General features: G+C 47.6%; 5 protein-coding genes and 1 pseudogene across 13 annotated transcripts; 1 reads left to right on the plus strand and 5 right to left on the minus strand.

The window, feature by feature from the left end:
- Window positions 1-11,314: 11,314 nt before the first annotated feature.
- LOC127227715 (sperm flagellar protein 1) lies at window positions 11,315-17,366 on the minus strand. Its single transcript, XM_051192065.1, has 7 exons — window positions 17,206-17,366; window positions 16,734-16,845; window positions 15,717-15,867; window positions 15,131-15,332; window positions 14,702-14,789; window positions 14,522-14,618; window positions 11,315-11,577 (listed from the first exon to the last, which is right to left on the minus strand). Exons 1-7 carry the CDS (start codon window positions 17,339-17,341, stop codon window positions 11,443-11,445), a joined length of 921 nt encoding a protein of 306 aa, XP_051048022.1. The 5' UTR covers window positions 17,342-17,366; the 3' UTR covers window positions 11,315-11,442.
- Window positions 17,367-17,592: 226 nt separating this feature from the next.
- On the minus strand, window positions 17,593-29,940 carry Adam8 (ADAM metallopeptidase domain 8). Of its 7 annotated transcripts, none has more exons than XM_051193289.1 (24): window positions 29,796-29,940; window positions 28,791-28,894; window positions 27,789-27,865; window positions 27,568-27,646; window positions 27,416-27,492; window positions 26,912-27,095; window positions 26,614-26,676; window positions 26,464-26,532; window positions 26,089-26,255; window positions 25,836-25,917; window positions 25,167-25,315; window positions 24,907-25,084; window positions 24,524-24,613; window positions 24,226-24,415; window positions 24,068-24,143; window positions 23,645-23,810; window positions 23,153-23,230; window positions 22,711-22,804; window positions 22,115-22,229; window positions 21,281-21,440; window positions 20,719-20,784; window positions 20,414-20,458; window positions 18,484-18,559; window positions 17,593-18,150 (listed from the first exon to the last, which is right to left on the minus strand). In XM_051193289.1, exons 1-23 carry the CDS (start codon window positions 29,833-29,835, stop codon window positions 18,521-18,523), a joined length of 2,388 nt encoding a protein of 795 aa, XP_051049246.1. In that variant the 5' UTR covers window positions 29,836-29,940; the 3' UTR covers window positions 17,593-18,150; window positions 18,484-18,520. The 7 variants fall into 7 exon arrangements, with proteins under 7 accessions (XP_051049246.1, XP_051049247.1, XP_051049244.1 ...); XM_051193290.1 differs by having other exon boundaries at window positions 20,731-20,784; window positions 23,645-23,813; XM_051193287.1 differs by having other exon boundaries at window positions 23,645-23,813.
- Window positions 29,941-33,064: 3,124 nt separating this feature from the next.
- Tubgcp2 (tubulin gamma complex associated protein 2) lies at window positions 33,065-53,463 on the minus strand. Of its 3 annotated transcripts, none has more exons than XM_051193292.1 (18): window positions 53,316-53,463; window positions 51,434-51,619; window positions 50,366-50,494; window positions 49,286-49,462; window positions 47,982-48,141; window positions 44,295-44,502; window positions 43,827-44,026; window positions 43,205-43,394; window positions 42,359-42,504; window positions 41,573-41,753; window positions 41,081-41,261; window positions 38,512-38,684; window positions 38,120-38,248; window positions 36,736-36,856; window positions 36,266-36,409; window positions 35,491-35,619; window positions 33,987-34,150; window positions 33,065-33,394 (listed from the first exon to the last, which is right to left on the minus strand). In XM_051193292.1, the coding sequence occupies exons 2-18, from the start codon at window positions 51,581-51,583 to the stop codon at window positions 33,259-33,261; spliced, it is 2,718 nt and encodes a 905-aa protein (XP_051049249.1). In that variant the 5' UTR covers window positions 51,584-51,619; window positions 53,316-53,463; the 3' UTR covers window positions 33,065-33,258. The 3 variants fall into 3 exon arrangements, with proteins under 3 accessions (XP_051049249.1, XP_051049250.1, XP_051049252.1); XM_051193293.1 differs by having other exon boundaries at window positions 51,434-51,592; window positions 53,316-53,449; XM_051193295.1 differs by lacking the exons at window positions 47,982-48,141; window positions 50,366-50,494; window positions 51,434-51,619; window positions 53,316-53,463 and having other exon boundaries at window positions 49,286-49,434.
- Window positions 53,427-57,538, plus strand: Znf511 (zinc finger protein 511). Its single transcript, XM_051193296.1, has 6 exons — window positions 53,427-53,579; window positions 53,803-53,876; window positions 54,171-54,372; window positions 54,466-54,590; window positions 56,359-56,478; window positions 57,209-57,538. The coding sequence occupies exons 1-6, from the start codon at window positions 53,427-53,429 to the stop codon at window positions 57,285-57,287; spliced, it is 753 nt and encodes a 250-aa protein (XP_051049253.1). The 3' UTR covers window positions 57,288-57,538.
- Window positions 57,539-61,192: 3,654 nt separating this feature from the next.
- On the minus strand, window positions 61,193-64,048 carry LOC127227800 (cytosolic 5'-nucleotidase 3A-like; annotated as a pseudogene).
- Window positions 64,049-66,826: 2,778 nt separating this feature from the next.
- On the minus strand, window positions 66,827-68,075 carry LOC127228502 (homeobox protein MSX-3). The gene is made up of 2 exons (XM_051193298.1): window positions 67,832-68,075; window positions 66,827-67,227 (listed from the first exon to the last, which is right to left on the minus strand). The coding sequence occupies exons 1-2, from the start codon at window positions 68,043-68,045 to the stop codon at window positions 66,827-66,829; spliced, it is 615 nt and encodes a 204-aa protein (XP_051049255.1). The 5' UTR covers window positions 68,046-68,075.
- Window positions 68,076-68,875: the final 800 nt, after the last annotated feature.

Raw genomic sequence — 68,875 nt, forward strand, 5'->3', positions numbered from 1 at the left:
GAAACAGATGAGGTGATGAATGGGTGAGACATGTCCTGGACCACCCTGGAACACTGCTGTGTGATTTGCTTTTCTCCATCTTCTCTCCACTTCCACATTAGAAAACCAAGATTTGCTAATAACAAGGCAATGTAAAAGGCTAGAGGACCTCCCAAAAGGAGAGCTGGACTGTGGCCCAGAATGGGAACAGCCAGACCTGGGAAGGAAGGGGGTTAGCTAGGTAGTAGACCCATTATGTATCCCATGGGCCATAGGGAGTCACAAACATTGTAGAGGCCTAAGTGACCCATGTTTCAGAAGCCTCTCTCAGGATGCTGTGATGATTTCACTGAGAACCAGGAGGTGAAGGGCCAAGATTTTAGTTTGAGCCTGGCCTTCCTAGCCATAATGTAACAGAAGATCCTGTGACCTCTGGGGTTTCAGCCCCTTCCAAGGAACAGGTTTACCCACAGGTACCCCTTTGCCAATTCCTCTGTAGCACTCCAATACTTTGAGTGAAGCATAACCCTGTGAATAGGATGCCAGGACCTACTAAGGCAGCCCCACTGTCTGCAGAGCCCAGCTGCCATCTGTTGTGGGCCCCAGCCTGAGATCTGCAGCAACAGGGAGAAAGGGCCTGAAGGCAGAAGGGACCACTCTAGACATGGACCCTCTCCCCATCCCTCATGGTGAGTCCTCCGTGGGCATCTTTCAACACCTGGCAAGGCTGGGGGGTTGCAGTCAGATACCAACCCAGGAAGACCCCAGTGCTGCCAAGGGCACCATGTATCCCCTCAGCAGAGGCCCCTGTGCTAGCACACATGAGTTGCCTCCCTCTGCTTAGGAGACAGAAAGTATCCTTGTAGATCAGGAGGACGTGCTTGGCACGGAACTCTGACGATAAGCAGTGGCCTTCAGGCCGGCTCACTCACTCCTTCCGTCCTGTGCCCTTCAGAGCTGGGGAGGGGGGTAGAGGGCAGCTGCGCTGTCTTCACATAGTACCAGGCTGCAGTCTCCAAGGCAGTCCACCCTTAAATGTATTGGACTCCAGGGCTGCAGTTCCCAAGGAAAGGGCCTGCCAGCCTGCCTCAGTGGAGACATCTGTCCCTGCACTGGCCACAGCGCAAGGCTGAGTTCCTGCTGCAGGCTGTCCTGTACTCAAATATGCCTTGCACACTAGCATGTGTAAATCAACATGACCCCCAGCCCAGTATGCCCTATGGCTCAACAAGCCCTATACCCAACAGTGCCCAAGTATGTCTCACACTGTATGTAGCGTGCCCTGTGGCCCAATATTCCCTGTACTCCAGCATAACCTCATACCAGTATGCCCTGCACCCCCAACATGCATCTTCTCCCTCCTTGGAACTAACATCCTGGGAGTGGCTGCTCTTCACCCCGAGGACACACTAGGCTGCCTCTCAGCTGTACCACACAACAGCAGCTCACCACAGCTATGTTGCTCAGCCATCTGTTCTGGCCTCAGTGTCCCCACCCACCAGAATAAGTGCTGGAAATGACACAACTCCCTGGGAGTCTTATAAACTTGCTGCACCCATTGGCCTGGCAATATTACCCAAGATATGTGCCCAAGAGCACTTGAAGTCACTGGTCATCCCAAGACTTGAGCTAGGATGATCCCAAGCTGGACTCCACTCCCCAGACCACAGGAAGGGTGAGAGCCAGGATGAGAGGAGAGTAAGTAGACACCACAGGCATCATGATGATGACAGAATGCCCAGGCCTAGCTGGACAATATATATATATATATATATATATATATATATATATATATATATATATATATATGCCCATTTATTGCAGACTAAGGATGTGTCGATGTGGCAAATGGTAGCACTTCTCCTGGTCTTCAGATTCTTTTTAAAAAATTTTTAGTGCTTTATTTGTTTTCATTTTTATATGAATTGGTGCTTTGCCTCATGTGAGGGTGTCAGATCCCCTGGAACTGAAATTATAGACAGTTGTGAGCTGCCATGTGGGTGCTGGGAATTGAAATTCAGGTCCTCTAGAAGAGCAACCACTGCTCTTATCCACTGAGCCATCTCTCTAGTCCTGGTCTTTCGATTCTTTTAGTCTTCTGACTGTAAACTTGACTGTGACAGCAGAAGAGGTGTGAGCTCCAGCCTCACCAGACGCTCATTCAGGACCACAGTGCCAGGTGCCAATGGCCCATCTCTTCATCTTGGTTTTGTCACAAAAGAAGCAGGTATCCTTGGTATGCTGGCTGATTTCAATCCACCATTTTCCGAAGGAATATACTATAACTGGTCCCATTTTTAAAAAGCTCTATTTATTTTCTGTGTATGTATGTGTACCATGTGCATTCCTGGTGTCCATGGAGATCAGAAAGGGTGTTGGATTTTCCTGGAACTGGAGTTAGAGATGGTTTTGAACCACCATCTAGATACTGGGAGTCAAGCCTGGCTGGGTCCTCTGCAGGAGCAGCAAGTGCTCTTAACTGTTCCTGTATTTAGTAGTAAGCCTGAACTACTTGGTTCATTTAGCCATGTCATCATGGCATAGGCCTGAGCCTGGAAATCAGTATGGACAATTTCTTAACATAAGTACTTCCCATTCTAGGATTCCCAAACCAAAAATTACCCTTTCGTCTGAAATTTGAATCCAACTGGACGGTCTGGATTTTCACCTGCTAAATTTAGTGGCCTTAGTCCAGCTTACAGAGAGAATGTGGGTTTGTGACCAGGCACTAGATCTGGGGTCTACACTCTGGCAAGGGCAGGGGGCATCATGGGAAGTCCTCAGGGTTTGGGAGGGTTTTGTGGCTAGTGATACCCAGGCTGCTCCTGGCCCTAGAGTTGGGGGGTGGGGGTAGCACAGATGGCCCTGGGCTTTGGTAGAGCTGGCCTCTGCCCTGGGGCTTCATTTCAAGGCTGAGCCTGTCACTCCCTACAGGGAAATAATCTCAGCTTCTTGATGTTTCTTTCCCTCTCCCCTGCCCACACCAACAAATCAGGCCGTGGGAACTCCTGCTGGCCCTCCAAGGCCACAAAGCAAACAGTTTTCCAAGTTCTACCCTGTGTAAGTGTGACTGCTTTGTCCAGCATGCTCACCTGACTGTCAGCTGCAGGGGACCCTGATGTATCTGGCGGGAAGCTAGAGCCTGCACCTAAGCTGAGTATCATGAACACAAATGCCACCCATAAGGACACACATCATACATGTACCTGGGAATACAATATATATATATATACTCCTCATGTGTGCACATATCACACATATACATTTATGTATATACATGTCAGCCTGCATGTTTAGTTGACTTCTTTTCTGTCTACATGGCTCTGGACACCAAACTCAAAGCATATCCAGTGCCAGGACTCTAGTCCAGCATGGTAATTTCCATCAATTCCTGGAACCTAGGCATGCCTTGGAAAAGAGCTAAGCTTCTCCAGGGTGGAGAGTGATCACTACTTTAGGTCCCACTGATCCCTGTTCTTGTCTCCTTAACCAGCTGGACAGGGAGGGACTCTATGTTGACTGTGCCTTGGCTTTTGGCTCAGACCTGGATCCCTCAGCATTGCCTGGGCCTAATCCTGGCCCCCTCCCTAGTACCACAGTCAGCACCCATGTCAGCTGGCTCCAGCATCTGGAGTATATTAGGAGACCTGTCCCTCTTGATCAAGGGAGAGGCCACCTGGCTTGACCTGGTTGGGCTAAGGGCTGTTATCTGTCCAGGGAGCTCCCAGGCCATACCCTGGGTCTTGGTATGGCTGCAAAGGCTGCATGCTTCCTGCATCTGGAACAGGCTAGGACTGGTCTGGGTACTCTGCTGTTGGACTCAGGGATGTTGTCCTTGAACAAGGAAGGGCATTCATAGATCTTAGTAGGCAGGTCCTCTATATATCCAGGTCAGGTCCACGTTGACTCCAGCTCCAGGATCTCATACTGTTCAGTGGGTCTAAGAGACCAGAGGGCATGTAGGGTTATGCTGTGAGTGAGTGGGGACTCAGGCTTAAATTTGGAGTGTGGGAAATGACAAGAAACCCAGATATGGGCAGCTTCAGGCTGGGTGGTGTGGAGGGTGAAAGGTGTTCAAGAGCCTCACTGTCCCTCAGCCCTCCAGCTAAGTCCTGGAGCCATGGCAGAAAGACTAAGTTCATGATACACTACACCTGGCTGAGGTGAGAGGTGGCTGGGGCAGGTGCAATGGGGCAATGGAATGGAAGGGAGCCATTTGGTTTTTTGTTTTGGTTTGGTTTTTGTTTGTTTGTTTTGTTTTGTTTTGTTTTTTGAGACAGGGTTTTTCCGTGTAACAGCCCTGGCTTTTCTGGAACTCGCTTTGTAGACCAGGCTGGCCTCAAGCTCACAGAATTGCCTGCCTCCGCCTTCTGAGTGCTGGAATTAAAAAGGTGTGTGTCGCCAACACCTGATGAATCGTATTTTTTGAGATGGGATTTCTCTCTGGCCTGGAGCTTGCCAATTAGACTAGACTGGCTGGCCAGCAAGCTCCAGAAATCCTTTGTGGTCCTCTCAACCCCACCCCCACTCAGCCTGCAAGAGCTAAGATTACAGGCATGTACCACTCACTACACTGGGCTTTTGTTCACTTCAGGTCTTTGTGTTTGTATGGCAAACACTTTACTGATTAAGCCATCTCTTCAACTCCCTTTCACTTACTTTCTATACATGTGACTTGCCTTTCAAGGATGCCCACCAGGGAGGAGTCCTGATGGGTCCTGCTGGCAATTGTTTTGAGTTTACCATGGAGGGAGGAGGAGGTACCAGAAGAACATCCCCAGACACTTTGAGCATCCAAATCCACCCATGGATATTCTGGGTCATGGTCCCTCCAACCCCCAGAGTACACACTCATAGGCATCTTTCTCTCCAAACAAGCTGTCCTCTATGGCAAGGAATCCTCTTCTATTTGTTCTAACATTTGCTTCTGATCTTCTGTTTATTAGATCTTTTGGCACAATCTCTGGCTTGACCTAAAGCAGTTGAAGTGAAACTTTCAGGTTCTAAATGATGTTTTGTGCTTAATATGATACCACACCCAGATCTAAGTGAGTTTTAAAATTTTCATTTTTAGTTATGTTCTTGGGAAGTCTAGAATGTATTGGAGCTCCTGGAGTCAGAGGCAGTTGTGGATCATAGATATCAAACTTGGGTCCTCCATAAGTATAGTTCACACACTTAACTGCTAAGCAATCTCTCCAGCTCCTCGAAGTGAGTTGGTTTTTTTTTTTTGTTTTGTTTTGTTTTGAGACAGGTTTTATCTGTGTAGCTTTGGAGTCTGTCCTGGAATTCGCTCTGTAGACCAGACTGGCCTTGAACTCACAGAGATCTGTCTGCCTCTGCCTCCCAAGTCCTAGGACTAAAGGCATATGCCACCACCACCAGGCCTCTAAGTGAGTTTTAAAGGAAATTTTGTGATAACTGGTTGTTTCAGCAATGGCTATCAGTTCACACTTTACAGCTTTTGTACAGTTATTTTCTCTAAAACTGCTGCAGACTAGTTAACCCATGTAGAATCGTATACCCAGTGGTTAAAGTGTAATGCCATACCTACCTCTCTCAGTGTCTGCACATAGTACCTGCTGCACACACTCCCAGCCAGCCCCACCCTTTTAAGGTTTCCCATCTTCAGTCAGAACTCAGTCTGAGGCTTCTCATTTCCTGGCCATGCATCTCATCATCTTTCTTAAGTCTATGACTCTCCCTCTTCAGGGGCAGGCCATACAAGTGCAGGGGCACTTCAGGGTGCCGGGAGGGCCCCTCACACCTGTCTAGGGTTGAGGAGAGTACTGCTTTCCTTGATTGCTCCACTGGAAGGGGCTTCTCTTAGTCTGGAGCAGCAGAGGCAGCTCATGAGCCGGCCCAGCAGAGATGGACACTGCACTCATTGTCTGTTGCTTTGGTACACATCCGAGGGGCTCCACATCCCAGGTGCCCTCTCCAGGGGACCTTGCAAATGGTTGGTGTGACCAGCAACTCGAGTCCCTCAAACCCTTTCTAGACAAGAAGGGGAGGAAACTAGAAGAAAAGTGGAGAAAACAAGACTTTCTCACTGTGCACACCAAACTTTCGGGGAAGGGAGAGAGATTCCCAGACTGGCCACATGAGGTCATCCTGAGACTGAAGGCAGCTGATCCCTGTAGAACAACCAGCAGCAGATGTCTTGTCTTAGCCACTTTCAACCTGAACCATACGCGACTGGTATTGGCCAGGGGAGGGGGGCGGGGGGCAGTGTTTCTCATTTGTGAATGAGGAAAGTGTTCAGCTGGTCTCAGACATGCCCAGGTACAGAAGTGTCTACTGGCAGTTCATTTACATCCATGTGTCCTTGAGTGTTAATAGAGTTTTAGGACAAAAGCAACCTGGAACAGACTCAGCTATTCCCCTAGTACGCTAATCAAAGAAATCAGTAACTCGTGGTGAAGAAAGGGGGTTTCCTCAGAGTGGGCACACTGGGAGGAGGAGATAAAGGGGTTCAGTGCCCAAGTGGAAACTAAGATGTTACAGAGAAGGGAAACAAAAGAGTTAGGTGTGCATAGCTGATGAAGCATGTGGCCCTGGTAAATGGTCTTGCAGAAGCTATTCATCACTGTCATCACTCCAGGGAAATGACTCCTTTTCTGGGTGCAACCCCGCTGTGAAACAATCATTCTCTTTGGGGGGAGTGTGATAAGTCCTGCAGTAGTGGATTTCACAGGGTTAGTTCTGTTCCTTTTCAGAAGGGTGTTTAGTGAGTGCGGACGCCCCTAGAATGCAAAGAAATGGAAGGAAGGACTGATGCAGGAGGAAAAAGTTAAAAAAGAGGTGACAATAGCCAAGAAGGGATAATGGAGTTAGTGGAGCAGTGAGGTGTTCTTCCTAAAGCTCCTAAAAATGTCCTCCAAGTCAGGCTCGGAGACGCGTGACCCGTAATCTCAACATCCCCCTCTACACCACCCCCACCCCTCCACCCCCACCCCCTGCAGAGTGGCCGAGCAGGATTGCAGAGGTTGAGCCATTTGAATAGGATTGCTTCAAGTCTGAGGCCAGTCTGGGTTATATAACAAGATCCTCAAAAAAAAAAAAAAAAAAAAAAAAAAAAAAAAAACCAAGACAAAACAAACAAGCAAAAAGCAAAGCAAAGCAAAAACAAAACCAAATGCCTTTAATCTCAGAATTTGGGATGAAAAGGTAGGCAGCTCTCTGTGAGTTTGAGGCCAGCCTGGTCTACATAGAAAATTCCAGAACAATTAGAACTATTACACAGAGGAACCCTGTCTCGAAAAACAAAAACAAAACAAACAAAAACCCAGCTTGGTGTTGTGGCCTATGCCTTTAATTCTAACACTCAGGGACAGAGTGGGTAGATCTCTGTAAGTTCAAAACGAGCCTGGTTTACATGAGACCATATTTAAAAAAAAAAAGAAAAAAGAAAAAAAAAAGGAACTAGGATTACAAGTGTGTACCACCACATCTGGAAAAAATCCTTTCTTATGGGCACTTAATTAGTTCTGGAATTTTTTATATTTATTTTATTACATAGTAGGAACAACTATAACATGAATTTTAAAAAGCAAACACAGCAAGGACTGGGTCCTGTGGCCCTAAGTGGGGGCCCTAAATGGGGGCCCTAAGTGGCTCCTGTCTAAATGGGCTCAGCTCTGCTCCTAAATTCATGGGAGACATTGCTGCCAAAAGGGAAATGACAGTAGCTGGTTCCTTGTACCTCGCCAGAAAGTCTAGTTTCTCTGAACTGGGGCTGAAACTGGGTATTTCCATGAGCAACCACTGAGAGCAGAGGTAAAACCTAGCACAGCATCAGTCTTTGTTCACTTCCTGGGGCTTGGAGACAGCAAGCCTCAAGCAACCACTCTGCTTAGCTTTGAGGAAATCGGGTATCTCTGACCCAGGTGTGGGAGGTGAAGGCCTCGGATGCTCTTCAAGGATTTCTTTCTTTGGGTCTAGAAGAGCATCCCTAATGACTCTTAGTTTCTAAAGTGCTCAAGGTCTGACTGCTTGCCTTTATTCTAAGCTCTTGGGAGGCAGAGGTAAGTGGATCTCTGTGAATTTGAGAATGGTTTGGTCTACATAATGAGTTCCAGAACAGCCAGGGCAACATAAAGAGGCCCTGTCTCAAAACAAATGACTCAGGTTCAAGTTGTTTTAACATACTATGTCAGGTCCCTAAGGGAAGAGACCCTGAGACCAAGGTAAAGAATGTCAACTAGATCATGAAAGGTAGAACCCTCTCCAGAGAATATTCCAGGAGCCTTCTTGGAAAGATACTGGTTACTGGTAAATCTGGGGTAGAGGGGCTGTGTCAGGGGCCTCCATTCTTCATTTGTCCTCAACTTAGTTTTTTAGGGAGGGTCTCTTTATTATGTAACTCTGGCTGTTAAAAGTGTACACTATCAAGCTAGGCTAGCTTGGGTTACTCCTGTACTTGCAGCCCCACAAGTCTCTTCTAGGTGGTACTCTAGGTTCTCAGTTGTGTTCTCCCTCGCTCCCTCCTTCCTTTCCTCCCTCCCTCTTTCTCTTCCTCCTTCCCTCTCCCTCTCTCTCTCCCTCTCTCCCTTCCTCCTTCACTGTCTCTCCTCCCCCAACTTCCTCTCCACCCCCATCAGTTTACAGAAAGCAGGTATCCCTAGCCAGGACAGGCATTGTCCCTGAGGCAAGCAGCCTGGTATATTTGAGTTTCTCCAGCCACCCTATCCCCAAAATTGCAACTTGTCCTTGTTAATTTTGTCAACTTAAATATAGAATTATTGGGGAAGGTTTCAATGAAGGACTGTTTAGATCAGGTAGGCCTGTGAGTATGTCTATGGAGATTACCCTGATCACATTAACTGAGGTGGGAGGGATCTGCCCACTGTGGGTGGGGTTTGTACAATAAAGCAAGCAAGTGGAGCATAAGCAAGTATGCATTCTTTTCTGTTTCTCATTATGGTTCCAACGCTCCCAAGATTCTGCTGTGGTGCCTTCTCCACTATTGAAATAGACCCTTTCTCCCCTAAGCTGTTTTGGCGGGGTATTTTGTTACAGTAACTGGAAATTAAATGAAGACACAGTCCCTTGTGGAGATAATAGACAATAGCATGGGTGGTGCTCCCACTGGCTAAAAAGAGGAGGTCAAATGACATCATGGTCAGGGATGGAAAAGAGGAAGCCTGGAGCTGTGGGCACAGGGGGTCATCAGGGTTGAGTTCTCAGTTCTGGTCTTTGCTGGTCCCGGGCAAAACCAGCCCAAGTAAGGAGAAGCAGACGATAGCCAGCATGTCCCAGATCCCTGTGGGGTTGTTACCACTAAGTCACCATGGTGGTCCTGATTCCTGCTCTAGCAGGACTATGCGGCTTCCTTCAGATCACCTCAGAGTGGGTCCTAGTTCCTCATGCCTGGGGAACTCTAGCTCAAGTCAGGCTCCTGCCCCACCTGTTCTACTCCAGGTGCTTCCTGGGGTGCTGGCTTTGGGTGAGCAAGCCATGGCTTGCCTGTGGGACACCTGAGGTACCAGTTACCTAAGCCCCACTTGTTTACTCTGTCCTTGGCACAACACACACACCTGTACTGAGTGAGTCCCAGCCCAGAGTGACATGATTGCCCTGAAACCTTGTTTTCTGTTTTACCAATCATATTTTCTGCCCCAGAGCCCATCATTTGGCCCAGGCCCAGCCTATGAGGCCCAGTAGGAGGTGTTGGACCAGGTAAGAGCAGCCAATGCAGGGCATACTGCTTGTCTACCAGCATGGGAGCCATAGCCTCTTAGCCCCCTGGACTACATCTCTGCTATCCATCTTGAGGCTACCATCGTGGCACCTCTACTGGCCATCACACTGTACATATTGTCACATATTCAGTCACATACATAATCACACAGTGTCACAGTCACAAAGTATCACAATAGTCAAATACACAGCCACACACTGCCACATACACTCTTAATGTCACACAGTTATATAAAATCACACTTTGTCACAGCATTAGCTACATAGTCACACAGTGTTACCTAATAATCATACACAGTATCACACTGTCACACAGTTATACACATTGTCACATATGTAGTCACAAAAAGCCCACAGCACTGGCCTCCACTTCCTAAGGGCCCCCGCACGCTGCCAGGAGTAGTCTTCCTGATCTTTAAAAGCGGCAGCCTCGACATGGGTACAACAGTGTTTTTGTGTGCCACATGCCTGGTCATGCAAGCATGTGCCCGTGTGCATGCACCTGCTCCGGAGAAGCTGGCTTGTACTATGACTGCATGAGCACCTTGGAGGCCTGGCTGGGTCTAGAGCTGACCGAACATCTTGGCCCCTCTCCATTCTTCCTGCCTCCTTAAGGTACAAGCATGGCAGGATCCCCATCTGGGAGGTTCTACAGTGATTTAGGGAAGATTTCCCTGCTTGGACACTAGGAACCTAAACATGCCAGATGCAACAGAGGTGTCCCCCTACACAGTGTACTTTGGCTAGGACTATGGGAAGACAATAGGGGCTACTCTCCTGGAGGTCCCCTGTCCTCAGCTTGGAACAGGGTTTCGGGTACCAATCTTCCCCAGTCAGCTGACCAGAGATGATCAGTGCTGACAGAGCCATGAGTCATTAGAATACTGCCTTTCTGACTAGTGTTCTGAAAAGTGACTCAGAGTAGAGGAGGTGATGGGACCAGCAGCTAGTGACATGATCTGACTCAGGAAGGAAAAAACAGTGCCTGGATCTCTGCAGGCAATTGTAAAACCATAATCTCAGTCTGAGGTTTCTGCTACTACTTCCTGAGAGCCTTCAGTGGCCAGCCAAGGACTAGAGAAGGCTGCCCCTAGGGAGAGTGGTGACTGTGAGGAGGGAGTAGAGGAGGCCCCAGTTAAGACCCACTGTAGATACAAGAACAAGGTAACTATGCAGCAGCCAGGTATGCCCAAGCTGTCTGGGATGTGGTTGATGTTCAGGAAAGTGAGGATGTCCCAGGGAACCAGAGGGAGTAGCCAGGTCTTGAAACCAAATAGTGGTACAGCTTGCCATAGTCATCAAGTCCCAGGGTTCAGGTCCACTTGGCTCCCCAAACCTTCAGGGCAAAGTAGGTAACCAGCCCACTTTAGAAGAGGTGTAGCATCCTCTCCTATAGCTCCTTCTGCCACGCCCAGCAACCTTCCCCTTTGTGTCCCTCTGCAGTGGGAAAGCCCAGCAGGCTCAGGGATCCCATCCATAGGGTCTCCAGAAAACTCTAGTTGTGGCTGTCACTGGGGCAACATGGCTAACAATCCACACCCACCCTGGAAGTTGACCCCTAGGCGCTGCACATCCCAGGACCTTGTGAGCTCACAAATGCAGCAATCAATAATGACGACAAGACACTGGGGGATTGGGAGAACCAAACTCAAATCTGTCCAAATTTGTCTCCAGGATGCTCTGGCCATTACACCTGTTCCTACATTCACACATCTCACTCTGAAGCTGCCTGGTCAGCGAGAGGCTTCAGTTGGCTCAGGGTCAGGGTCTGAATGACTCTGGATGGGGGCCCCTCCAGATCTGACGCTCCTCGGGTCCAGGTCTCATCAGCTCCCAGATCCGCTGGTCCTTCAGCTGTACAAGTTGCTCCAACCTCATCACCTTCATCTGCAAAATCTTCAGAAAGCATACAAGTCTGAATGTATCCAAAGACACCCCCAACCTGCCAGTTAGGCCATGGGCAGTTCCATCCTCTAGGAATGAATGTCCAACCCCAGGTTTCACGGCTGGGGGCTGGACCAAAGGCCCTTTGTGGGGGCACTAAGAAAGGTGAACAACAGGATCCTTGAGGAAGATTCTACAGCCAATGAGCCTGAGGAGTTTAGGGAGCTGGTAGGACATGGAGGGCTGGGTTTCCCTTCTCCTGTTCATTGTGGGGCTTTCCCTGACCTCTCTGCCTGTCCCTACTACATCAGCCAGAAGGGTTAGATGCATGGTAGGGCAGGGCAGGGCAGGGCAGGCACTGAGCTTTCTTTGCTGAGAGCCCAGCACCTAGTTGGGAAGATACTCAGAGCACACATGCCAAACCACCAGCAGCATCAGACTGATAGGTATGTAGCTGTTGGACTGTCTGTTCAGTGTGTACTTCCAAAAGTTGATGACTCAAGAGTAGGTGAAGGAGGGCTGGAGATAGCTCGGTGGTTAAGGTTAAGCTTGCATATTCTTGTTGGGTTTGGTGGTACATGCCTTTAATCCCAGTACTTGGGGTAGGGGCAAAGACAGCCACCTGTGAGTTTGAGGCCAGTCTGGTCTACAAAGAAAGTTCAAGGGCAGTCAGAGCTATGTAGAGAGACCCCGTTTTAAGGAAAAAAAAAAAAAAAGATGACCTCTTGATAACTGATAACCTCTTAAGAGGATCAGAGTTCTGCTACAGGAGGATTTGATGTATCTGGCCTCTATGCATACGTACGCAAAATTTTAATTTTTTTGAGACTACATCTCTCTGTGTAGTCCTGACTGTCCTAGAACTTACTATGTAGACCAAGCTTGCCTTGAACTCATGGAGATCCTCCTGCCTCTGCCTCTTGAGTGCTGGAATTAAGGGCCCATATCACCATGCCCAGTTACACATAAATTTTAAAAAATTAAACAAAAAAGAATTGGGGAATGAAAATGGAGCTATAAAAGCCAGGGATGGTGGCACACACTCATAATTCTAGCTCTGGGAAGGCAGAGACAGGGCATCACTGAAAATTCAAAGTCACCCTGGCTATTTAGCAAGACTCAGTCTTATAAAACTGAAAAGGGAAAAAAGAACCTTCACAAAGAGCAGCTGTAGACTCCCCCCCCCCCCCAGCCATTGTTCTGCCTTGGGCACAGTGTCCACAGTATTATTGGCTAGGTTATCTGTGGTCCCTCCATGCCTGTTTCAAGGATGACCTTGTCCCAAACTGTCTCCCATCAGAAACACAGACAACCCCCACCATGCTTCTCAGGAGGAAAAACTGGATGTGTCTCATCCCTGTGTAGTTTGAAGGAGAAATAAGTGGGGCAAGGTGGGGAGCCAGCCTCACAGCAGAGAATGCAAGACAGCATTCCCCCTTGGACCAGTGGAATGTGACACTGTGTTGATAGCCAGTATATAAAGCCTAATTTCTGGGCACCTCCCTACTGCTCTTCATTCTGTGACAAACTGAAAAGCCAGGGATATGTGACTAGGTCTAGCACTGGATCCTACCCCATGTGGCCCAGCCACATGCTTGATACATCCTGTCTATCACCACATATTTCTCCCATGACTTCTGGTGTCTCTTTGGCTCCAAAGTTATGTATCTCACTCAGTGACAATTTACAAGTGGGACTCAACCCTTAAATGGCAAGTTGAGAGTCAACCCTTAGATGGCCCGTTGGTCTGTTTTGTCTCTGGGTCTCCAGTGAAGAGTTACAATTGCCCTGGTCAGCACATGAGCCAGGGCAGCAGTGGGGAGAGCTGGGCTGTGAACAAGCAGGGCAGATGGAGGCAGCAGCTTCAGTTCTCCTTACTGCTTCCTCTCTATTTTTGCTCTGCAATTCCAAAGCCACAGTGAGATCACATCACTTTCCTGTTTTCACAAGAAGATAACTCATCGAGATCTGGGTACATACGCAGGAACTGAGATGGTATTGCAATTTCCGATAGCCCCTGAGCCTCTGAGGTCCATTGGCCCAGGCTGTCCACTCTCCCCCTATTGTCTTAGCTCTTGTGCTTCCTGGGACACCAGGAGAGGTAAGAAATAGTAGGGGACACTGCACGTTCCTGATGAAAGAGTAGCAGAACAGATGTGTGTCTGCAGAGCCACATGCACATCAGAGATCAAGGCACGCGCCACAACCAGGCATATACTGCTGAACTAGGTGTGTGCTCACAGAGCCTGGAGTACATCCACAGAACTGGATATGCATCCTCAGTACCAGACATTAGCCCACACAACCAGGCATCCACCACAAAAACAGGTATGCACTGCAGAACCAGAAATGCACTGCAGAATTAGGTGTGTATTGTAGAGCCAGATGTGTACTGCAGAGCTAAGTGTGTTCCATAGAACCAGATGTGCACCAAAGCCAGGTGTGCATTGCACATCTAAATGCTCACACAGATCCCCAGGTGGGTTGTTTCCACAGCCCTGGCCTTTGGAGATGAGGAGAAAGGTGAGGCCCAGTTCAGGCTAGTGGGGGGGGGGGAAGGCAGGAGTCTTTCCAGTCAGCATCGACTCTCACTACTTTCCAGAGGTTCACTCAGCACTTGCTTCCTGAGATAGGCTTTGGTTTATACAGCCACCCTGTTCCTCTGTGCTGCACTTGGGTATGGTGTGGGCAGACTAGTAAAGCAGGTGAGCCACCATATTTTTTTCTGCCTCTGAGAAGGACTAAACTATCCCATAGACTTGTTTTCTAAATAATCCGAAGAATGCTGGTTTTCTCTGGTCAGAGCCCTGCACATCCCATATGCCCTTCACTGGATCAGTGCCAGCTCTGCAGAAACTCAGCCAAGGAATCTGAAACTGGGGCAACGGGTCCCTCTGCATCCTTATCTTGCAGCTCAGATTGTCTAGACAGCAAGGGATGCCCAATAGGACCATACCTTGACTGTCTCCTGCAGAATGGCTAGTGCTTGCTCCTTATCCTCCAGCTGCTGCTGGATCCTGGCCAGGTGATCCCAGAGCCCTTCAACTGGGTCCCTGAAAGGTAAACACTGACCTTTAATCCAGGGTAGGGAATCATAAAGAGGTGGACAGGGAGAATTTGAGAGATAAGGGTCCACCCTTTGCAAGCACAGCAGCCTATTTTCTCCAAATCCCTTTGATTCTGAAGGGTCTTCATGCTGAAGGGGGTTGGAGGGCTCTGTAGGCCTGTATGACAAATAGATACCATCAGCTCAGGACCTTGCTTCTGACATGCACCCACTAGTGATAGTAAACATGGATGAGGGGAGGGGACATTGTCCATATTGGGTAAAGCAAACTCAGAAATCATCATGGAATAACTTGGTCCTAGCTTGGTATCAGGGCCCTTTGCATAGCCCCATAAAGCTCAGAAATGGCTTCCCTACATAGCTCACAGGCTCCCCTTTGGATGGTTGCTCTCTGGGTATTGATGTAGCTGGGGCCTTAAGTATTCTGCCTGTACAAGTGAGGGTGCTTTCCTCAGAAGCCAACTAGCCCATCTGGGCCCAGGATGCACCTGAGCATACCTGCACTCTTTTGAAGATTTGTGAGCTCATGATTGTCTTGTGCCCAGCCTTCGGGAATGTAGTGATGTTCTCCATAGGAGTCCCCTTGGGGCTCTGACAGGCTGCAATTATCCACATGAGGATCTTGAATCCTAGTGGTATGCGGGTGGGTAGTAAGCCCTGCCCAAGGTCGGACAGCATCCACACTGGAGAGTCCTGGATCCTGCAGAGTACAGAAGTTGGAAAGTGAGGTGTAGCAGGGATGAACACATCTAGTCTCCACTCTGGGTGGGGCCAGTGGGTAGACTGCAGGAGAAGAGAGAAAAGGGCTTGGGGTGGCTGTACTTGAAACAGCTCTTAAGTGTTTTCAATGCCATGGTAGATGGTTCAGGCTGGGAAGGAGATAGGGGCCTGGGAAGATCCCAGTCAGCTGGAAAGTCAGAAATGAGCCTAAGTGGGTACTGTAACCTCATGTATGGACATTACGTCATTATGGACCACAGGAACACTCATTTCTCTGTTGTATTTTCATACAGTTTATCTGACTATGCACAAAGGGCAACAGACCCAGCAGACTTGCAGGCTGATTTAAGGTGCAGACACTTACAGCTGCACCAGCTGAGCCTACATGAACAGTGCCGACTTCCATTTTCTCCTTCAGTGCACACAAGATTGACTCGATAACCCCAGGCCTATTGGACACCACCTTTTGGATATCAGTCTCTGAGATACAGAAGTGCAGTTTTCGAAAGACTTTCCTGTAGAGAAAGTGGGGATGCGTTCTCAAAGCAGTGCCACCAAGGCTGGGAGTTGAGCCCTCCCTGCAGCCTTGTCCTCATGGGCCACACCTTCTAGCTACTGGACAACATCTAACTTCTGAGAGAGGAAAGGCTAACAAGGTCTGCTTTTTGCTCTGCAGCCTCGGGACCCATGGCTATCTCCATCCTGGCCTAGTGGGCCTGTGTCTGCATTCTGCTACATCAGGCCAGGTTCTTTGTACTCATTCTTGTCTTCCTGGCTGCTTGCCCTCTGCTCTGTGAGTCCTGATGATACAGCTAAACAATCCCTGAATTCTGCAGCTGGGCCCTTTTTAGGTATGATCATCTGCCTCCCTTGAGGTTTCATTCCAACTCTATCCTCTGAAACATAAGCTGATGAAGACTGTGCCCAGGCCTGAGTCCTGCAATGCCCCCAATCCAATCTGTGCCTGTCCTGATAGTTCTGACTCCCCCCATACAACATCCTGGGCACCCACACACGATCCCAACCTTTTGCTCAGCTCAGTCACTTCCTCGGGGCTCTTTTGATTTGACTACACCTGACATGTCTGTCCTACTCTGGTTGGTCTTGGTGTCACTTATCACAACAAACACACAAGCAGGGGCTTGTCTGAGGACAGTTTGGGAGGTGGAGGAAAATGTGCCATCACTAATCTGTAAGAGAACAAACAGGCTAGCTGGTGGGCTGTTCTAGCAGAGAGTCCCCAGAAACCCCTGGTTGTGGTACAGTTCTGTAGGCAAGGATCCACAGTAATGTCAGAGACCCGCAGCTGGAAACTTGTCCCAAAGGGGCATTAGAGAGTGTCCCTGGGTCAAACTAGGTGGACTGAGCTCCCAGGCCTTGCCTGTTGAGAAGGCTCCAGTTGCTCAGCTTCTGGTCTGTACTGCAGGCTGGGATGTAGCTGTGCAAGTCCACCAGCCGAGGGTGGAAGTACTTCACAATCTCGGCCACCAGCACTGTGGAAATGCAAGGTGAGCTTGGCTTGCCTGGCTAAGACCCTGGGTTGCAGCTGTAATCCCTGACCACATGAGATGCACGGAGTGAATGGGAAAGGGCACAAGCTTGTCTTGGGGAGCCCGCGATTGTCCCTGAGAGTTCTCGGTAGCGCACCTAGACTACATGATAGGCCAAGTGGTAGGATGGTCTGAGGAGCTACCACAGCGTGAGAGCCCAGGAGGAACTGGAAGAGCCACAGGAGGCCATGTCTGCCTCCCCCGCCCCTCCATGTCCCGGTACTATGGAGCTGGACTCAAGGTAGCCCTCAGCTCTGAGCCCTCTTCATCATTCGCCCCATTGCGCTTCGCCCTCACTCGCACCACCATCACTGAAGTCCCGAGCTAGATGGCGCTTGGGGCGGCTGAGTGGGAGCCGGTCCAGCCAGGCGCAGAGGTTGTGAATATCCCCAGGCGTTGGCAGGAACTCGGCAGAGCTCTGCTTGAAAGCACTGAGCATGGTAGAGGAGTGGGTCTGCAGCAGCGAAAAGCCGAAGAAATCAGGAGGCTTCGGACCGTTGCTGGAAGACGAGACACAGCCGGAAGGGGCGGGGCCCGCACCGTACCCAGCCCTCCCTCGATCCCAGGTAGGATTGGTCCTCCTGCATGTCAAGCAGGGGACGGAACTAAATTACGGCGGATGCTTAAAATTAAGGAAGGTAGACGAAATAGTTTGATCTGGTGTAATAAAATCTGCTTTACAGAACGTGGTTTGTAATCTACTGATAAAATAAACTCTTTATTAATTAATAGTATTTAGCAGTAAGTTAGACAACCATTCTGTCCCAATTCTGAAATGACGACTCCTGTTCCCTTACCACCCAAAGTCTCGCACACGAGTAGGATGTAGTAGACACAGGAACTGTGCAGAGCTGCCCTGGCCTTGGAGAGGGGTTACTGGGTGAGGTCGGGTGCAGACGTTGCTGCTGGTGGTGGTGGTGTTCCTGGCATCCTGTCCACACCAAAAGACAGGTACAGTCGCTCACTGCAGGTGACATCACCCTGGCCTAGCAACTTCAGACATGTGGTTAAGCTGGCTAAGGCTAGTGAGAGGACACTGGTTCAGGAGGGCAGTTGGACAGTGAGAGCCATGTAGAGATTACTCCTGAGGTAGGAACAGTGACTGCAGGTCCAGACTGAGTGGGGGCTGTTGCCGAAGGAGCACTGGTAACTCCAAACTTCCAGAAGCCTATGATGGCCCCAGGGTGCCCTAGCTGGTCATCTCTTCTGGAAAGGGACTTTCAGAGCATCTACTGGACCACCAGCTCTCTGCCAGGAAAAAAAAAAAGAAAAGAAAAGAAAAAAAAAAAAGAAATTATGTTAGGAGCATTTGTTCTGCTCTAAGAGGTACAAATCTTTACATTTAGATCCTCACTTCCCCTGACAGCAGGATCAATAACTCCATCCACACAAGATGACTGCACTAATACTTCATATATAGTGTAGACTTCTCACTGCCATATGAAAAGGAAAAGCTGACAGCAGCAAGCACTGAAAAGTTCTGGCACATTATAAGGCAAGCATCAAGCCTGTTACTGAGGAGTTTTCCCGTTTTCTTTTCATATGTCAACAAAACTTACCAGTTAACAATACCCCCCTCACCTGAGTCACCCCAGGCACGGTACCTCCAGACCCAGGCTTAACTGGTGGTGTCAGGGGGTGCAAAGTCTGGCTTGACCTGGGAGAAATCAGACACAGCTGATGGAGGGCATCTCCCAAGTAGAGCAAGTACTGCCCTCAGCTTTATCCCTCCCAAGCTGTTCTGCTCATCTCTAGCCTAATCCTGAGGGTTCTGTCTTCACACAGCTCTGTAGAAAACTCCTCTGGGCCACATCACTCAGAAGATAAAACCTGAAGCTGGCAGAGCCCCTCTTCTTGGCTAGCTGCCCTAACACATCTTACAGCCTCAACAGTACATTACAACAAAAGGAAAGAATTAACTACCAAAACACATTTCTTTGCATTTCCACATTCCTAGAGAGGATAGTAACCCGGCATTTGTAGGTTTCAGCATATCTTGAAGGCTCTGCCAAGCTTTCCTCCTGGGTGAGACACATTTTGGCTGTCTTCCTCATCTAGTTTCTCTTAATCCTTCTGCAGAAATCCCTGTGCACTGCCACATTTTGCCTTTAGGACTGTTCCTAGGGTTCCTAGGGTTTGCTCTCCCTTCCTTCCTTTCTTCCTTCCTCCTATCCTCCCTCCCTCCTCTTTCTTGTCTTTCTTTCATTGTTGTTTTAGGGTTCTTTTTTTTTTTTTTTTTTTTTTTTTTTTTTTTGAGGCAGGGGTTCTCTGTGTAGCCCTGGCTGTCCTGAACTCACTCTGTAGACCAGATTGGCCTTGAACTCAGAGATCAGCCTGTCTCTGCCTCCTGAGTGCTGGGATTAAAGGTGAGCACCACCACCACCTGTCTAGAGTTATTCAACTTTTATGTAAGTCTAAACTTAGTCTCTGGCCAGGCACAGTGATGCACGTGTTTAATTCTAGCACTCAAAGTTTCAAGAGATGTGGAATTTTAAGTATCTGCTGATGATCTCCCAGGCATTCATTCATTTCTTTCTCTAGGAATCAGTTCATTTAATACAAAGACAGCTCCCAGTGGAGAACTCACAGGCATGCAGACCTTCCTATCCCATCTTGGTTACTTTTTCCATGCTCTTCCTGCTAACAGTGTGTCACTCATATCCACTTACAATAAGAAGATAAGGAGTGGACAAACAGAGGGATACTCAGAAAACTGTCAACTAGCACCTTCAACACGAAAAATCCACTTGAGAGCCACAAGTGCCCAGAAGAGCAGATAAGGTTCTCAACAAGGCCTCAGGCAGAGCAGGAACAAGTAACCACTCTTCAGGTCCCACAGGTTAGGTGGGCAGCTGACCTTGCAATTAAGGCCTGTGTCAGAACGCAGGGGCCAGTAGGCATCTGTCCTGCTGCTACCTTGCATTTGTTCCCTGGGACAGGCAAACCCATGCACCCACACACAGGTTCACCACCAGCCCAGCCATGACCCCAGGGTAGCCACCGAATGCTGGGACTAGGGTTCTTAGAAGTAGGAGAAGTTGGAGGCCATGCCCAGGAGTCTTGGATTCGCTACCTGGAAGTGACTACACCATTGCTTGTCTCTTTTCCTCCCTAGGAGTGTATCACCTAAGCCCACCACAGGACTCTCCAACCTCCCTATTCTACCCAGGGGACAACAGTCTGACAGATAAGAGCTGACATCCAGGCCCTCCAGAGGTGGTTTCTACCAACAAGCCCCCGAGACACCAAAGAGTTTGCCCCTTTTAGGTCTGAGAAAAGGGGTTCCTTTTGTGTGGTGGTGAAGAGCCCTGTTAGGAATGACTCCAACAATGCAAGGAGGAAAGAACTGGAATGAATCTCTACTTTCAAAGCGTTTGGAGACCTTCCAATTCCCTATAGCTTCCTCCCAAGGGAAAGTGTAGGATGGCTTGTCTCTTGAGCAAAAAGGGCCACAAGCTTGTGGAAGGGGGAGGGTCTCATCAGAGTTAAGGCTGTCTGTCAGTCCCCTTACCTGCTTGGGTTTCAGCTTTGGGAGGGTGGGTGGAACAGGTCTAAGCTGTTGAGGAAAAAAGTTAGAATCAGGACCCACAGACTGGAGCAGTTCAGGGCTTTGGGAACAGAGCAGTACCTTCTCCTCCCAGGCTTCCTGAACCTACTCTTAGGTTTACTTTAATATCCTGACTGTAGGACTAATTTATTTTCCCTGTACACAGCTGTTTCCCCAGGGCCCCAGACCCACAGAGTCAGTCACCAGATACCACCTCCCAGGAGGTTTCCATGTCCTCAGAACTCATATAGCTGTTTCCCAAGGCTTACCAGATGTCGTACCTGCTGAGTATAAACTGGAACAGGGAATCCTGGCCTGGATACAGCAGCTGCAGGCTTCAGGGGACAGAGATGTAAGCCTGGGTCTAAGAAGCAGTGCTAAACCCCAAACCCATGCCCACCAGGTCCCCTGCTTTAGGATCCAAGGCTCTTACACTTCCCAAATGGTACTCCCCCTTTCCTGCTCACCTTAAGCTAGATGCATGGCCTATCCCATTCCCTAGCTATGTTGTCCCCTATCACACTTAAGGAGCAGCAAGGACATTCTTCTCTCACAGCTCAGGTCTGAGAGTCCTCAAACCCATACGTTCAAACTCCAAATATAGATCTTTAGAAGACAGGTCTTGACTTAGTCCCTCTCCCTCTCTTGGGGTGACTGAAATGCTTCTCAAGGCTCCAGGCTATTGCAGGGCTCATGAGTTAATTTGCACAAAATCCTTCACTATATAGATCTCTCCACTATCCCTAATGGGCCACACCCTAAGGCAGAGGGATGGAGAGCCTGAGTTCCACTCATTCCAGTCCTATGAACCTATCAGAAGACAGTACTTACTGCAAGGGGCGGCCTCTTTGGTGTCACCATGGGTCTCTGGAATTTGTTGGTAGAAATCACCTCTGGAGGGCCTGGAGGTCTGTTCTTATCTGTCAGGCTGTTGTCCCCCATGTAGAATAAGGGGTTGGAGAGTCCTGTTGTAGGCTTGGGTGCCACACTCCTGGGGAGAAAAAGATATAGTCTCTTCCAGGCAAAGAATTTAGGAGTCCTGGGCATGCCCTCCTCCCAGTCACTCAGGCTGGCATCTCTGCCCTAATATACTCCACACAGGATGCAAGCTATAGTCACAGGCACATGTGTAAGCCCAGGAAGCCAAAAAGCAAGTTTATGCTATGCTATGCTATGCTATGCTATGCTATGCTATGCTATGCTATGCTATGCTCGGAAGGTGCTTAGAGGGCCTGGGAAAGCTATCCTTTGTCAGTCAGCTTAGGGGTCAAGGTCTTGGTGCAGGGCACAGTGGGAACCTGGTGAGCCATATATGGTCATGGCTAGGGGTGGGGATGTTATCTCAACTCTGGACTTAGTGTACCCCTCTGTGTTGCTCACACTTGTGACTTTACAGCCTCGAAGAAAGAAGGAGAAGGAGGAGGAGGAAGAAGAGGAGGAGGAAGAAGAGAAGGAGAAGAAGAGGGGGAGGAGGAAGAGGAAGAGATCCTGAGCTTCCCACCTGGGCCTGTCCAACACCCAAGACCCCTAGAATGCCTCTGCTTGGGCCTGTGGATGGAAGCAATGGTTCTTCTTTCTTAAGTAACAGCAAAGCCATTTCCCAAGTGCAGAGTACAGGAAATATGTGTCTCATATGTAGATATGTCACAACTGCTGCATCCTCACCTCCTCTGGACTTGCCTCGGGGCCTTTCGGTAGATGATGACACCTGCCAGAATGATCATCGCAGCTACCAGGATCACCAAAGCCACCACCACACCGACTGGAAGGCTCCCAGTCGCTGTGGGACATATGGCCACATGATCATCCAAGATTGAGATTAGTCAAGAGCTAGGGAGGGCCCCTGGGAGACACTGGCCCCTTGACCACATTCTAGGTCCCACACCCCACATGTGGTCAAATGCCTGAGGACTCCAGCAAATGGCCCAGTACATTACACCAGCTCTTCCTGCTCTCTTTCGGGCAATGAGTTAGAAGACGATGTAGTGGTGAGTCCCAGCCCCACAGTGCCACTGTTGAGACCTAGTCAGTCCCCGGAGGCTGTGGTGCTGTGGACAGCTGCAGGCTCAGTGGCCACTAAGGAGGAACACACTGTAGGGGTTGTGGGGAGTGGCCCTGGATACCTGGGCCAAGGCTATCTAGCCTTGTTTTAAGTAAGACAAAGTGCTGCCTTTGAGAAGTAGAGATATGGTATCCCCCCCTAACCACCCTCAAGGCTGGCACCCCACAAATACCAGCTCCTGTCATCCTCAGGACCTTACCTGCTTGCTTATTTGGTACATTTGCTAGCCGCTGTGCACAGTAGGGTGGGGCCCAGCCTGACTGGCACTGGCACTCATTCTTATGATTGCATACCTGAAGAGAAAGTTGGGTGTCAAGGACAGATACAGGGCAGCAGGGCACGTTGCAGCACACATAGGGTCTCCCTCCATCCACCCACATGTCAATCTTGGCTTATAAGGAGTCTCCCTAGTGACCACACTGTCCATTGGCCACAAGTTCAGTGGAGGGCACCTGTCCCACCTCAGCCCTAGAGAGGCCTTGTTGATGCCTCCATTAGAAGGACATAGGCTAGTTTGAGCCCACTTTGCTATATCCATAGCTATTTCTGCCACAAGTTCCATCAGAAAAGTAAGTGGTGGCAGCCACCTAGCTTGAGGGATAGAAGGTATACCATTCCCTGAGGTCCAAGGTCACACGTACCCCATGGTTGTTGCACTTAGCAGAGCAGTTCTCAGATCTATATACACGGAGGTCCTGGCAGTGTCCATTCATGCAAATCTGGAAGGTGGAAGGGGTCTTGGGCAGCTGGCCTAGACCCGACCCCCACCCCACTATCCTCAAACCCAAAGGTTAGTCCAGGACAGCTAGTATGTTCACACTCCAGGATGACTATGACCTTATACTTTGTGTGTGTGTGTGTGTGTGTGTGTGTGTGTGTGTGTGTGTGGTGGCACTCAGCCATGAGGGTGGGACTAGATGAGCTGACCCTGGGGACACTTTGGGTATGGTGGTCACCAGACAGGTATCTCCACTTGCCCTGCTACCTTTCCAGTTTTGACTGGGGCATAACAGGCTCCACACACATGCCTCCACCAGGCCTAACACTGTCTGTATAGGACATCATCAGAAACTCATATGGACACATTTGGTCATCAACAGCCCTGGACAGCTTTCAAGTGCTTCTCGGCTTACCTTCCCCTCCTCGCACTTGGTACCCTGGAGAACCAGCTCATAGGCACCAGTGTTGCTGTCTGTGCTAAGAGCTTGGCAGGCTCCATAGCGGGAGGAGAAAGTGCAGGAAGTACGTTCAAGGGGCTTCTGGCCTCCCTCACAGTACAGTACCCCACATCGGTTCATCCTGCTAAAAGAGGGCAGGATGTGGTCACAGGTGTCCTGGGCATGTACCCAGGGGCCTGGGTGCTACAGGAGATGGTTCCAGGACTTCTCCTTCCTCAAGGATGACAGATTCAGGTTGATGACTTGAAACAGGGAAGACTCCAGGAGAGCCACCTGCCTCACAGAGCAGGCTGCCTCTGTGGAAAATCATCTGTAGACTAGCCTTGCCATTGAAGACATACCACATCCAGCTTCCAACAGTTTGGCCTTGATACTTACCTGCCAGAGTATATCTTGCCATAGCAGCCCGGAGGGATGTTAAAGGTAGAACAAGAGTCTGATGCAGCCCGAGCACCTGCAGGGCCAGGAGAAGTTACCCTGGTTTAGGTCATAGACTCTATAAGCTGGCCCCCATCCTATGCTCATGCCTGCCTTACCTGGCCCCCACAGACTCTGGCACTGCTGTGCCAGTGTGGGACACCTCCCATTAAAGCAGTAGCCCCCTGGGCAGGGTGTGCCATTCTGTTGGAAAGCATCTTCAGGACATGCTGGCTTCTGGCCATCACAGAACTCCTCCAGGTCACATCTGTCCTTTCTGGGACGACACAGCTCACCAGCTGGCTTTACCTGGTCCCACAGAGAAGCTTACTGTGGGACAGGCCCACATGATGCCTTCACAGGTATCCTGTTGTCCTGGGTTTGACTGGAGAAGATTCTGGGTGGAGTCCAACTTACCTTGCACCTATGACAACAGGCACCATCAGCACATTGTGCCCTCTTGACCAGCTTGCAAGTGGTGGCATTGCAGCAGGGGTTTGTACAGTCCTAGGAGGACAATGGTTTGAGCAGCTATACATCCTAGCCAGGCCTTCTTCCAGAGTAGATTAGCCTTTGGTGATTACTGGGCAAGCGGCTGCAGCCAATTTATCTCCAACTCCCTTTTGGGTTATTAAAAACTCAGAGGGAAATGTGGTAACTAGTAATCTCAAGGGCCAAATGTGGTGTGGGCACACAGCATCAGGCTTGAGAGGCTAACCTAAGCAAAAGTACCTTGGGCTAAGCCCCCTACACGAATGCTGAGGCTGACCAGAAAGGGGCAGGGTTGGGTTGAGACAGACCTGAGGTGTACCACAGTCACACTGCTCTCCACGCTCTACAAATCCGTTTCCACACACAGGGCCACTCACGAACCGGTTGACATCTGGGACATTGGTCAGGCAGTCTGTCTGGGGCTTCACCATGAATGACTCTAGGTCAACCTGGCTACATCTGCTGAATTTCCTGGGGAACGTGGAGCTAAGGGCAAGGGATGTCACCATTAGGAAGTTCTACATGCCAGTCTGTCCCTTCCTACCCAACATGTCCCACAGGACCTCACCCAAATTTTTCAGTCATGATGCAGCCACCACCCTCACGTGGTATAGGACAGTAGCATCCTTGGATGTCCTCATCATGGTTCATGCCCAGGTTGTGGCCCAGCTCATGGGCCATGGTGGATGCTACACTAATGGGGTTTCTGGAGTGGTCCTATGAGGATATGTTCATTAGTACTGTCGTGATACTATCTACCCACATGCCTTCTGCCACCCTAGGTGCCAATAGGCATGATACTGCTTCCTGCTAATATCCTAACAAGAAAAGGTTCCAAATCTTTAGTAAGATATTCACCCGAGCTGCACCTGTTGCACTGACCATGCCCACTGGAGGTGGGGACAGGTGCGGACATGACCTGGGAGAACTAGGTCTGGGGTCAGAGACCCCAGGGGGCACTCTAGCTTCTTGGTCAGAGACAGAGAGCATCTGGAGGCATCCTGCTGGCAGTCATCTGTCCCTGTTGTAAGTGATTTCTCCCTGAATAAACATCTATCAGCCTATCTGTTTTCCCCAGTCCTTATTTATCCAAAATACAAATCCATTCCCAGAGTAGGTGACTGCTTCATGGTATCTTAGGGACCTGGACTGACACTTCTACCCCACAAATCGGGTTCTATATTTGATTGTTCAGCTACCAGACAGCTTGGAAAACTTGGGTGAGAATTCCTTTTACCTGGTTCACAGCTCCTGAGTGCCGGGAACACACAGCAGACACCTTAGCCAGTCCAACAGTGGTCCCAATGAAATCAATCCCCCTAGAAACAGACATGACATGTAATGCCCTGGACATGTTCCTGGCCCCTCTTCATGCCTGCACAGCTCTGCTCAGGTGTTCTGCCCTCAAGGCCAGGCTGTACCCAAAGAGGCCACATTTCTAGAACTTGGATCTGTCTCACTGTGGTGGATGGGTATGCATCCCCACTCACGTGATAAGTTGCACGCTGTCATGTGGGTGCTGCCCTAGCAAGTTCTGTTGCCTCCAGGTCAGTAAGTTCTCCAGTGTAACATTGGCATAGTGGCTGATGTAGATCTTGTCCCTGCTCCAGATCTCCAGGCCCACCAGGACCACACGGAAATTGAGTTCCTGATAAATCTGCAGAGGATGAGAAGTGCCCCCAGGGTCAGGCTAGGAGTGGAGATGGATGGGGGCATTACATCCTTTTCACCGAGTCTAGGTGCTAGCTAGGTACTGAGCTTGGTATAGAGCCCTGAACTAGTTTCCCTCTTGATTGGCTATCTTGCCCTTTCCACCCTAAACAGCTGCACCTTCTCTAAGTGTCAGCACTCCTGGGGCAACCCACCTTGTCCACGTGGTTTACTATCTCCAGCACTCGCTGGCGCAAGGCCTCTCTGCTCCTAAACTCCTGGAACTGGAAACATAGGATCTTTAGGCTGGGGCCTGACAACCTCATCCCAGCTCATCCAGCCCCCTCAGCCCCTGCATCCCATACCTCTTGACTGTCTGTGACCACATATAACTCCACATATCGGGTTTCTCTGCGTGTTAGCCAGTTCTAGGGAGAGAATCCAGTCAGCATTCTTGGTCCTGGTCTCAACTTAACCCAGAGCCTAATTTTACATTGGGTGGCAGTCTAGACAACTCTGGCACAGTGGGGTTTCTCTGTAGCTGCAGGGTTGAGCCACGCCCAACCAATGGGCACCGGGCCTGTTTCAGGGCTACAGACAGCCATGCCTAGGCCCATACATGTGCTGTGGCTGGACTGACTAGTGGGGGATGCTGCTGCTCACCCGGGGCTGAGACCTATAGATTTCTAAGGCCCGAGGTCCTAGGTTATCCAGGCTGGTGTTGCTGACCCCACAGGTCCCAGTCTTCTGGTGCAGGTGCTTTGCCTGGTACATTGCATGCTGCCCCTCTTCATCATCATCCAGAGGTTCAATCAAGTGAACAGTGGACCCAACTCGGAAAAAGCCCCTGAGGAACAGCCAGGCGAACAGAGGATATGGTCAGCTTGTTCCTACCTGCCTATCTGGGAGGACAGGTGGTCCGTGCCTACTGCCTCAGAACAGCCACCTCCCATCCTTGTGGGAGATGCTCAGACTTGTGGACACAGGAGGCAAGAAGGCAAGAAGGGTTTTGCATGGCTGGCAACTTCTAATGGAGTCTAAGTAAGAGCCCAACCCTTCCAAACATAGAAAAAGAAAGATGTCTCATGTCAAAGCCCTCTTTTTTTTCTCTGCCTCAGTTTACCTTTCTGTAGAATGGGACTTCCTGCCTGGGTCTGCAATACATACCTGAGGCCGGCACAGGTGCTAAAGCTAGCAGCTGAGCCCTGGTGCCCTTCCACATGGCCCTGGTAGAGGCAGTGGTCCTGAAGGAGTGAGAGAGGGGCATAAGTCTTGCTGCTATGGTCTCACTGGCCTAGGGAATGCACCTGGCACCATACCTGCTCATGCAGCTGCTCTGTCACCTCAGAGCCATTGGCAGCTGAGTAGGTCTCTTTGTAGCTTGAGCCCAGCAGGTCCCTAGAAGAGAACCACCAAAGTCCCCTAGTTACACCTCACCCTGAGCAGTCCCTCTAGGAAGCCTAGACCAGGATTCCGGCACACAGGAACCTGTATTTCCCACTGGACTCAGGGACTGACCCAAGAACCAGAATCTGTTTACCTGTTCTTCCGAAGGTGCAGGGTGAAAGTGTTCCCTTTGGTCCCAACAACATAGCTCAGATTCTCTGGGTATAGGCCCTGGATGGGGAGTCGGGGTGAATGACCTTTACCTGAAGGCCAGGGTTTTCATAGCAGAGAGCCCCCAGAAGAGCCTCCCCAGGAGACCCTGGCAATTCATTAGTTTCAGGCAAGGAAGTACGTGGCTGGGGCCAGGTTGAGCTGTTTCCATCTGTTCACAAGGGTGATGACGATGGTGATGGTTATGACATTCCTTCCAGGAAGTAGGGTAGGAAGAGGTAGGTGGCCTTAGCCAGATAGCCACTGAATCCAGGGCAACATGGAGGTGGGCAAGGTAAATAGACTCCCTCAGTACCACTATTGCACAGCTGGCTAAGGTGTCCATCCTGAGGTTCCGGGCAGGTTTGTGCTATACACTCCATGACCCATCACTCATACACCATGTGTACAACCAGCTAGTCCTAGGGACAGCACACACCAGGAAAGAGGAAAGCCCCAGGCACAGACAGGCGTTTCCTGGAGATCCAAAAAAGGACAGGGCCAGTATTCTTCCTGGAGGCCTACGGGCTACTTACTCTCAGTTCCCAGCCTCAGGAAATCCCGGGCTGAGAGGTTCTCAAGGCATTTACATAGCTTTAGGGTGAGCAGCTGCTAGCTAATCTGAGGAACCACTGCCAACTGAAACTGGGGAGTGGCCTGGGGGAGCATAATCTGCCGCACCTTTCCTGGGTGAGAGGTCTCTGCAGGCTGAGCCAATGGTCTCCAAAGGAGCAAGGCAGTGGGCCCTAGTGCCTACCTTGGAGACCCTGGTGATGGCGGTGATGGCAGGAGGAAGGAAGTGGTGAGCACAGGAGGGAGGGACCATAGTCATGCCCAGATGCACAGACAGATTTATGTCCTAGAGCTAGCTGTTCAGGGCAGCCCTCAGAGACTGTTGGTCCTTTTACAGAAGAAAAAGTTTGTGCGGCCAAGTGAAAAGACTCACCCCATGGAAGGGCAGGTCTCTGCGGGAGCGGGATGTGGCCAGTCGCCGAGGCCATACCACCTCGTACTGTTCCACATGGGGCAAAGGAGGTCCAGAGGCTATGACTAAAGGAGAAAGGGGATCAGAAGGCACAGCACAGGCTATCCTACCTCTTATCAGGGGAATCTCTCTTATCTGGGGAATCATCACATAGCTAGGTGCCAGCAATAGGATCTGGCCCCATGGTTCAGATAAAAGCTTTGTGCCTAAAATACCATTGGATCTATTGCCTTAGAGTCCATCCGAACCCCACCCTTCCCCAGTGCCTATCTGGACTTAACCAGCAGAATACATATAGGCCTTTTGGTCTGCCTGCTAGACATGTCGAGTTGACCTGACCTCATCTTTAGTTACATGATCATATCTAGTTAATGAAGAAAGCATCCCTCCCTCAGGTTTTTCTCTTCCCAACAGAAAATTTCAGTGTTCAACAATAGATAAGGGGCCCTCTGTAGGCAGGTCCAGTTTTAGAGACCATCTATCACAGAGAAATGTCCCTTTTCCATAGTCAAATGGTGCAGCTTTTTAACTCCTAAATTCCAGGACTGAGAAGAGGAGAGACCAATTCAGCCAGAGGCCTCCCAAGACAGAGGTAAACCAAGCCTTCCAGTGGGAGACAGGACCCCGTGTTGCTAGGGAGTTGGGACTAATGCATCACTGAGCTTGTCCTTGCTCAGCTAGAGGATTCAGCATCCTCCATGATCCCACAGGTAAACCTTGCTGCTTGGGACTCCTACAGTAGTCAGATAAACTGCCCTGTGGGTGCCACACCTAGTGGTATCACTGTTCCTGTAACCAGCTTAAGGGGAAAGCCCTAGGAACCAACTTCTCTTACACTTCACCTATTTTCTCCATACCCAAGGACCAACTCTAGGGAGGCAAGGTGACTTGACCATGGTAACTGGCCACTAGGCAGACCACCAAATCCTGAATGGGTTCTTTGAAATAAAAGAAATCATCACTCACCAGTTGTCCATAGGGCACTGAGTAGCCAGAGGCCAAGCATGATGGCATCTTGGGCACACTAACCCTAGAGGTTCCATAAATACTGTCTTGTGCACTGGGGTGGTTACTTCTTTCTGAAAGCCCTTCCCAGAGATCAGGACTGACCAATCACTAGGTCATGAGGCGGGGTGGGGTGGGGCTGGGCGTGGTGAGATGTGTACACCTCTATACCAGCACCCTTCTGGCAGCCTACATTCTGGGGTTACAGAGGTTCTTCCCCAGTGGCTTATGGGTAGCTTTGCTTCTCCTACTGGTCTCCCATAATTTTGGGTCAAATTAACAGGGGCTAGAGATGGTAAATGGACCAATGTGGGCAACTCTACAATTCTATAAGCTCCCAGTCCCGGTGGAGAAACCAAGGTCTAGCCTTCCAGTCCTGCTAGAGCAGAGTTGTGCTAATTGGGTGGAGTCTAGCGGAGGAAGATGTCTTTCGAAGGGGAAGTGACTCATGAGCCTGAGATTTCTGAAGGAAGGGACCCTGACTTCCTGGGCTGAAAGCCCTAGGGAGATGCAAGGAGGGGCAGTGTGGGCCTAGGGCCACCCTGTGAGAGCTGACATTTCCCAAAGCTCCAGCCCAGCTATATCAGGTTTTTGAGGCATCACTGGGGAGGAAAGGGTAGGTAGGAACCAGATAGGCGGGTGAGTAGGCCCAGATGACCAAGTGACAGCAAGGAAGAAGTCTACCTGACTGATCCTTTGGGGTTCTATCCTAGCCCCACTGTATGGGGATCCTGATGCACCATTTCTTTTGTACAGCCCCAAATTCTGTCCTTCATGTTCCAAGGGCAAGCTATCCCAGAACCAAGCTCTCAGCACCCCTGCCACAGCCTGATTCCCAGCTTCTCCAGGTAGGTCTGTTACTGTGGGAACCCAGGACTGTTGGGGATGTGGTCAAGCCTGTTTATCACTTGTGGCCATGTCTACCATGTGACCCAGCCTTGTGGGCACAGATGTGGTTAGACTTCACAGACTCCACAGACCCACCCCACCAGGGTAAAGTAACCTAAGGAGGAAGAGGAGACACCCAGACTATCAACAGGGCCTGATAGTCCAGCCAGGTGAAACTAGGGGAGATTGGGTAGTAGTAGTCTTCGACCATATCCCAGACTGTACTTAAGAATTTAAACTGGGGCACAGATGATACTGTCACCCTCTGCCCTTGTGAATGAGATAAGGTCAGAAATGTAGCAATTGTTTAGCAATTTCCCCCAGCAACTTTCTGCCTGAAACGTCAGCCCACAGTGCTTAGGGCTAGAGCAGACACCAGGTGCAGGAAGCAGCAGGTAGAGCTCTTGGGTAAAACTGACTTCCATACACAGGACCTTAAATACTCCTACATTGCAAGTTAGGTGACCATGAAGGTTCAAGGCAATTTGTCCTAATCAAATCAGAGGCAAAATCAAAAGTTGATGCCACTATGCAACTTTGTCTTTTAAATCCAACCATCCATAGTGAAGCAAAGGAACAGAGTATAATCAAAAGCCAGGACCAGGTGGGGCAAATTTTGTCTTGCACTGGCAGAAACGCACTGGAAATGACGGATATTCACTCCACCACACAAGATAGCCTCAACTCATTGCCAACATCACCAAGCAGGTGCCCTCAAGGGTTTGGAGTTGGGCCCCATGCAAACCTGACAGCTACATATTTTAGACCAGAGACATGGGTTTCTGGGCTCCTGGAGACAGGCCACTAAGCTCTGCTCAGTATGGCATTTATTCTGACAACACTGGGTTGGTCAATGGATGTTTACTTGGGCAAGCCCACACAGGCCACAGGCCGTAGACCAGAAAAAAATTGTGGATGAAAAAACAAAACAAACAAAAAAAAAAAAAATCAAGCACTCCAGGGGTGCTCTACTTAGTCTTGACTGGGTCATCCACCAGTCTTACCATCTGCACAGGGCCAAGAGATCTGCCTCTGGTTCTCATTCCTCCAAACACTTCCTCACTCCCCAAGCCCACCAAGGGCAGATGTTTAAAACTGGATTCTGCAAAGGACACACCTATTTATAGAAAGGGCAGCTTAGCTAAAGCAGACCACCCTAGAGCAGAGGAGTATCATATCAAGGGCACATTGTTCACTCCAGGACTAAAACAGAAAGCCATTGAAACAAGGCAGCCACAAGCAACTTGTTAGCTACTTTGTTGAGAAATTTCCAAAAGGCAGGGCCTGCATCAAATGGATAAAGGTCATTCAGACCCTGGTTGGGGCAGGAGTAGCTTCCAGCTTGAAGCTTAGTGCCTCAGAGAGTAAGGGTTCTTGGTGAAAAGCTGTGCACACACTGCCAAGAGAGGGTACTTTCAGTCAGGATTATTGCTGCCCCCTAGTGTTCACATAGGCATATCCAAAAAATGTAGAGAACAGTTCCAACCCCAGGCTCACCTCTCCTACATGTCTTTTTCTAATTATATTGCTTCTTGCACAATGTGCTTTCACTGTCTGAGGCAGCTAAAGGACCCCCCCCCCACCTCCCCAGGCACAAACACACACACACACACACACACACACACACACACACACACGAGAGAGAGAGAGAGAGAGAGAGAGAGAGAGAGAGAGAGAGAGAGAGAGAGACTGGATTTTGGGAATATCTTACTCTGGTACAGGCAGCTTCCTTATTTATTTATTTTCGAGTACATGTATGAGTATGCTTGTGGATGTGGAAATGAGAGAATGACATCAGTTTACTTCCTTTACTATTCTCCACCCTATTCTTTAATTTTTACTTATTTATTATTAGATGGGTATCTTGAGCTCATGATTCAGCTAGACTGGCTGGTCAGAAAGCCCCAGGAATCCTCCTACCTTTATCCCCCATTTCAGGGAATAGAGTTTTCCATTATACTCAACTTTTTATGTAGGTGGTGTGATGGGTAAAACTTACATAAATTTCATACGAGCTAGTCACTTTAGAAGAGAGAACCTCAACTGAGAAAATGCACCACAAGGTTGTCCTTGGTTGATGCTTGACAAAGGAGGGGCCAATTCACCCTGGGCAATGCTGCCTGAGCTGGTCCTGGGTGTGATGAAAATGCAGGCTGAGCAAGCCATGGGAGAAAGCTAGTAAAGCAGCACTCCCTCCATGGCCTCTGTATCAGTTCCTGTCTCTAGGTTCCTGCCTTGATTGTCCTGGGTCATAGACTAGATAATAAGCTGTAAGATGAAACAAACCTTACCCTCTCTGAGTTGCTTTTGCTTATGGTGTCTCATCACAGCAAGCAAAGCCCTGACACTTGTAAAGAAATCACTTTAATGACAAGCCATCTCTCCAGTCCCCTAAAGGGACTCTAAAGGAAAGACTCTAAAGGAAATCTAGCACCTTGAAAAAGGGACCCATTGAGCCATGATGGAAACTCAAACCATATTTAACCAGTAATAACACACAACACCCATGTTCCAGGGTAATATTTAAAAAGTGAGCTCATTGTGCAGGGATGGCCACCCTAGGTGTTGGCGCTGTGGGCCCTCTTGGGATGGGCACTTGGGGGGCAGCCTTCTGACTCCTTTCTGCAGACAGACGTTCCAGGCGTTCGGCATAGAAACCATTGAAGTCCAGCCTTTAGAGGAGGGAAAGGAGAGTTAGGGAAACTCCAGAATAAGACAGTCCAATCCAAGCTGAGAAGATACACAGGATCTGCCATGGGTTGTCCATGCGGAAACTGTACTTCTCCCAGTCATGTGACAGATACAACAGAGAGCTTCTTCCAGGCAGAGGGAAGGACATGCTCCATTTGCCAGTGCATGGGTACACTAGCAGGTCTCAACCGAACATCATGGGTTAGTGTTCCCTTCACCCAGCATCTCCTGGCAATGAGAGTCTGAGGGTGCCTAACAGTGACTTTCAGTGCTGGTGACCCTAGAAACTAGGGTATTGTAGGGTGGCACAGGGTACTAGGTGGCCCCAATGTACAAATTAGCACTTTTCAAAGGGCAGTTCAGGGATGGTACCCAATTCTGGATGAAGTCAGAACCTCTTCCTATCCTATCGACAAGCAAAACCCCCTCCCCAGAGTATTCACAGCTGGCCCCTTCCTTCTTTGGCTTTTGCCCAGAGTAAGGTGTCTGTTGTTGGGGGGCTATAGGGAGCAAGGTTTACAGTGAAAGCAGATGGAAAGGCTAGGCTTCAAAGTCAGGAAGGGTGTTACTTACCTGGAGATGACACTGGCCATGCCATGTTCACAGTCACTGGTGCTGTAGACACTTAGTCGGGCCAGCAAATCAAGAAGATGGGCAGAAAAGTTTTTGTCAAAGTTATTGATGGTGGCCTCAAAACCAGAGGCCACCTGAGGAGTATCCACATGCTCGGACAGGTGCTGCAGACAAACCCAAGGGAGCTCAGTATTGGTTACCAGGTGGGCACTTAGCCTCTCTGTGGACTACAATGATGAGCTTCCCTTTTTTGTTACTTTTTTGTTTTAGTTTTGAGATGGACTGTTGCTAGCATAGCTCAGACTAGCTTGTGATTCCCCTACCACAGTCTCCTGGTGCTGAGATTACAGGCATGTGCCACCATTTCTGGCTCTCTTTTTTGGAGAGTCTTATGTTGTCCAGACTGGCCTAAAACTCACCCTGAATGCCTGATCCTTCTGCCTTTACCCTCCAAATTTTGGAACTGCAGGCATATACAACCATACTCAGTCTCCCTAGTCTTTTAATGAAAGAAGTTGCAATGTTCTCATGTTATAAAAGATGGAAAGTTGGGGCATCAGAATACAGCAAATGGAGAAATACTTAGGGCAGCAGACCCAGCACATTAGGGATTCTGCAGGCTCACAGCATCGAGAACCAACAGTGAGGTACTATGTGCTCTCTGCAGCTCTGATTTCAGAACTTGTGTGCATTGATTCTGGCCATTAAGAAGCAAGGCTAGACCTTATCTCCTATTGTCCTTGGCTTCTGACCCTCAATTGCTCCCAGACCATCTTCCATTTGCCAACTTGTGACCATGAATCCTAAAGATGGCATAGGTCATCTGCACCAAATGACTGTTCTAACCAGGGATAAACATTAAGCACCAATTGCAGCCAAGCAAAGCTCTGTGCTCTAGGGCAGCCAGGCACTCCACACAATACTGTTGTATAGATGGTTTTGCCACATTCTAGAGGCTAGATGTCTGGAGGATCATTGAGAAGAGGGAAGGCTCTAGTGGCTATGTTTCAGACCTAACTGCAGGACCCATCTTTCCCCCATTACATGGGTGACAGCCAGAAAATGATTTCTGGTGTGTATGTTTGAGACAAGTCTGGTCTCAAACTTGTTATGGAGCTAGAGCTGGAGCTGGTTCTGATCAACCGATCTTCCTGCCTCCACTTCCCAAGAGCTGGGAGTCCAGGGATACACCATCACACTTGGCTTTACAGTCATCCTGTTTAAGGGCTTCTTTTCTTTTTTTAATATAAATTTATTTATTCTCATTTTATTTACATTGGTGTTTTGCCTGAATGTACATCTGTATGAGGGTGTCAGATCTTGGTGTTACAGAGTTGCCATGTGGGTGCTGGGAACTGAACCCTGGTCCTCTGGAAGATCAGCCAGTGCTCTTAACCAGTGAGTCACCTCTCCAGCCCAGGTTTTATTTTTTTAATAATAGTGCTAATACTGTCACAGCTGACTAGGAAGAGGGTCTTTCTGGACAAGCCCCAAGGCTACATACCTTCCTGGTAAGTTCCTTCCGGGGGCGATCCTCAGTCCGATCAGTCTCTGTGGCTGACCCTTGCACACTACCCTGCTCCAGTGTTAGCCGGCTTAGCTCACTGTCCAGTTTCATGCTCTGTGTAAATTTCTAAGCATGGGTCATGAGGAAAGGTTATGGTTAGTTCCAGACACTGTGCTCCATAGAAGACATCAAGTACCTACACATGCACAGTACCCAACCCAGAGACATAGGGACATAAAGCTGTACACAGGTGTTAGTTCTCGGCATTTGCAAGTCTACATTTCTCAGTGATTACCAATTGGTTTTCATAAAAATCAGTTGGTTCATGTTTTCCAATATGGGAATTAACATGGCCCCTAAACGTCGCAATGGGTTTCACAGCCCTGTCTCCTCTGTAACTCATCACCACCCACATTGCCTTCCTCCTGTCTGCTCCAAAGTGCTGCCTGAAGAGCACCTGGCTCCCAGCATCCTCCAGCCCAGAGACCCCAGGCTACCCTCTGTCCTCTAATATTTGTTGCATTATTTTGGATAACTGCTTGCAACAAGTTTAACCAAACTTAATACTCAGTTTTGACAAATAAATGCAAAGGTATTTAGAAGATGCCTAAGACAGGTACCAGGGATACTATAAGAAATAAGGCAGGACCTCTAGAATGGGATGGTCTGGCCACAAAGACAAGGAGCTCTGCAAGGGCAGAAGCTGTAGAACTCAGTAGCCTGTGACAAAGCCAAGACAATAAACATTCCCGTGTTGCCTCCTTGTCCTCACCTGCATACAATTGGTAAACATGACGCACACAGACATGAGCTTGGAGAAAACCTTTAGCAGCTCAGGGTTGGTCAGCATGCAATCCTTCAGGCAGTTGTCAAGGAAACTTGTGTGGTGGCCAAGGACGTCATCAATGTTGGAAGCCTGCAAACAAAGGCCTGAGATTCCCTGGAGACACTGTGCATGTGGCTTTCAGGGCACTCTACTGCCTGTGCATTTCCACTGTCTCAATGGGCCTGTGATCTCTTAGAGACCATGTCTCTATCCCTTCCTTCTTTTTCTCCTCTCTCATGCACCACGTTGGAAGGAAGCCCTGTCTACACATAGCAGGAAGCAGGCAGATGTGAGACTATGGACATTTCTGTGACCACCATGATACCTGGCTAGCACATGATGGTGCTATGAAATGCACATTGGCTAGGAAAGAACCTTTTAGATGCTATGTATATTTCTGCAGAGCAGAAACTTACAGATTTCAGGTTTTTCTCAAGGATGTGCCAGGTTGGTTCCATCACTTCAAACATCATGTAGTACTGAATATTCTGGACAAAGTTGAGCATTCGCTGCCGCAAAGTGAATGCACCAGCAAACCTGAGTGCATAAACAACAGTTACTGAGGAGGTAATGCAGAATCATCACAGAGTATATGCAGTACACAGTGATGGCTCCTGTTCCCAATTCCATGGCAGACTAGACTCTCATGACCCCAGCTCTCATGTGCTGACAGTTCAGACACAGGGACAAATGAAGTTAACAAGGAAGATGCCTCAGTGTCAACGTTTGAGGACACCCACTCCTAGCTTTACTGGGGTGTTAAGTAAATGTCCTACTCAGTACAACTCTTATGCCCCTGCATTCTGAAAAGACAGTGCCAATTAGCTATACCATGGAGACAAAGCAGGATCTGTAGCTGAGCCACTCAGAGCAGGTGTGGAGTTTTGGATGACATGTTCCCAGTTGTGCTGCCTGGGGAGGCTTAGGACTGGCAGCCTTGTTGGAAGAAGTTTATGTTACTGGGGGTGGGTTTTGAGGTTTTAAAAGACTAGCACTTTCCGAGATCTCTCACTGCCTCCTGCTTTCAGTTCAAGCTGTGAGCACTTAGCTGTTGTTCCAGCTGACATTTCTGCCTGCTTGCTGTCATGTTCCCCACCACAGCGGTGGTGGACCCTTATCCCTCTGGAACCTTAAGCCCAAAACAGACTTTCTTTTTATAAATTGCTTTGGTCATGGTGTTTGATCACAGCAGTAGAAAAATAGCTAAAATATCAGGTAGGTGGTAATTCCAAGAACTACCACCATAGCTGGCTTCATACACTTGTGTTTTACCAGGACAATTTTTTTTTTCAGATTTCTTTTAAATTATATATGTGTGTGGTATGTATGTGGTATCCCCATGTGAATGTAAATGCCCACAGAGGCCAGAAGAGGATCCCTTGGAGCAGGAGTTACAGACACTAATGAGCTGTCCAATGTGGGTCTGGGAACAGAACACTGGTCCTCTGTAACAGCATTATATGTTCTCAACCCCTGAGCCATTGCTCTAGCTCCTTGAGGCAAATTCTGTTTTTTTGTTTTTTTCAGGACAGGGTTTTTCTATGTAGCTCTGGCTGTCTGAAACTCACTCTGTAAACCAGATTAGCCTCAAACTCAGAGATCCACCTGAGTGCTCAATGTACTCCAGAAAGAGGACTACAGGGAGGGGCTTGTGTGATGCAGACAGTCTGGAGTCACCTCTATGAGAATATAGACATGAAAACAAGTAAGCTACAAGTAACTTTCAAATAATGTTTTCAAAGACCTAAAAAAGCAGAGCCACTCTTTTAAGAATGACAGGGAGGGCAAAACAGGACACACCACTTCGCAGAGTGTAGCGCATGCTGCTTGGCAGTCTTGTTGCTGATCCAGACACTGCAGAGCTGCCGCTCCACGTGCTTGCAGTAGAACATGTGCCGGAAGAGCATCTGGTAGCGGGTAAGCGCCTTCCTGCAAAGAGGGGTATGTCAGCAACCTGGGCAAGGCAGCCCGTCTTCTGACTGTCTGCAGGATGGCACCAACAGACAGCAAGAATAACCCAATATCCTGAAGCGTAAGGCTGCCTAAGCAGGCAGTTCTGACTCCTACCCAACCCTGCACTGAACTGGAAAAGCAACTAAATTTCTTAAATACTATTAAAGGTTAAACACAACTGAAAAGCCTTAACTGAGCACTTTCTTGACCATAAATGGCCTGGGTCACATAGGTCTCACCTATTGATAATCAGTGACAGGGGCCACTTGACCATGTAGTCAAAGGAGAAGGCCTCCAGACCACTCAGTGTAAGCTCTGTAGGGTCAGCATGAGTCATTGCCTTCTCCTGCTTGGTCTCAATGGCCAGAACCCGCAAAAGCTGAGTGATGAGGTCATGAGGCATCAGGTCAATCTTGGGGAAAAAGAAAAGAAATGATACATACAAAATTGTCTTAACCCTTACCTACCCCTGAATGGAGTTAGAAAGGTAAGCAAGTCTCTTAAATACTAGTAGAAGCTAAACACACACTGATAACCTTTAATTAATAAGTTATGACAGATTTAGATGACCCATCCTGGAAGGCATCACCCTACATGTGGAGTGGGGGGGATGGGAGGGGAGTGGTCAGGGGATATAGGAGGGTAGGAGAGAGGGAAAGAGGGAGGGAGGGAGGGAGAGGGAACTGGGATTGATATGTAAAATAAAAATTAAAAAATAAATTAAAAAAAAGAAAAAAAGAAATAAGTTATGTTATTGCCAGGAACTCTGAGGCCCACATCTTTAATCCCAGCACTTAGGAGGCAGAGACAGACAATAGATATCTGTGAGTTCAACACCAGCCTGGTCTACATACTAAATTGTAAGACAGCTAAAGCTATGTAGAGACCCTGTCTCCAAAAGAAAAAGTAAGGTCCCCAAGTTGCTTTTGGTCATGATATTTCATAGCAATAGATAACATCGAATCACTGAACCATCTCTTCAGGCCACAATTACATTTAAAATGTTTCTGTTGTTATTGTTATAATTGAGAAACCATACGGGAAACTCAGTAAATCTTAGGAGTGAAGACCTTTTATTTTACCTGTGAAGATGACACATACTTGGTGAGATACACGACAGTAATTATTATAGACAAACAGTACTGTCTACAATATTAATTATTAAAATACTTATTAAGAGCCAACCACATAACAGTGTGACAAGGGTTCCTGTAAGACATAAATGACACAGAATATAACAGACAAGAAAAAAAAAATAAGTAAAGTGAAAAAAATAAAGGAAGAAAAAACACAAACAGCTCATGAACAAATCAAATGCTCACCATCTCCTAACAGTCATGAAAATATAGACCACTCTAATCCTGCTTGTCAAAGTAACACAGACAACAGGTGAGCAGATACAACTCTCATGTGTCCCATGGCCAGCACCTGAGATGGCTCTTGTGTGGTCCACCTGGATGATCAGGCCACAGACTGCCACTAGGAATGTACCCCATAAAATTACTCCTGTACCTAACAAGAGATCCAGAAATATACGTAATAAAGAAGAGCAGAACTACAAGGAAAAATGTCCTATGGGAACAACAAAGACTCAGGCCCACTCTCAGTAGTGGTTGGAAGCCTCTTGGACTGCACTAAGAACCATCAAAGACCTGCAAAGAGAGGAAGAACCCATGTGGAATCCCAGTACACACTGTATACTTTATAACTGATACTAAATCACCCTGCAAGCATGGCAACTGAAGTTAAAACTAAGTAACAGTGCTGGAAATATGGCTCAGTGGTTAAAAACATTTACTGTTCTTCCATGGGGCCTAGGTTCAATTCCCAGTACCCACATGGTGACCCACAACTGCCTGTAACTCCAGTTCCAGGGGGATTGGATGCTATCTTCTGCCTTCCACAGGCACTACATGTGGTAGACATATATACTTGTAGGCAAAATACACATATAAAATTAAATTAAATTAAATTAAAAAAAAAGACAAAAAATTCCCAAGTAAAACAAGAAAACCCTGAATGAAATTTTACAAACAAGTGGAAATTAAACAAAACAAATCACTAAAGAAGAAATCATGAGAAAATTATAGAATCTCTTGAAACAAATGAAAACAGCATGCTAAAATAGTCTTAACTTCAAAACTCAAGACAATAAGAAGAGAAACTAAGCTGAAAATTAACAGAAACAAGTTAATAGAAACAAAGAATAAATAGAAAGGAAGAAAGGTAATAAAACCAAGATTGAGTTCTTAAAAACTGACAAACTTTCAGTTACATGAGGGAGGAAAGAAGACTCGTCCAGACAACTGGCCTCAGAGAGAGAAGTGGAGCTCTTCCTGCCAGCTTTCTAAACCATAATAGCTCTCTGCACTGCACGACAACAACAAATACACACCCTGTTGATGGTGACAGAAACACACAGGTATGCAGGATGAACTCTGGAAGCCCGAGTTATGAAAGATGTTGATCTGCATGAGATGAGCCTTGATGCAGTATCTCCCAGAAAAAAAAGAGTTCAGTGATAGTAACTCACCCACTCCCCAAACCTAAGAACACAAAAAGGAAGCATGCATCTCCATACACTCTGTGAGGTGAGGTGAACCTAATCTGGCACAGATGTGGACCAAACCCACAAGAAAAGTACACACCAATGTCCCTTGTGAGACCAGACACAAGGACAAAAATCTTACAAGCCAGTGTTCTCTGAAGTAAGGATGAACACATGGTGGCGCCCCTTGACTGGGCCCTGTTATGAGCTCACTCCAACGCTCAGAAGCCATGAGCCATGACGGCTAACATTGCACTCACCTTGAGGTCATCTTTGAAGGGGTCAGTGTTGGCAGTGCTCATTCGCAGGGCCAGCTCCAAAAGAGCCTCCAGGCGTGTGGGTGTGATGTCCTCTACTGGCTTCCTGAGCTCCTCCTCAGTAAGGTCCATGAAGTGCACAAAGAAGTCCCCCTGGTCCATGAGGAAGTAGCGCTTGATGGACCTGTGCCGGGGGTGGGTTAGGGGTGGAGTGAGGGGGTGTGGGGTGCTGCTGAGCATGAAGCCTGACTCCATCCTTCAACATACAAGTTGGAGGCTTGGCAGATCTCAGTGAGACATGGAGCTACTGCTCAGGCATGGCAGGGGAGAGGCTGGCAGCAAAGAGCTGCAAGACTTGTTGGCTTGGATGGTATAGAGAACTAAGACCCTGCCACCTTACGCTGGTGCTGAAGAGATTCCCTTTCTCCCCTGCAAAAAAAGTTGCTAAGAGGAACATTCTACTCTCAGCCACATGGATGCGGTGTGAAGTCCAACCTTAGGTGGGCGACCAGCTCTTTCTCCTCCATGAGGAAGTCCAGCAGCACCTTGCTGGCATAGTTGAATGCCTTCTCAATCTGTTCCACATATGCCCGCTCTTTGAGTGTGTAGATGATCTCTTTGGCTACGGGACAGGTGACATCATGACCACATTCTCTGACCACATTTAGATATTTTCCTGAAAAAAAAAAAAAAAAAAGAGGAAGGTGGACTCAGTATCACTGTTTTAGGCCTGGACCTTTATGATGCCAATCAAATATGAGGTAGTGGGCCAAGTATGAGGTACAACTTGTTTCCTGTCCCTGAAAAGATTGTGCAATAGTGACCTGCAACTCTTCAGGACTATACCTCATGGGAAGGATTTTGAAAAAGCCTTGAGAGCTAGGTTGCTAAATCATCCCCTAGCCCTTTCAGATTCTGCTCAGCTCTCAGAGCAGAGCACTTAGGCCAAGGACCCAAGGACTTGCCCAATATCTACACCAGGCCCTAATCTGTGCAATGAAACTAAAAGATGCAGCTGGACTGGGAGGTGTGGGTCCCTCATGGTTTTTCTTGCTGTATGATGGAGTTTTAGGTATAAAAACCCAAGATATAAAGTTATGTCTAAGGCAGACAGCTTCCTGGTCAGGGGGAAGAATGAAGCCACGGAGAACTAGGAACTGTCAGTGGCTAGCAGCTCAGGGTTATAGATCATTCCCAGACAGTCATCTCCAGGGGCAGAGGGGCTAGAAGGCTGTGAAGAGGTCACTCACCTCCCTGGAGAGAGGTCCAAGCATTAGTTACCTGTGCTGAGGATCTTGCCTGCCACCTTCTGCAGGAAGGATGGGATCTGCTGTGGCAGCACAGTATAGCGCTGGTCCCAGTACTTGTCGTTGTAGTCCTCCTGGATCTTCTCCTTCCGCAGCTCATGCTCCTCCACCATGAACTCACTGGAAATCACAACAGTGTCTTAGGGCACTCCAGGGCAAGCCTGGCCAACTTGAGGTGGCCATATACTTCCAGAAACATCCTGCATAACCATTGTGAGTTGACTAACTCTAGCCTCACTTGGGAGCAGGTGTCTACTTTGAGGAAGAACTAGGTGGCTTCTTCCCTACTCTTCCATTATGGTCAAAGGACAGACACAGAATGACTTGTTCTGGGTATGTGGGTCTATCACCAACAGAACAGAAACAGACCATTTCCACTGAGTTTCAAGAACCATTTGCCTGTAGTCAGATGAAAACTGCATTCCTTACTAGGCTCACCACACTAGATTCTTTAATGTGGCCCCTCAGTAAAGAAACACAAGGCCCACTCTATGACAGAGCACACGCAAGGCCTGGGTTTCATTCCTAGTACAACAGAACAGAGTTCTTGTGAACTAGTCATTTGCTTTATATGTTCAAAGGGCATCATGATGAAGTGGCACACACAACCACATGGAGGTAGTAAGGACATAGCTCCAGATTTAGACACCAATGTTCTTCATTAAACACGATGAAGCCACTGAAAAGCAGTTGAGTGGCACACTCCCTCAACTCTTAGCTGACTATTGTGTTGAGGACTGTGTCTAGCATTGTCCCTTCTTAGAGGATACTGCACAGTGAAGAGTCCAGGAGAAAGGTGTCCGGCACCCATAGGCCCTACCTGTATGGGTCATGAATGATGCCCCTGTAGATCCACTTCTCCAGGATCTCAAAGTAGGGTGCACTGGCTGCCTTGGTCAGATAGAGGCACAGCTCTTGCGCCTGGCTGTCCCCAGTGTAGTTGAAGCTCCTATCATGGAGAAGGCTCAGTGTCGACCCGCCCACACACTCGCCTTTATCCACTGAGGTGGCTGTGGATAGAAAGGGGTGGCTCACTACCCACATGTCTATGCACCCCTGGCAGGCAGGCATGACTCTTCCCAACACAGCATGCTTGAATGCTAAAACTAGTTGCTAATGAGGCCTATCAAGAGAAGCTTCCAGGCCTGATATGGTGGCACACACCCAAATCTCAGCACTTGGGAAGCTGAAGCAGGATGACTGAGTTAGAGCCAGTGTGGACTACATAGTTGAGTTTGCTACCAATCTAGAATATACAAAGAGATCCTGACTCCAAAAACAAGAAAAAGACTCTGGAGCCTTCCTTCAGTTCACTAAAACAAGATGTGACAAGAGCTTTGCCTCACCACCCTGCTACCAGAGAGTGAAATATGAATGGCTACCCACAGCCAGAATGGCCTGCCGTGCACTGCCTTGGGGAACCCTCCACCAGCAGTCCGCACCAAGAGAGGCGAGGATGTCGATGGTCCGCATGGCAGGCTGGATGTAGAACCAGAGCTTCTGCAATGACAGCATGCCCTGCCTATGCAGCTGTTCCAGTTGTGTGACCAGGATCAGATATTCTTTTACTAGGGTTCTCATGGCAGCAGCCAAGGCATGGTTCACCTGCCCATATTCAAATGAAGACTTCTCCTCAATGAACCTACAGCAAAGATACATGGAACATCCTGGGGAAAAGCTAAATTTCCAAAGAAAAGTCGAGCCCATTCCAAGTCCCCCTCTTACTCAAGAAGCAAATTACTCACTCCAGTACTTATAGCCAATGGGAATCTGTGGCATTAAGTTAAACTGAGTCAGGATAGGGATCAGTGGCCCACAGACTCTTCAAAATTTGTTAAGAAGGAGGGAGAATCACAAGTAAGGGAAGGGGTGTTTCATTAGGGAGGCATCTAGTCATACTAGGAACCCACCTGGTTACAGTAGAGTAGCTGGCAGCCACAGGGAAGATTCTGTTTACCAGCTCCCGGATGGACAGATCCAGGTTGGGGTCCACCAGGAAGGTACGGTTCTGTCTCCCAGCCAAGGGCTGCGCGGTGATGTACCTGCCATCCACACCCACAAGCACATAGAGCATATCTTCCACCACTGCTGATTCCTGGGAGGTCAAGGGCAGGGTACCTGCAAGGCAGAGGCTACACTAGACTATGGCTCCCCATGCCGGCTCCATAACCTTACTTATCAACCTTCTCTGTAACCTTTTGTACACGGATGGAAAGAAGGAGTGACTCCCTGGTATGGTTTGGATATGAACATATCCCTACATCCTGTTGAATGTTTGATCCCCAGTTGGTGGCTCTATTGGTAGGTGTGGAAACCTCAGGACACAGGACTTAGTTATAGGAAGGTTATACAGGATCCCCAGCTCTATCTTTAATCTATTTCCTATCCACAAAACGAGAAACCTTTCTACCACACACTCCTAATGTGGTGCCTCATCTGAGGGCCCAGAATCAATAGAGCAAAGGGCATTAGCTAAAATCTCTGAAACAGTGGGCCTCCCCACCCACACCCCCATAAAACCCTTCCAACTTTAAGTTATTTTGGTCTCTGAGTTATTTTGGTCACTGAAAAAGTAATTAATATAGAAAGTTGGTACCAACAAGTTCTGTTGTTGCTGTGACTAAACCTGGCCAACTGGTTATAGTTTATGGGAAGAAAATGGAAATGTTTAGAAATGCAGCCTAGAAGAGATGGAATTTAAGCGAACTTAATGGGCAAGTCTTATGAGCTCCAATGACGAGAATGCATTAGGAACAGAGAATGAAAAGCAGGTTTAATGGTGTCAAATAGGAACACAGACTTGAAGTCACTTGTGCTATATTTTAGCCAAGAATTTGTCTTCATACTATTTGTGCCCTGAAAATTCCTGAGTCTGAGTCTAAAGGTAATAGACCAATTAATACTGGTGAAGTAATTTTGAGGCAGTCATTCATTCAGGATATGACATGTTTATTCCAGCCCCCCCCCAAAAGATTTATTTATTTATTATATATATAGTGTTCTGCCTGCAAGCCAGAAGAGGGCACCAGATCTCACTATAGATGGTTGTGAGCCACCACGTGGTTGCTGTGAATTGAACTAAGGATCTCTGGAAGAGCAGCCAGTGCTCTTAACCTCTGAGCCATCTCTCCAGCCTCCAGGCTCCTTTTAGATGGGTTTTACCATGTGAATTAGGTGCAAAAACAAAACAAACAAAAAGACACGTAGAGCATGAAGACTTGAAAAATCTATAGTTTGATCAGAAAAGTCCATATCATCGCCATTAAAAAGAAATCATCACCATTAAAAAGAAGTCAACTAAACGGTGTCTTCAAGACACAAAAAGACTGATGCACAGACTGTGGGAACACACACAAGACCTGCACAGTTTTAAACAAGACAGGGCCCCAGAACAGAGAGGGAAATGAGCACAAAATCCCACCCCTAACATTAAATCAGTTAGGAAAGTGAGAGGATCTGGAAGGAGTTTGGGGAAAGAAAACACGATCAAAATATTTTGTATGAATAAAGGCTCTATGTGTACGACACCTAGCTTAGATCCATCCATGCCTTTGAATAGTGCCATTTCTTACTTTACTCCACTGGCTTTCTCATGACCAGTAAAGCCACACTGTTAAATCTCCGTGGCTCCTGACAGTTCGGCTGTGTTTGGCAGGATTCTCTAAAAAAAGCTGACCCTCTGTATATGTTATTTCTCATCCTCCCACCCTTGCTTCCTGGGTAGCATAGAGTCCTCCGTGGTGGGTGTAGGCAGCAGGTGGTAAGACAAAGGGCCCTCCCATGCCTCAGAGTTTATATGCTGAGTATCACCATGCTTACTCAAATGACTACCAGTAGCTCCTCAACACCAAGCATGAGTTTGGTAGATATTCTCCTGCTTCTAATCAACACATGTGCACAGCAGATGCCAGCCCTGTCCTCCTATCAACATGCCTATATAGAGAAAAAGTGCCAAACAAAATCGAACCAGCATCATACACTGTGTTAGGGTGACAAGGAAGGACAAAGAACAATGCGCAAATAAATGCTGCCAGATCTTCAGGCTGAATTCTGAAGGTGCTGGGGAATACAATGTGCCAACACCAAGGTAGCAGACCTGGCTTATCTGACTGGTATTCAGGGCCTGGGTGAAGAATGGAGCTCAAGGGCCAGAAGGGGCTGGCCTGACTAAACTGTCAGGATTTCTGTGAGGGGTTCTAGGGTTGCCACTAGACAAGATTCAGACCTTGTACTAAAAGTGGGCTCTAGTTATGCCTCTAGTTATGACTATATGTACAGGAACTACAGGAAGGGGAGGAAGATGAGGTTGTCAGATCCATGTTCCTCCACGATGCCCTAGTCACAGAAAATTGGTTCTTTGGCCATATTTACTGAATTTTAATGTTCAACAGCTATAGATATGAGTAAACCACTGGGGAGGTAGCAGGTACAGCAGCAGAGTGGCAAAAAAGTGACAGTCACTTGGAAGGAGAGATGAAGGAGGTGGGTCTGGAACTAAATTCCAAGGAATAGAGGCAATGAGAAGACAGGAAGCTTGCTGGAAAGAGTGGCTGGAAGGGCACAGAGCTGGGGCAACTGGAGAAATGTTGATTTCTGATGCTAAGTAAGTATTGCTGAATAGAGTGACATCCAATAGGAATGGGTCCTGAGGGACATACACTATGCAGAATACCAGCTTTACTCACAGGTTGCAGGAAGGTAAGATCTAAGGTTGAGGCTCTGCCAAGGACAATAACTATAATGACCACAAGGCAGGCAGGAGAGCAGACAGGGAAGAAGACACTGCTACCAGGTGATGGGACAGGTGACAGACAGGAAGTCTCTAACATAAAGCCAGCTGTCCCTACCTTGACATTAACTTGCAAGAATATGTCTGCTTGGGGACAGGAGAAAACACTGAATTTGTCTTTGCTCCCCCCGCCCCCAGACAGGCTTTCTCTGTGAAACAGTCCAGGCTGCCCTCAAACTCACAGAGACCCACCTGCCTCTGCTTGCCGAGTGCTGGGATTAAAGGAGTGTGCCACCACCACCAGACAAAAACATTAAATTTATATATAACAGCCCTATAAGATATTTCTAAAGGTGAAAAGCAGACCTCAACACCAACATCACACAGAACTCATGAGTTATGGCAAGGCACACCACTCCACGTTCTTCAACTGGGGTTGCCATTAAAGGTGCAGGATACCACATGTATGCTATGCCAATGCACAAAATTTCATATTTTGATTTGAAAAAAGACTGTGGGGTTGCATGCAGCTCACAGTATGCTAACACACACATCTCAGATTCCCAAGAACCTGCCCTGAAACAGCAGTGCTGTTAAGTAAACACAAACTTTGTGAGCACAGTACTAATATTTGATAGAATCTGTGGTGATCACTTCAGAAAAATGTATCCACCTGGTCCTTATATCCACACATTTGTGCACAGCCTGTGGGGCCAGCTTCAGACTGTCCCAAAGGTCTAGTGGGAGGAATGCAGAACAACCACTTCAAGTCCCCTGGGCTTCAGTGTGACACCCAGTTTCCCAGCCTGCTGAAGCGTATGCAAGCAGGGAGAAATGCTCAGGTGTCAGAAAGAAATCCATCACATACCTATAGGCAAAGCTGTGTCTGAGCTTAAGCCCGAACCAATCAGGAAATCTCCAGCCAGTGTTGGCCTCTCATATACCCACGCTGGGAAGACCGGGAGGGGCTGGCCTGAGTTTTTTTTGTTCTGTTTGTCTCGAAGCATCTTTCTTGTAAGTTCCAGAGACTAATAAGGACATTTTAAAAAACAAAACAAAAATATACCAAAGTGCAAACAAAACTAAGATATCTATGGATAAATTAACACATCTTTGGGATAGAAAATGTCCACTGTTTTAGCACATAGGACAATTGATCTTATTTTAAAAGGAGGCATATATCTATCTGCCCATCACAACATCTAGGCCTAGGAACAAGAGAGTCGGGCCCTCTGAAGGTCTCTCTCTGTACAGCAAGGACCCTAAAGGTGTCAAGGAACTATGGAAGCCACAGGAGAGTATCTGCATTTTTCCTCAGAGCTGTTTCAGATCAGGACACAAAGCAGGGAGAATCTAAATCGATTTTCTTAGCAGTGATTAGGTCTAACACCATTTGCTGAGTTAAGACGGGAGTTAGCAACTGACATACATCCTTGTCATATGGAGAAAGCCCACCACAAAGGCAAGATTTTAGGCCATGCACAGAACACCAGCCTTCCTGGGAGACTAACAACCAGAGGCTGACAATGCCAGGCAACTTTTGGAAGCACTGAGATAGGTCTGCATACTAGTAGGTCACACAGGGGGAGTGGTATGAGGGCAGTGTGACAACTGGCACAAAGGTGGCTCTAGATGACAATCAAAACTCACAAAAAAGACCAGTGTGAGGCAGAATAAATCCAAGCAGCAGCAAGGACAGTGGGAGAAAACAATCTAAAGGAAATAAAAATATAACTTTTTTTCCCCCCCGAGACAGTGTTTTTCTGTGTAACTTTGGAGCCTGTCCTAGAACTTGTTCTGTAGACCAAGCTGGCCTCAAACTCACAGAGATCCACCTGCCTCTGCCTCCCAAGTGCTGGGATTAAAGACATGCGCCACCACTGCCTGGCGTAACTGGTAATTTAAAAAGTACTGTCTTGTTAGAAACTGTCAAATTCCAGTAGGGAACCACGACTGGTGCTGGCTCAAATGCACTGCAGATGGAATGGTCAGATCCTCACTGCAATGTTTACGCTTATGGGTCAGAAGTATGACTATAGAACACAATCCAGCCTTAGCCTCATTTACGGGAGGTTATTTTTTTTTTAACTAAGAATAGAAATATCTGCATAGCTAGCACCCAGTGTTGCTGCAAACAGTAGGGGTACCTGTGGATCATGGTAGCTCTGGTACCTGCTGCAGTGTGGAGCCTGTGGCCACACTGCCAAGCTGCTTCCTCAGTTCTTCTAGCTCCTGTGTGGATATCTTAGAGGCTGTAACAGGGATGTTGAAACTGGTGGTACTGCTGGTGGCAGCATTAGCTGCAAGCTCAGCTCTTTCCTTTGCATTCTGTTGCAAATACTGCAGTGTCTGAAAACACACAAAACCATACATTCACACTGGACCACAAAAGATCACTGTGTTCTACCACCTGTCACATCACCAAAACACCAGAGGAAGGAAAGCCTACAGCCTTCTTTGATAGTCTATCCTTAATTTCACCCCCAATGGACAAATGTTCCTTTACATTCTCGCTACAGCACCCCTTCCCTTTTCTGTTCTCGTGCCTGGTATGTACCTCTACGCTGATGGAAAGTAGGGCTCAATACACTATTCACTGGCTCCATATTGACACATGACACATACAATAGGCGGGGACCAGCACAGTATCAGAGAAAAGCAAGTGCTTTCTCTGTACTACATCCACATTTCCTGCTTTGTGCCCATCCTGAGTTATTATGATTCACCACTATGGTTTGGATATGAAATGTCTTCCCAGAAGATTCACAGGTTAAAGGCTCAGTCTGGTGATAGTATTCAAAGGGGATTGGATCATGAAGATGCTAACTTTATCAATGGATTACCTGAACCCTTCGTGCCTGTTAGTCCATCTCTTTCTGCTTTCCAGTTGCCATGAGGTCAGCAGCACTGACACCTCTCTAACAGACTACTCCTTGATGTTCTGTGTCAACTAGGGTCCCAAAATAATGAGGACTGAAACCATAAACTAGTACAACCATTTCCTTTTAAGTTTATAGGAAAGCATGGAAAGGCTAACATTTCACCAACACATGTCTTCAAAGTGCTGCCTTTTTGAGGCACAGCTGCCAGTCAGCAAAAGCAGGGCAAGAATGTACAGGAGAAGTGAATGCATGTAAGGGATAACGTGCACCCCTTGTGAGGACCACAAGTCAGGGCTCTGTGGAGACACTGGAAAGTGTCTTGAATGTCCCCAAAGCAGATGAGGTGATGTAGATGAGGTAGGAAGCTTACCTCTTTGTCTTCTGTGAGCTTCGATAACAGGTACACTAGTGGGTCAAGGTTCCTTGTATTTTTAGACTTCAGTTCCTCATATTTCTTTAAAAAGTCCTCAGGAGTACGAGAAAATTCTGCAATTTTAACCTCAAATCACAAGCACAAGTAATTTAATGACAGTAACAAATCAAATACTTAAAACACACACATACACATACACACAAATAAACAAACCAGAGTTGAATTAGGTGAGTTAAACAATCACATCTCTGAAATAAACAGGAAATTAATGTCACTGGTTCACCAAACCCAGCCACACTTCTTTTATGATTTCTCATATCGTATGCTTCACAGGCCTAGAAACGTTCACGACTCTCCTACAAGTTCATACATTCTTTTACATTTGTTGCCTCTCAAGCTTACTGCCTGTACCTATTCAGGGACGTTTCACTCAGCAAGTTTTAACGATATGCCAACAAACTAAATGAGTATGTGCTTCCTGAGCCATGCTCCACTCAATTCGTTTGACTATAGTGAAGCTTCACAGTGTCTGTTTAACTTTTAAAAGATTTATTTTTATTTATGTGTCTGAGTATTTTGTTTATATGTATCTCTAAGTTCAAGGCCAGCTTGTTTTACATATCTACACAGGGGGTTTCAGACCAGACAAGGCCACACAAAGAAGGAGATAAAAAACAAAAAACAAAACAAAAAACCCTGAAATGTCAATGTGATTAATACCAATTAGCATTGTAATTTTTATATATAATCAGCCTCTTCCTCAGAAACAGGATTGTGTAAGTGAAAATTCAAGGCCATTCTCTCTCTCTCTCTCTGGATATCCACTGATTCATCCATATAATGGGATAAATATTAGTAGTTATTGCCAGGAACCAGAAGACTAGCAAAGTACAACAAATTCCAGGTTCAAAGGAAGCATCTACTAGGTGCTGTTGGCCCAGGACTAGCCATGCTGTAGTTATCAGGGACAGGCTCTCATCCCCATAGCCCTAAGATGAGTGCCCATACCCATGGCCGCATTCAGGCCCCCATCCTTATGGCCCTGCATCAGGGACAGGTGCTCACCTTGGCACTGTGGGCAGAGACTGTGGTTGTAACATATGGTGTCCGGTTCTTTTGCAGCAGGTCGATGTAGACCTCAGCCCCATCTCCACCATGGATACGTAGCAGGCTGAGCAGCTCATTGACATCATGGTGAATCCGAAATTCACTCATAGTTTAACTCTGAGACACCAGCATAGCAATATTCTCCTGAAGGCAGAAAGAACGCTATTCACAAGATTAAAACCTAAAATGTCTTCTGACTCAAACCTTCAACATAGTAATCACTACCAAGATTATGTCAACCTTAAGTCTCTCCCAGTCTCTGGCAGTCTGATCTATCAAGATGCTGAGATCTGCCAGCTATTGTCATTGCATTCACCTCTATTCTGTACTTGTGACAGAGCTTCCAGTTGTTTCCCAGTTCACACCATCACTTCAGGAGTCAATTGTACAGGGTAAGTCACTGAAATGGGCCCCACAAGCCTGGTTCTCACCCACTGGTCCAGCTTATCCTTATGTGACCACGTCCAGTTAAGACGAGCCTTGAGTTAAACAGTGCCAAGGGCAGGAGACTCAGCACGCACTCTCATAGTATGCTAACATACAAAGTATTACCATCTTGGAACTTTACCTTGAGAGTTCCACACTGTAAACCTATGTAATAGAAAAGCAGTTTCTTAGTTTACCAACATCCACCAATGGTCAAAATGGGTGTCTCCAAGGACCAAAACAAAATGGAAAGTCAAGAGCTGATATCAAATCCCTAGCACACATACTTTCAAATTAATGGGTATTCAGTATAACCACAATAAAAAGTACAAAACAGAAGAGTGTGGGCTATGGAGCCCCTCACAGTCAGAACATGATTCTTTCACCCTTGGGGTGTGGACACCAGGCAAAATGCTAGCTCACCCCTTGCATGCTTCACATGAAAAGAGGGGGTAACAGAGCTAGCCAGAGTTGCTATGGGGATTAAATAAAACAAATGTATCACCATGCTCGCTTTGATATCTGGGGACTGGTTATGCTCACAAAGTACTGTGGGAATTGGTTAGTTTCAGAGAGACGCTAAGACAGTGACAGTCCCTTAAATGACATGTACCTTGGGGCTAGATACATGGCTTAGCAGTTAAGAGCACCTGGCTGTTCTTGCAGAGGACCTGGGTAATCCTAATTCCAGGAGATCTGACACCCTTTTCTAGACCCCACTGCAAGCACATGGTGCACAGAAAAAATGCAGACAACACACCCATACATACAAAAATAAAATGCCCAAGTTAAGTTTTTTAAAAATATTGGTAGGTCTCAAAAGAGGCACTTTAACTACCTGGCAAGCAGAGAGTAAAATCCAAAACTTCCCCCACACATTGTCTCTTCAAATTCTGCAGTAACCATGAGGCTTTGCAAGGCCTGAAGGTTGTTCTGCATGATGCTAGATGGCAAAGGTGTGAACCACCAACACAAAGCCCTGTACATCAGGCACAGAGGGCAGAGCTACTCCCATGAAAAGATCATCTACACGGACGCTTGTTTAAAAATCATATTCAGAAACTGTGTAAATCCTCAGATATCCCTACTTCCCATGCATTAATTCAAGGAGCCTGCTGTGTTTCCTGATTTGTAGGTAATTCGAGGGGAAAAAAAGGGGGTGGGGTGGGGACTTCTCTCATCTCAAAACAGTATGTCCTAAGGGACATATCTAAAGAAACAGCCAGAGGCTGTCGCACTGTGGAGCTACGAGCAGGCCCGGGCTGCCAGCCCGAACCGCCGGCCGCTGATGCCCTAAAGAATCAGACTCCTCACCGCTGCAGGCCTGTCGGGTTCCTGTACCCCGTCCCCGCGCCCGGCTCCAACCCCGCCTCTCCCCGACCCGTTCCCGCCACAAGCCAGACCCAGCCCTCACTCAGCTCCGCGCGCCGCGTTCCGCCCCGCAGAGTCGCCACAGGAAGTTAATAGACGTCACGTCCGTCCCCGCCCCGGCGACGGTGGCCGAAGGGCTGCGGCAGCCCTGGAGATGTTGCTTCCCCCTGCGCTATATTCACGCCTGGCCGGGGCGCCCGGGGCAACCGAACCGCTGCCCGTGGACCGGAACCCTGCAGCTGGGGCGGCGCCCTTCCGGTTCACACCGCGCCCCGTCCGCTTCCCGCGGGATCACGAGTTCTTTGAGGTGCGTGAGAACCCTGAGCCCCCCCCCACAGGGCGGGGCTGAGGGGGCAGGACTGTCTTTGTGGGCGGGGCTCGGCTAGGCGGAGCTTGTCTGTGTGGGCGGGACCTGTAGACAGGACCTAGGGGCTGGACAAAGCTCTATAGGTTGGGGCGTGGTTCAAAGCTGAAGGGCGGGGCTTCGAGACCCGGGTCCATTGATGGCTCTTGGCGCATGTCTTCTGTAGGATGGGGATGTGCAGCGGCACCTCTACTTGCAGGACATGCTCACGCAAGTGTCCGAGACACCGGAGAAGTCCATGTGAGCAGCTTGGTTTCGAGGCCTTTCCCTGCTAGCTAGCGCTATCCTGGCTCCCCCTCTCCCGCATACAGGCTAGGATTCGGACCCCTCCCAGATGACACCCTGAATAGCATTGCTCGCGCACATGCATGGCTTGGCTGGCTCCTCCCTTCCCTAGTCAGTTAGTAAGACTTGGGGTGGCATAGGGACTCTGGCTTGTTTCAGGCTCACCAACAGGAATCTGGGTAGGAAATCCTTCTGGAATTCTTGCCCGGGGTGGGGGCATCCTTCCAAGTGACTTGCCTCCTTTCTCAGGGTGCCTGAGTTCACCTGTCAGGTGGCTGGCTGCTGCCAAGTGTTCGCTGCCCTAGAGGACTACCAGCACCACTACCACATGTCTCATGGAAACACCTGCTCCCTCTGCAGCCGTTCCTTCCCCTCTGGGCATTTGTTGGATGTGCACATCCTGGAATGGCATGACTCTCTGTTCCAGATCCTGGCCCAGAGGCAAGATATGGTGGGTGTTGGCTACACCAAGTACATCTGCAGTGGTAACTGGGATCGGGGCTTAGGGAGGGTGGGAGTGGAGGTGACACCTCGTTCTTTGTAGTACCAGTGCTTGGTTGAAGGCTGCCCGGAGAAATTCAAGACCAGCCAAGACCGGAAGGATCACATGGTGAGGCTCCACTTGTACCCTGCGGATTTCCGATTTGATAAGCCCAAGACAAACAGAGGGTACGTAGGGACCGAAGCCTGGGAACAGACACTGTAGTCAAACCTGACTTAGTTTTTATACACAGGTAGCTGAAACTCTGAGGACAGTGAGTTAGTATGCTTGGGTTATACATCTGTGGAGACAGAAGGGCACTTCCTGGCTGGGAGCAGAGGGAGTGGTGATTGCAGGTATTTGTGCTGATCTGTGCCCTGCATGACCCTCTAAATCTACCAGCAGGGACATTCTGGGACCATTCCAGTGCATGCACTCTTCACATTACTCCTATGGGACCTTCTAGTGTTTTTGTTTTTGTTTTTTCTCTCCGCTTACTTCTATAAACTTGTCAACAAAACTGTCTGTTAACATGACTGTTTATGCTGCCCTGGGGAAAATAGCTCCTAGGATAATTCTTAGTGTACTGCTTCTTTGCTTTCTTTAAAATATGGTTCCTTTCAGGCTGGAGAGATGGCTTAGCCATTAAAGGCTAGGCTCACAACCAAAAATATTAAAAATGGTTCCTTTCAGTGTGCTTTCATAGTCATTAAATATTGCATTGATTGGGGAGACAGCTCATTCGGTGAAGTGCGTAACCTTTAGGTTCAATCCCTATCACCTATCTAAAAACACCAAGTATGGTAGTCTGCACATACTAGCACTAGAGAAGTGGAGACAGAGCATGTCTCTGGGCTTAGGCCAGCCAGCCTAGCCTAAGCTGTGAGCTCCAGGTCCAGTGAAAGACCCTGTCTCAAAAAATAAGGTATTATGGCTACTGAGTAATGATACCTGAGGTTGGCCTCTATCCTACACACACATACCACACACAAGCACACGTAATAAGTAAGTAAATAAAAATGAATTTTGTGAATTTAAGTCTATTTTCTTTAAGTAGCTCAACTTTCTGTGTTAAATAATTAGAGGGCCCATTGCATTGTAGAATGCTTTATAGGAATCTGAATTTTCAATACTTCTCTATTTCTACAGTGCTGGATTAGTTTGATGATAGTAAGGGCAAGAGTCTATGTTATCTAGTTAATTTTAGTAATATCTCCCTCAAGGAAAGACATTTGGGAGCTGGGACTACAACCCAGTAGTAGAATTCTGTCCACAATACCCATATCAGATGGCTCACAACTACTTGTAATTTCAGCTCCAAGGGATCTGGTGTCCTTTTCTGGCATCTAGGCATCCACACATGTGTGGCACTGAGAACAACACATACATATACATAAATACAAAAATAAAAAATCTTAAAGAAAAATAATAGTAGGGACTGAGCATGGTGATTCATGCCTTTAATCCCAGAACTTGGAAAGCAGAGGTAGGCAGAGTTCTCTGCATTTGAGGCTGTTCTACATATCAAGTTCCTAGCCAGCTGTCATTTTTTTCTTTTTTGCAGGGGTTAGTTAGGTGTCTCACTGTGTACACTACATAGCTCTGGTTCTCCTGAAACTCACTTTGTAGAGCTGTCTAGCCTCTAGAACTCACAGAGATCACCTGTCTCTCCCTTTCCAGTGCCAGGACTAAAGGATACACTACTGCACCTGGCCCCAGTTGTCTTTAAAAGGGGGAAGGATGAAGAACAATTATATTTAAATTTATAAGTTATCAGACATAGCTATATGAACGCATGACCATGCCATAAAGCAGTCTTCCTTTTTCAGTAGCCTGAAAATTCCATAGTAGGGGGCAGAGGAGAAATTTTGCAGGAAAAACAATAGTATCTTCCTTGAAAGTTTACTACTATAATGAACCAGGTAGTAATGCTGCTCATTGCTTTGTCCTCTACAGCCCAGCCATGCCAGCAGCAGCAGACCCACCAGGCAGAGCCCTGAAAGATGACAGTGATGCCATGGAGATCTGCTCAGAACCTGCTGCCCCGCCTCCCTGCAGGCGGACCTACAGTCACAGGTCAGTGTGTACATCTTTCTGTGTTAATGACCCTCAGCTTAAGAGTGGGTAACACTGGGCAAGAAGATGGGCTTCATTACAGGTGACAGCCTGAATGTTCTAATTTCCCTCCTTTTCTGTGCTTCAAACGCTGGAGCCCAGCCTACACACACACACACACACACACACACACACACACACACACACACACACACCATCATTGCTGCTGGGTGGAAAGGACCGCCTGTGTTTGCCTGTGTCTTTCTCAGATTGCACTCACATCAACTTCAACTATTATTTTGGGGAAATTTTTGAACAGTGAGGGTGGTGAGGTTGCCCAAGAATCCAACTGGCAGGAAGATGGAAATATATGTCCCTCAGTTGCCTTCTAGGAGTCATCTTCCATAGTTGTTTGGATCTTAGCCTATGAGTACCCTGCCTGCCTGTGGTGATTAGATTTCAGCAATGGAGATAACAGGAAACCAATGCCATAGGGGCCTCAGCAGGAACCGACCTTGCTGGCTAAGTTCTTCTAAGCAAATGCACATTGGTACCAGGAAGATATCCTACAGGAAGCAAGCCTGAGACCAGGAGCTGATCCAAGGACCCAAGAGAACAGACTCCATTTCCTGAGTATTCCACAGAGCAAAAGGAGAACATTCCAGAATACAAATGTGAAGAAAGTACAGACAAACTGTGTGTTGCTAAAGATAATGCCATTGTTTGATATGACCGTTTTTTTCTGTTTCAGAATACCGTCTACTGTCTGTTTTGGCCAGGGTGCAGCCAGAGGCTTTAAAAGCACTAAGAAAAGAAACAAACATCCTTGATGAATTCTGGCAAGGAAAGCCAGACAGACTTTCAGGGAGTGGTGTGCCAGGGCCTTTCTCTTACTTCTGGATAGCTGCCCTGAGCTGGACCCTTGCCACCTCCTTATTTCCATATCTGATCACATGAAGCAGCCAGTGTGTAGAAAGCCAGAATCTGCAGATTCCAGAAATAACCAGGACACACTGAAGAAATGAGATGGAGAAACCACCTACCTGCTTCGTGGGGGCTGCTCTAAGAATGTCACTATTAAGAAATAAATTTTTTCACTAATGATCTCTATTCTTCTTTCTGTATTCTTGAATCAGACAGAAAAGGGAATGATTGTTGGCCATGGCTATTTTGTTTTCAACACAAAGTTTTGGGGAGATTTCTACAGTTCCTGCATCCCAAAAAAGCTATGAGGTAGGGGTCCGGCACAGCCATAGCTGAATCCAGGATGCCCTGCTCAGCCAGTTAAACCACACTGGGACATGGTACCTGGAAGGTTCAGGAAGAAAGCCTACGAGGGATATTGAATACACACTGCAGGGATGGTGGGACAACTGTGGAGTAGATAATGAGAGAGCTCATGGGTACAGGTCCTACCAAAAATCTAAAAAAATAAACAAAAATCCTATCCCAGGTCTGTGACCAACAAAACCATCTTTCCTGAGAAACCAGAAGCTTGGGAAAACCAAACACAGGAGAGCTATTCTTACCAAACTATGATCTATTTACCCACAAACACACCAATAACAAACCTCAGAATTGTTCTAAGGCCAACTAGTTGTTAGTAATGTCAAGTGTAAACAACACCAATGAGAGTTCTGAGAAGAAACAGAAGATACAGCCCACCTCCTGAAATTGAGGGCAGCAGGAACTATGAGGTGGCAGAGTGCCAGGACTAACAGAAGGCTCCACTGTCATCTCACATCCACAAAAATAAGGAAGATGGGAACATGGCATCTCACAGAGACCTTCAATAAGGAGAGATGCTATGGGTCCGGGTTTTGTTTTTGTTTTTGTTTTGTTTTTTAGATTTATTTTTATTATGTGCATATGCACATGAGAGCAGATGCCCACAGAGGCTCTGGTCTAGAGCTAGAGTTACAGACATCTGATGTGGTTGATGGGATCCTCTAGAGGAGCAGTTCATGCTCTAACTGCTGAGCCATTTCTACAGCTTCTAAAAGAGCCAGATGGGATCTCTGGATTTGAAAGTACAATGCTTAAACTTTGAGAACTCATTAAAAGACTCACAGAGGAAAGACTAGGTGGGCTGTACAGGTCAATTGGATAGTGCCAGTCAAGGAACTGAGAGAAGTTAGAGCGATAGACTAGGTTCTATCGCTCTCTAATCCCAACAATGGAAGACTGGGAGCCCAAAGTCAGTCCTGGCTATAGAGTAAGTCAGATTTGATGAAAGAGAGGAACAGATTTTTCACAGAAATAGAAAAGGTAAACTTAAAATTCATATGCATGCACAAAAGAGCAATGCTAGAGATATCACCATACCCGATTGCAAATTAGAATAAAGACCTATAACAGAAATAGCATGGTAAGGGTACAAAGCAGTTACATAGATTAATGAGAATAAAGTGACTGGAAATAAGCTCATGCAGCTACAGTCACCTAATCTTGAAAACGTACATGGGGGAAAGTTAGACTCTTTCACCTATGGTGCTGGGAAGGAGTGGGTTCTATATGCAGAAGAATGAAACCAGGTCTTTGGCTCTTATCTGCACAAAACTCAACCTGGATCAAAGGTCTTAATGTAAGACCTGGAATTCTGAAACTGACAGAAGAAAACAGGGAAAATGCATCAAGATAAAGGCACAGGCAATGGCTTTCTGACACACACATGTAATTTAAAAAATAATATTTTGAAACAAGGTCTCACTATGGGTCTGGCTGGCCTGGAACTTGCTATGGAGACCAAGTTGGCCTTGATTTTACAGAAATCTGTCTGCCTCTGCCTCCTGAATTGTGGGATTAAAGGCATTCACTTATACCTGCTAATAAAATTAATTAAAAAAATAATCTGTTGCTGGATTTTCTTTCCAGCCTGGTTCTGCTGTCCTTGGGCCCCAAATAAACACACAGATACTATATTAATTATGAAACTGTTGGCCGATGACTTGGGCTTCTTATTGGTTAGCTCTGTCTTAATTATTAACCCATTTCTATCAATCTATGTATAGCCACGAGGCTGTGGCTTACACAGTAATACCCCAGCATGTTTTTACTCCTTTGGCAGCATGGCCATTCTGTGTTGGGCTCCCTCTGCCTACCTTTCCCAGAATTCTCCTTGTCTCCTAGTCCCACCTATCTTCCTGACTCATTGGCCTAACAGTGTTTTCTTCATTAACTAATAAGGGAAACAGACATACAGAAGGACATCTCCCATCAATAATCAGTGAGTGGCTAGAGAGATAGCTGAGAAGTTAAAAGCACTGGCTGCTCTTCCAGATGGCCTGGGTTCAGTTCCCAGCACATGGTGGTTTACAAGCATCTCAGGGGATCCAACACCGTCTTCTGATCAAGCACTACACTCACACAGTAGTGCACAGGAATACATGTAGGCAAAATACCAATAAAATAAAAATAAAGTCTCAAATGTTTAAACGTAAGCAAAGTCTGGAGAAGGTGTGGGAAAAAGAAACACTGCTGGTGCAATATAAATTATGCTACAGGAATCAAGATGGAGGTGACTCAAAAACTAACAACATAAGCCATATCTCATCACATACACACACACAGAGAGAGAGAGAGGAGAGAAGGAGAGAGACAGAGACAGAGACAGACAGAGAGAGACACAGAGAGATTGCAGTACATCAGTACATTAGGCACAGTCACATGCCACTCTAGGTATATACCCCAGAGAAATGATAACACATTCACACAGAAAACATATACATAAATCTTCATAGCAGAATAATTCACAACAGGCAAAACATAAAAGCAACTCAAATACTGATCAGCTATCAAATGGATAGACAGGTGAAATATATATACATGTATGTATGTATGTATATATATGTAGCAAATATTTTTCATCCAAGAAAAAAAGAATGAGTCACTGGTATCAACATATTATAATACAAAGAAACATTGAAAACTAAATAAATGAGAACTTACACACACACGCCTTACTGTATATTTCCATTTCTAGTGAAAGTCCTGAATAGTAAAACCAACACAGGTAGAATGTTGATTTGTGTTAGTGCTGGGCAGTGAGGAGGAATAGGGTGGATGGCTAAAGGAGAGAGTTTATTTTGGTGATGATGAAAATGTTTTAATGTTGACTGTGGCAATAGTGAATTACAGACTGAATGACTTGTGAATTGTGTCTTAGCATGGCTTTTTAACAGAACAAGTAAACTGAACAACCACGAGAGTCTGGAAAACTCCCATGCTGTTGCTGTCTCTTAACCTGGAGGATAACCCTTGAATACCATATAGGAATTGTGACTCATACCTGGGTCTTGCTTTCTTTGATTTTTCTTTTTTTTCTAATTTGCCCTAAAATAAATTTTAATTGCTTAAAAATATCTGGCAAATATAGCGATGGATGTGGGAAGAGGGGCTGCAGTTTATAGGTTCAACACATCTGAAGATACTTCAGTTAGGAAAAGAGGAAAATACCAGGGGCAAGAATGTATTATAGCCAAGTGGTGGTGGTGTACACCTTTACTCCCAGCTCTTGGGAAACAGTCAGGCTGATCTCTGTAAATTAGAGGTTACCCTGGTCTATGGAGCTACTTCCAGGACAGTCAAAGCTAGTCAAAAAAAGGATCACTGTCTTAAAACAAAACAAAAAGAAATATAAAGAATGTATTATAAATAAGAAAATAAGTGTCTTTCCTAAAAATGGACAGTGCTAGTTTGAATTACACCTGTAGGAGAAGTTTCACAAATGGCTTGTTTATAATGTCTTTTGTAAAATAGAGCCAACAACCTTCAATGAGTCTTCTTTTATTTAAAAAAAATCATAAGAATTCATGTATTTTTCTAAAAGCTTGTCTACTCTGTCATTCAGATACCCAATTTTCAGAATGTGTTCAATGTTGGCTATGGCATGTGCCATCCTTAAGTCTCCTAGCAGAATGATGTTGCTGTTGTTTTCAGTTGGCTGAAATAGTCTGTTCCTCAAGGCAACATCATGTTTGTTGAACACATGAATTCACTATCCTTTGGACACTTTCAGCATTCCATTTTCATCAAAGTCCACGAAGTTGGATATTATTTTGATATTTAAGTGATAAATTTCAGCCTGAAGGATAACTCCTTTAAGCATGTCACTGATACCAGATGAAAAAAAATGAACATAAGGACATTGCGCTGTTGAACTTTACCAGAGAAATCCTCATATCCTTCCTTGAGCATATCAGAGTCTGCCACAATCTCTTTTAAGTTTGGCTTCTGGTATGCCTTGTTCAACAAGCATGTTCAACAAGCAAACCATGTGATTTAGTATACCACTTCCATGTAATGGAGCTTCTCTTCCATAGAGGACAGGATCAGCTATAACAGTGTAATACTGTTCCTTTGATCCCAGTAACTTTCTTTGACATTCATCTGTACCAAATTTACAGTTTTCAATGATACGTTGGCCATCTTTTCCCATTGTAGGAAAATCTACTTAGTGTCATATAAAAGTCTGTTATCTGAAGTTTGGCAGCTTCTCCTTTAATGCTAATTCATCTTTCTGATTGCCCCATTCCTTATTTCAGAAACCCACAATTGATTTAACAAAGAAAAACTTCATTCTTGTTTAACTTTTGTTTGTTTTGAGACAGGGTCTCACTATGTAGCCTTGTCTCACCCAGAACTCTCTTTGTGGACCAGGCTGACTTCAAACTTACAGAGGTCCATTTGCCTCTGTCTCTGTAATGCTAGGATTAAAAGCGTGACCACTATGTTTTTGTTTGTTTGTTTGTTTTTTGTTTTATTTGGTTGGTTGGTTTTTCGGGACAGGGTTTCTCTGTGTAGCTTTGGAGACTGTCCTGGAACTTGCTCTTGTAGACCAGGCTAGTCTCAGACTCACAGAGATCCTCCTGCCTCTGCCTCCCGAGTGCTGGGATTAAAGGTGTGTGCCACCAACACCCGGCTATGTATCACTATGTTCAACAAAGGAAAATCTTATGACTGTTTACTCCACAGGTTAAAGGAGGAAGTCATCTGATTATCTTAATGTATTCAGAAAAAAAGCATATGATAAGCCACAATATCCATTCATATAACTTCTTAGAAACCACCTCCAGAAAGGAACCTTAATAATCTGGAAAAGGTGGTTACAAACTTACTGCCAACGTCCCTTAGGTTAGAAGCATCTTCTTCAGAAGCCTAAAATGGGCCAATACACCTGGGTGTTCACACACTCCCCCAAGTAGCCCAGAAAGTTAGGAGTTGGAGGTAGATTGTTGTGTAAGCCCAGTCCTGAACCTCTGTCCCCCAAAGCTGCTAACAAACTAAGCACTGGGGGGGCGGCTGTAGAGATGGTTCAGAGTTTAAAAGTACTCTCTGCTCTTCCAGAGGTCATGAGTTCAAGTCCCAGCAATCACATGATGGCTCACAACCATCTGATGAGATCTGGTGCCCTCTTCTAGTATGCAGGCAAACATGTAGGTAGTACACTGTATACATAATAAATAAATCTTAAAAAAAAAAGTAAGTACTGGATCAGACCCAGAGTCATCTGCTAGAGCAGGTGTCCCTATTGTATAAAAACAAATATGTTCAGAGTAGAGATGAGCCTATGGCTCTTCTCATCAAGTTTCAAAGATAACACCCTTTGAATATGTAGGAGAATGTTGTGGTTGTGTGGTTTAGGTTTCTTTTTTTCAAGACAGGGTTTCTCTGTGTTGATTTGGAGCCTGTCCTGGAATTCTCTCTGTAGCCCAGGCTAGCCTCAAACTCACAGAGATCCACATGCTTCTGCCTCCAGAGTACTGGGAATAAAGATGGTTTGGCTTTCTAAAGCACGTGCATCATAAATGTGAAGACATTTCTTTCCCTCCTCTGACCATCTCTGGAACTTAGCTTCTCTCTATTATCAGCCATCCATGTTTAATGCATGAATTTTCCATGTTTAATGAATGAATCAAACACAATGTAGAATGCAATGTGACCATCAGGAACAGCAATACTTGTGTATATTTAGACAATACTTCTTTAAAGTAAAAATGAGATTATCAAACTGTAGCACCAACATGGCAGTATTTGAAATGTTTCAAGGGAACAGTGGCCCAATTAGTCAAAGTCTTCCCAAGAACACCACCAGATTGGGAGCTGGAGAAGACTGGAAGCACAGGCCAGGGGGCAGAACTCCCCAGGAGGAGGTGCTGCCCTCCAGATCTTAGGTCATCCAGGGTCTGCTAGGCAGATCTGAAGAGTCCCTTCTAGAAACATCAGCGGGACTAACCAGGCTCCACCCTCTGTGTGGTCCACAGCACAGTACCCATCCCCTCAGGTTACCATACTGGAGGTCTTAGACAAGCCCACTAGACCCAGAGGGGACAAAGCAGATATAGGTGGGCAGTGCCAGCTGTGTTTAGAAGCTAGTGAGTGCAGGAGCCCTAGCTTACCCCCTGGAGGCAATCCTGACCTTAAAGGCCTCAGGGCTATTTCTCAGAGCTCAGGCAATACTCTGACCATCCATACCCATCCAATACATCAGGTCACCCTTTTGGGAATGATGAGACACTTATACTTGGTGGGTAAATCACAGTCCAGTCCTCTGTACTTAAGCTCACCCAAGGTCATCTGCAGTCCACACCATTTCACTACTTCTCTATTTCTTGTTATGCCGATTTCAATCCCCAAAAGGCATGGTCCACCCCGATAAGCCTTTAGGTCACTTTGTCCAGTGGCCTCCCTGACACAAGTTCCCAGGGGCAGGGAAGGTCTCGAAGTCCACCCTCAGTGGTCCAGGATTGGCAGCTGAAAGGGCTTAGACTGGCAGCCAGGACTCAGATTCAGAAGTCTATCCATCAGATGCTGAATGACAGAGGCCCAGAGATCTAAATCATCACAATAAGGAAATCCACTCACAACTTGTTCTGGGCCACTTCTGGCCTTTAAAGACCTTGAACTCGAAGACCATGCTATCTGAATTCAGGATTTAACTGGGGGTGTGTGTACAGCTTCAGGCCCTGGCTGAGATTAGAAGGGGTCTGAGTTTTGTAAGAAGGATGGTAGGCAGCTCCCTCCAAAAAAAAGTGTCAGTGTGCCTCAGCCTTGTCCCGAAAGCAAAAAGCAAACACTGCCAGGCAACAGGAAGAGCAGCTGTTGGCATGATGGGAGGGTATGGATACATTCTACCTGCTAGACCACAAGAGCCACGCCTACCTTCAGGGGGAGGGGTCTGAGAACCAGGAGCATAATTGGACTGGCTGGCTCATTGAAAGGATGTGAGGAGAATATTCCTGGCTGGGTATTTGGGTCAGAGAGACAAACTAGCAAGTTGGCCACTCAGCTGACCAGCAGTTTCTGCTGAGCCCTTGGTGGCCCAGGCCATCACATGCTCTTGGCCAGCAGATACAGATCAACCACACAGATAGAGATCCACTATGAAGTGGTAGGGTGGGACCTGCTCTCCTGAAATGCACATTTGATTTTTATTGTCCTGTAGTTTCAGCATTGCCAGTGCCCTGGCTGTGATTGAACATGCTTGTTGTTTGCCCAGTGCCACTCAGTTGGGTGTGATGGCTCATGTCTGTAATCCCAAGACTCAGTGGGGTGAGACAGGATTGCTGTGAGTCAGAAGCTAACCTGCTGGGTGAGATATCAGGATGCTTCCACCAGGTCCTTTGTACATCCTTATTTGCCCACCAAGAGAGAGTCTGACCTCTGGAGAGTGGCAGCAGGACTGGGTTCAAGTTCAAACAGCCTAGGCTAAGGGACTCTTTGTGTACACGCACCTGAGAGACAGTCACTCTCCCTTGCAGCTATCCTTCACTCTCTGCATCTGACACCCCTGAAACTGAGCCATTTAACTTAAGAAAAATCACATAGCTGGCCATAGTGGTGCACCTTTAATCCAAGCACTTGGGAGGCAGAGGCACTGGACTGTTGGGAGTCAAAGGCCATCCTTGGAGAACAAGCAAGCTCCACGCCAGTTAAGGCTACATGGTGAGATTCTGTGTCAAAACAAAACAAAAATCTATCTGGTTTCCATTTTCCAAGAAACACAGGGCTGAGGAATGTTAATGGTATCAATAGGCAATTCCATGCAGTATCGTCTCTTGTGTTTTATTTGGAGCAGATGGAGTAGTGAAAGTCACAGGACAGCAGTTTTTCTGGAGTAGTTGTCCTGGCTTGGGCTGCTGACCACAGCCCTGTCTCTCCCCTCCTCCCAACCAGAATAACCTAGGGACATCACTGTGAAGTTCCTGGTACTCAAGGTCCTCAAGACCCCACAACCCAGCACACCTCTGCAGCCCAGTTCTTCCTCTCCAGCTCCAAGGCAGCATCTGAAAGAATGGGCTTATCTGTGGCTGGGCTGTGACTCCAGGGGACCTTTGTGAGCCCTCAGCACACTCCAGACTTAAATCTCAAGATTGTGGCAGAAGCTTACTGTGGAAACAGCCACAGGTTTTACCAGTGCCATCAGCAGATACCCGAAGGGCCTCAGTATTTCATGACAGGGCTGAGAATCCTATAGGGGCAATGGGACAGGACAGCTCAGATGGTCTGTTTTCCTTCCTCAAATAAAGGTAGAGGTCCAGATTCCTACAAGTCCACCATTTTTCTAAGGCGCATGGAGATTACAGGGGCTGCTGGTGCTCACAGCAAATCCTTTAGGACCTTCGCAAGCCCCTCCACCTATTGCGCCCACAGCAAAGCTCTCAACCCTCAGTTTCTTCTCTTTATTGGCTGGGCACCTGCTAGCAAGAGGATAAGGCTTAGTCCCTGCGGGCCTGCTGCCTTCAGTGTGACAACCACAGCCTTCCAGCAGGAGCTGCTCAGCTGCTACCCTTACTTTGGTGCTTGGTGCCAGGGGCATATCACCTCCCCCATCCTCCCATCCATGCAGCATTTGCCTCTGGCTCCTTGAATGGTGTATACTCTAAATAAAAACAATGGGGTAAAATCTAAAACAACTGTAAAAGTTTCCATTTGGTCACAACATACCACATTTAGTTAAAGTGGTAATGGTTTCTAAATTTCTTCCTAGCAGTCCTACTACATTATTTTTATTTTTATTTCTTTTTATGGAATGCTTATGCCAGTCCAAAGGAGCCTCTCTAAAGTTCTCGGTGCTGCCTTGTACGGAGTAGGAAGATCTACTTCTGTTCATTTCAAGGACATTATGAAGCTGTCTTTCACTGTCTTTCAAAAAACATCTTGGTGTGAACATGATTTTAGGAAGGTTAAAAATGTTTGGAAGATGCCTACAAATAGGCTCCAGCCATCAAATATAACACAATATGAACAGTAAAAAACGAAAAAATAAATGAAAGGGATACTTAAAGGTCAGAAATTACCAGGAGCATCAGCGGCGGGCAGAAGTGTGGCACAGGCCTGAGCCCAAGAGGTTAGGACTTGGTTCCATGGGCTATGACAGGTAGTACATGCCATAAGCCGAGACCGGCCCGGCTAGGATCCCAGGAACCGCGCCGCCGCCAAAAGTGGCTGCGGAGCTGTGCAGCTGCGTGCCCAGTGGAAACGGCAGGGCAAATGCCGCCGGCAGTAGTGGCTTGGCAGCCAGCTTCAACTTTTCCAGCTCAGCCTCCTGCAGCCGCTTGGCCTTGGCTCGGCGGTTCTGAAACCAGATCTTGACCTGAGTCTCAGTGAGGTTCAAGCTGCTGGAGAACTCGGCGCGTTCAGCAATGGACAAGTACTGCTTCTGGTGGAACTTGCGCTCAAGCGCCAGCAGCTGCGCGGTGGTGAAGGGCGTCCGTGGCTTGCGGTTGTTTTTGTGTTTGCGGAGAGTGCAGGGTGGAGGGCTGGGGACACCTGAAAGGAAAGAGAAGCACAGGGCGAGCGCTCAAACCCTGGCTGCACACCCCTATCCCGACACTGTCCCACTCTCCACAAAGAATGGTTGGTGCTCCGCTCAGAGTAGCCACTGCACTCAGCGTAGCCCAAAGCCACGTGGATAAGCAAAGCAAGAGGCAGGGAAATGGAGGGGCAGAGGGTGTGCTCTAGATTCGGGTCTACCCTCCCAACCCGAGACCTCGCTAGGAAACTGCGGACTGGCCACTTGGAAAAACAGCAAAGCTGGGGTGGGAGGAGGCTGCAATTACTAAGGATGAGTAGAGGTCAGGGCTATATGCAGACTAGCCAGCTGTGGCAAGCATAGGCAAAGTGGGTAAGGGATGCAGAGGCGTGAGTGATGCGGAGTGGGAAAGGGAAGAGATGCAGACGTGGCTGTTGGGCCTGTGTACATACATTGTCGGCTCCCATCACCTGTTATCCCATCAGCAGTTTGCACTAGGTCTGGGCCGGCTAGTGGCTAGTAATTAAGTTTGGAGCCACAGCGCACATCATCCCCGGGACTTCTAACCTTGAATGTGCGCGCGCTTTTCAGGGCCTGGAGACCCGGACATTGAGCACTTACGTGGGGGACACGTGTGCGTGACCGGTGGGGGCCAGGCTCCGGGCTTCGAGGCACCCGGCGGCCTCTCCTCCCCCAGTTCCCCAGGGTCGGAGTCCCGTACGCGCTCAGCCTCCAGCAGTGACTCGACGCTGAAGGACAGTGGTCCGTGCCCTACGTGGCCCCCTCCGCGTGCTCCGAGCCCCTCCGCGTTCATGTCGACGGTCGCCCCGGCCATGCATGGGATGGCGGGTGTAGGGCTAGCAGCCTGGCTGGTACTCGCGGGGCGCAGTGGTGGCTTTTTTTTTTTTTTTTTTTTTTTTTTTTTTTGCCAGGACCCTGGGCTAGATGGCTCTGGAGCCCCTATAAAAAGGTGGCGGCGCTTTCATGCACCGCTACCCAATGGTGGTTTCAGCCAATGTGCGGGCCTCTGTGCGGGTTGGATTCACTGCTTTGGGGGGGGGGGCGGGACTGACGGAGAGGGGCGGGACCACTGCCTGGGAACTGAGTGCCCCAAGACCTGGGGTGGCATTGTCGCACCCACATCAAGCTTTCTGGCCCTACTGCCGCTCTGTAGGGGAGCTCCTCCTGCGCGAAAGACTGAGGGGGAACACAGGCACGGATGAAGAGATGGCCTCAGCTTCCTGAAACGGAGGACTGGACAGCTGGTCAGCGCGCGGGCGCGTATGGTGTAGCCACCGTCTAGCATCAGTTCTTGACCATGCTCAGATCTCGAGAATAACCACTTAGGCAGAGCGCAGTTACGGGGGCTCGCACCTCCTACAGTGGTGTGGGGTGTAATGGGGCTGGCTGCTGCTTTTCTTGCTGAGAAAGTGGCTCACGACTATTTTAGTTATAGCGTTCTCTCTGCACTCTGCAGTTCGAGTGTGACCAAGAAGATTCTGCTTTCTGATCCCTCGAGGCAGAGTTGTGGTATCTTTATCTTTAGTCTCAGGTCTCTCTTTGGGCTTCTGGAGCCTCTAAACATTCTCTGGGCCATTAAAAACTTTCGAGGGCTGCCCTTGCGTCCCAGCTTGGACCAGTAACAGGCTGGAGAGATGTGTCCCA

This window comes from Phodopus roborovskii, unplaced genomic scaffold (assembly GCF_943737965.1).
Source record: "Phodopus roborovskii unplaced genomic scaffold, PHOROB, whole genome shotgun sequence".
Taxonomy (NCBI): Eukaryota; Metazoa; Chordata; class Mammalia; order Rodentia; family Cricetidae; genus Phodopus; species Phodopus roborovskii.

Coding starts and splice junctions, on each gene's coding strand:
- LOC127228502 (XM_051193298.1), bottom strand. CDS start 68,045: ATGGCCGGGGCGACCGTCGACATGAACGCGGAGGGGCTCGGAGCACGC. Junction 67,228..67,831: donor CACGCACACGTGTCCCCCAC/GTAAGTGCTCAA, acceptor CTTTCCTTTCAG/GTGTCCCCAGCCCTCCACCC.
- Adam8 (XM_051193285.1), bottom strand. CDS start 29,835: ATGCTTGGCCTCTGGCTACTCAGTGCCCTATGGACAACTG. Junction 26,256..26,463: donor TAGTAAACCACGTGGACAAG/GTGGGTTGCCCC, acceptor CATCCTCTGCAG/ATTTATCAGGAACTCAATTT. Junction 22,805..23,152: donor CTAAGTGCAACAACCATGGG/GTACGTGTGACC, acceptor CTTTCTCTTCAG/GTATGCAATCATAAGAATGA.
- Znf511 (XM_051193296.1), top strand. CDS start 53,427: ATGTTGCTTCCCCCTGCGCTATATTCACGCCTGGCCGGGGCGCCCGGG. Junction 54,373..54,465: donor TGGCCCAGAGGCAAGATATG/GTGGGTGTTGGC, acceptor CGTTCTTTGTAG/TACCAGTGCTTGGTTGAAGG. Junction 56,479..57,208: donor AGGCGGACCTACAGTCACAG/GTCAGTGTGTAC, acceptor TTTCTGTTTCAG/AATACCGTCTACTGTCTGTT.
- LOC127227715 (XM_051192065.1), bottom strand. CDS start 17,341: ATGCTCAGTGCTTTCAAGCAGAGCTCTGCCGAGTTCCTGCCAACGCCT. Junction 14,619..14,701: donor GGCTGCTGTGCTTGCAAAGG/GTGGACCCTTAT, acceptor TTTACCTTTCAG/GGACCCAGTTGAAGGGCTCT. Junction 11,578..14,521: donor TTCTGCAGGAGACAGTCAAG/GTATGGTCCTAT, acceptor TGCTTTCTGAAG/ATTTTGCAGATGAAGGTGAT.
- Tubgcp2 (XM_051193292.1), bottom strand. CDS start 51,583: ATGAGTGAATTTCGGATTCACCATGATGTCAATGAGCTGCTCAGCCTG. Junction 35,620..36,265: donor TGTTTACCAATTGTATGCAG/GTGAGGACAAGG, acceptor ACCCATGCTTAG/AAATTTACACAGAGCATGAA. Junction 34,151..35,490: donor GGAAGGAACTTACCAGGAAG/GTATGTAGCCTT, acceptor GTTTGTCTGCAG/CACCTGTCCGAGCATGTGGA.